Consider the following 71,137-nt stretch of genomic DNA (forward strand, 5'->3'; position numbering starts at 1 on the left):
TTAGGAGCTCTTTCTCGTGATTAGGAGGGACATCAGCATAACCATCAATAGTAACCACATGTCTTGCAAGCTGGAATAGTCAAGACACAGATTCTTTTTAGTACTTTAGTAATAAAATCAGCATCTAGCCAATAAATGGCGCAATCTGAAACAGGAAGCATTAGAACTATTATAGAGTTCAATTGCTTTCTCCCTTCTTTGCCACAATGGTAAAGGAGCTTTCGTCAAGTGTGAATTTGTTTAGAAGTCACCAGCCAAATAAAAATTGACAGCAATTCAAGAAGCCGAATTTTTCAGTATAGTACAAATGAGTGCCACACTGCTAGGTCAGATGGATAAACATTTGCTGCACTACATGTTTTGACACAAATATGCAAGAATCATGATGCCCCGTTAAGTGATAAAGAGAATGCCTGTAATAGTCTAATGGATGGTACGTCATGAAAGCCAAATGTAGCTGAAACACAGAAAAGAGTATGATGCATGCTTCATTATTGTTATCATTGCACCAGTTATGAAGGAGGATGACAAAGCAGTTTACTCTCTTTGTTTCACTATCTTTATTCAAGAGACAACCACAATCCTACTCGTCAAACAAAAAAAACACAATCCTATATTGGTTAAGACTTGCATTTTCTGAAGTTTCATCAACTATTGTGGTGGACCTGAGATTTTGAATCAAGTGCTTAACTGATCAAATCACGTGTCACTACGCAAACAGCTGTTTTCCATTTTGTTCTTCATACTAGCTAACCAAAACCAACCATTCACATTATGCTCATAAGAAAATGAGACTTGACAACATTTAAGAAGTTTAAGGTCTTCCAAATGATCCAAGGAAACATTGAAAGCTCCTAGATTAACATTAGTGGACTCTTTTGTCCCATGCTTTGAGGTGTGGTAACTGTAGCAAGTAGAAGCCATGAATTGATAGCTTAACATACTGCTAAACCGATAGTGCTAGATTCTACAGACCTAAGGGAAGATCTTACCTTGTTCCTATTGCAGGATTTCTGCCTAGCCTCATATGGGTAATCGTTCTCCGTATCAATCCCATGGTTAGATATAACAAACTGATAAGCATAGTCCATGAGCCCTCCATCACAGCCTTCATCGTAGCCTCTATCGCAATCGATTAACTCCTGCTCAGAAAGGCTGACAAGAGAGCCTGTAACAATCTTGTTTATACCTTCAATCGCCCCTGTTGCTGAGAACGACCAGCAAGCGCCTGAACAAAAGAAAAAGTTATTCCACTGTAAGCTAGTTCACAGTAGTAAGAAGAGCATACACTATAATCCACCATCATGATTAATATTGACCCCATAATTTGGATCCCGGAAATGATTTTGACCAAATTGTTTTTCCAAAGTGCTTAATTCTTCACCCTCTATAAATCGTGCATTACACAACTCCAAATTACCAAAAAAAAAAAAAATAGAGAAAGAAATCAAAAATTTACCATGACCATGTACTACCCAAACCATTAGATTGTCTCTTCTAGTAGATAAATTGGATGGGAAAAAGTATAAATGTGTTGAATTAAATTCCAAGTTAATCATATTAAAAAAACAAATAAAAATAATAATCCTACCTCCATTTCAAATTAATAGTTACACCTACACTTTTCACGCATGCCGATGCACTACTTTGAGCCTTTATATCTCTAACTTTGTATTTGTAAAAAATATAAAAAGTCGATATTCTAAAACTACATATCAAGACGAATCAAACAAGACCCCACATGATTATATTTTCTCTTAACCATAACTCACAAATGATAGTCAAAGGGAAATTTGTGAATAGTGTCAAAAGTGAAAGTGTAACTATTAATTTGAAACGGAGGTAGTAACAAATAATTTATCTAATTTAGAGTTCACCAAAAATTATCTTCAACCCATTTCTTAGACCAGCTCAAATTTTGCAATCAATAACTATTTAAGCACCAGAAACTTTCATTAAAAATGCCAAGTTCCAATTTCTGTCAACCTTGTCCATCCACCCAAAAAAAAAAATCACAAAAATACTAAAAACCCATAAAACTATATTATATAAAAATATAGATACATTAAGGAAATGAACAATATAAAATAAATAGATAAATAAAACATACCACAATTTCCTTGATCCTTGACATTAGTGACAGCACCTTGATTTCTCCAATCAACAGAATCAGGAACACCCACATCAGGAAGTTGAACAGGGTTATTATGCTTCAACCTGATCAAATCATTGGCAGATGAAGAAAGCCCAAGTTTTGAACTTCTAAATTCATGGTGGGTCAAATCAGCATAAGCATTGAGAGAAAGGGTATAAGTGGAATTTCCCAAACTGTTATGATTGTTGACAAATTCCAAATTATCTTCAAAAATTTTGAGTCTTTGTTGTCTTTCTTCCTCAGATGGGTAAGTTTTGCCATGTTGTTTGCACCATGAATTAAAAAGATCAGAGCTTGAAGAATGAGAAAGATGAAGGTGGGAAAATTGGAGGATTAAAAACAGTAATAAACAAAGTTTGCCCATTTTTAGATTGTGGGAATTGTTTAACGGAAGAAGAGGAATCAAGAAAGATCCTTGTCCCACGGAAACGGGAAAGTGGGTAATTTTGAGAATGTATGAAATTTTATGAGAAAATAGGTTGATTGGTCATTCAGGGTTTTGGGTGTTACAATTTCAGCCAGAAAGGTTTGGGGACGGTTGGGGTGAAATTATATAAAATTCATAGTCTAATATTAATTGTCCAATTGTATGCAGACATGATACAGTGATACACCTACTAGCTTTGTCCAGTTTGTCTTTTCTTTTCCCTATCTATTAATCTATTTGAAGATTGATACATCTAACCAGATAATAGATTATCCGTTTGTCATTTTTATTTTTAGCCATAATTGTTTGGGTTTGTCTTAGGTTTACAAAAAAAAAAAAAATAGTTTTTCATCATATACCATTGACAATTTTTTTGTACCGTATACCTTTTCGAGTTTCCAAATTCATCATATACTCCCAACATTTTAAAAAATACATCCACTTGTCTTTGATGACTAACGATGTTAGTGTCCGTTAGTCATTAATCGGTAAATTCCCTCTAATTCTAATTAACTATCCTAAATCCTAACCCCCTTTAATCCTGATCCTACCCCCTAATCTAATACAACCACCCACCCATCCCTTCCCCCACCACCCCATCCCTTCCCCCACCACCCCCGTAACCCCCTCCCCGACGGCCATACACCTTGCAGCCCCACTCCTCCTTCCCCACCCACTGCAACCCCCTTCCCTCGCAACACTCTTCCCTCTCCCCCGCGCAGGCCGCAGCCCCACAACCCCCATTTCCCCCTCCTCGGCATCCCTCAACCCCTTCTCCCCCACAACCCCCTTCCCCCTACCTCGCGTTGCAGATTTTCGTGCAACAGCAGCAGTGTGCGGCGCAGAAGGCCCACAATGTTCGAACAGAAGCAGGAGAAAAAATGAAGGAGGAGAAAAGTAGGGGATTGTGTCGCTGGGGTTGCGGAGTGCATCGCGGGAGGAGGAGGAGGGGGCTGTAGGAGAAGGAGGCTTCGAGGGTGGTGGGGATGGGTGCTGCGGAAGTGGTGGGGCAGTGGGGAGAAGGGGTAAGGGGTGGGGAAGAGGTGGTGGTTGGGTGGTTATGGTTAGGGTATTAGATTAGGGGTTAGTGTTAGGATTTGAATTAGGTTTAGGTTAGTTAATTAGGGTTATGGGGATTAGGGGGTCAATGACTAATGAACATTAACGTTGCTAGTCATTGAGGGCAAGTGGATGTGTTTTTTTTTTAAAAGTCGAGGGTATATGGTGAATTTGAAAACTTGAAGGGTATATGGTGTACAAAAAATTGTTAGGGGTATATGGTGAAAAAACCGAAAAAAAAAACAAATGCCTAATTGTATATCCAAGAACAACACCTACAATATGCGTATTTAGTGAGCTTCTACAACTTTTGTGCTCGATTTACAAATTTGGTACAACACGGGGATGTATTGGAAATTTTCTTTTTTATATATAAAAAAAATATTAAATGTCACTATGTTTGCTCTACCCTATGCCAAATTTACCACTAATATATTATGTCTATCTCTTTCTATACTTTCTCACTCTTTTACTAAGTAAGTTATATGAAATTGCATCACCAGCTCTACGATTGTTCTGTTTATTAGATGACAACAGTTCATCGACTAGAACCAATGACATTCAAGGGCGGATCAAGGATTTTAAGTTTTGGGGGTCCTAACTAAACAATGCAAAAAGATAATGAGAATAATAAAGAATTAGAACAATTATTTCAAGACATATTGACAACGAGAATCGGATTTTGGATTTGGCAAAGCTAAAACTTTATATTTGTTCCTGTTAGCTATTAAAAAATATTTTCATTACATTCTAGTCATACTCTATCCCACTTTTTAATATATGTATGACTTTAGCTTCTTTTTCTAGAGGGATACTTTAACTTTTATAATCCAAATACACAAATTTGATCACATTAACTTCTTGATATAGTAAAATTCTCAAATTTAGTTGACAAAGAATAGTGAAATTACTAAAAAAAAAAAATATGATAGAGAAGTTGGTGGTTAAATATTTTGAGTTAAACATAAGAATATACATGAATATATATTATAACTATGTTAAAAAGATGGAAAGAAAAGAGAAAGAAGGAAAGGAAAAAAAAAAGTTGGAAATAAAACAAAATAAAGGAAAGGAAACAGTGATGGATCAAAAGGGAAGAAGGAAAGGAGTTAAAAGAATCACATGAGATGAGAATGGGAAGAAGCGAACCACGCTCAATTATGTCTTCGTGAGTATTATAGTACCCACACATATCACTAGATCAAATTTATCTTGCTGAAACATAGACGCGGAAATACACTAGTTCTTATTCAGTCGTTTGACATACAAAAAGGAAATTTCTTTTCTACTTTGGGGAGGCTCGGGCCACCTAGGGACTTTTGGAGTTCACTCATGGTACACCCAGAGGTATTTTTGCAATAAATTAGAACTTTAGGTGCTCATTTGACACCAAATTTGCTCATATGGGCATTTTGCTCATTTACTCATTTTGCTCATTTTGTAATAAAAGTGTTTGCTCATTTTCTTAAATGAGTAGAAATGTTTGCTCATTTGTTCATTTTTCTCATTTGCTCATCTGGAGAAAATAGTCCTGGGTGTACCATGACCCAGGTGTACTATAAATATTTTCGGACTTTTGTTTCCAACTCCTTTTTTTAGTGAACTTTTAACTACGAGGAACACAGGTGTACCCCATCAACTATCAATATATCAAACAATGTTAATTCTTTGTAAAATTACCGTTTTCCCATCCTCTTAGCCATATTAAATCATCCTTCATATATTAATTAACTAACCTTTTCCTCATCATGTGACCAACACCAACAACCAATACAAGATTTCCTTATATTAGTTTATCTTGTAATAGCCTCCTCCAGACTCCCCTATGTTATTTTCCATTAGTCTAAAGATTGTAAACTTCTCAATATCCTTAAGACCTTGCTAAAATTTCTTTCAACACACTATAAGACAACATAATATTCCTTCATAATCATCGAAATCATCTCTTAAATTGATTGAAATCTAACCTTCACATCAGCTGAATTCATTAATAGGTTTAAAAGAGGGTTTTGTTGTAAATATAACTATCTGAAGGAAGATTTGGTCCTTACTAATCGAATCCTCATTTACTAATGGTGGCCGTCTAAATGAATTCTCTAATGTTTTTCTAAAATTCAATAATAAGGCTTTTAATTGACGTAAGAATGAACATTCGAGTAAAAATTATATGTTCGGTACATTGATTCCATAAATTATGGAGTAAAGATCACCTTTACCATTGCAATCAACTCATAAATTTAAAAATATGATTACATTAACACTCCCTCCCCATCTTTAACTAGACTAGAGCAAAAGCAACCCATGCATACAAAATACAACTAGACCTAGATATAGAGCTAATAATAATTGGTGATTAGTGCAACATGAGACTCTTTTGATAAAAAAGGAAGTTGCTCAAATTTAGCAACAACTCAAGAGCAGTACTTGAATTCAATTTCTTTGCCACTCCTCTTTTATCGCTAACAAGTAACAACAAATCAAAATTTCTCCTCTTTCTTCTTCAACTCTCTCTTTTCTCTCTCCTCTTTCTCAATCACACTGGCACCTGCGTAATCTATTCAACACTCACAAAGATGGAGTTGGATCCCAGACAATACGAGAACGTTGTAAGTTTTTTTTAATCTTTCTATCAAATTTTCAATCTTTTAGGGTTTTTTTTATGTTTCAATTGGATTTCTTTTCCATTGCCTTTTTTTTTTTTTTTGGGAATTCGATCGAGTAATTGGTTTGATTATATTTGATGATGTTTGGTTCATGAAAGATAAATTGTTGCATTATTAGCGAAATTCAAAACCCTAGTTTCAGTTATATGATATTCATATTATATGGTTTAATTTTGTATTTTAGAATTGATTGTGGGAATGCATGAGGATTTTATTCATGTAATGTGGTTGGAAGCAGGATTGTAGTGCAATGTGACATGATCAGACTGACATGGGTGTCTAATACAGTAGTTTTTTTGTTTTTGAAAGGTTGTTGCTTGTTAATATTTGATTGATTTTGAACTGTACTATGGTATGTCAGTGGGTGGTTTGGAGTTGGGTACATTGTGATAATCTTATTTGGCGACGATCCGAGCAGACGATCATTTCATAAAGTCTACTGAAATGAACGGTTTGGATGTTACTTCACAATTAAGTACAATGGCGAGGTTGAGTTTTGGTAGGAAGCAAACGTTAGCGTAGTTCAAAAAAAGGAGCCATGGTCTTCTTATTAATATGTGATTTTTTAAATAAAAAAGATAACTTTGTACTATATGTCTGGTCACGTTTGGAAGACAACATTATATTTCGGAAATTGTTATCATGTACCCTTAATTGGAAGGAGGAGGGTGGGAGTGGAGCAAAGTTAGTGAAACTTCTGTTATTTGTCAAAAGTGATTGAAGAGTAATGTTAATCTTGAAGATGATTCTAAGTTCATATGTGTGTGACAATAATGGAGCAAGGATTGCTTGTGATTGTATATTGGCTTGGGGATTTCATCTGGCACGGATTGATCTATTTAATATCGACTTGACAGTGTAGTTACTTTGCATTAGCTGAGTACGTTTAACTTTCTGTTAACCAGGTTTAGTTAACAATTTTACATGTTGGTTGTTACGTAATTGATTATCTTTACATACATCTTCACTCTAGAAGCCTATACTTGACCCGATATTTGGCTTTGTGGATTGGATAAGATTTTGGTTAGTTCAATTCTTGTTTATTTCACATCTTGAAGAAATCTTACTTAAAAGAAAATTTCCAACTTCTGAGCTTGCACTTGACTCGCCATGTAATGCAGTGAGCTTACCGTCCTTGGAGCATATTTGATAGTGCTCAAGGGCTTCGTGGCAATTGAGTATTCCAGTTCCATCACGCTCATTGTTTGAGACTTTTTTTTGACGGTTAACATCTCTTAAACTATGATGCTATAAAGTATAAATTTTAAATTATTAGATGTTTTCTTTCATAGTTTTTGTTATTTACCATCTCACAGTCAACAATCTTCCTCGGATAGGGAACTCAGAGGGATGCGTTTGGATTTAGACACTTAGTCAGCTGAACATAGGCCGTCCTAAAGTGTTTAGTACTGTCATTCTCATTATTGTCAAATATAGTGTAGAATATTGTGTTCGATCAAGTGGTATCATTATATATTAGATTCATGGTCATGTGTCTCTATCACTCTCTATTCAATTAAATATTGTCAGGATTATGTATTCATTTGTCATAATGAATCTATGTCCGTGTGACCGCTGCTTGCCTGTTGAAGTGTCTAAATAACATGTATTTGAACAATGAATGGAACAAGGGTAAGGGTCTCTATTGTTCAAACTTAGGTAACCTGAAAAATTATAAGACGAGGCTATATGACATGCCTGTTTGATTTTGTAGTATCCTGGGATTTTTTTTTGTGACTTTGTGTTCATGTCGCCATGTCTTGATGACATGTCTCTCTTCTAGCAGTGATTTGCAGTTGGAGAATGCTCAATATACTGTGATTATTGGCTTTCTTCAGTTTTATGTCAGTGCACTGATCTTGAGGTTGTTTCATCTTTTTGACAGGATGTTAGTGACAGTGACAGTCATAACATTGTGCTATCATATCTCGTACATAACTGCTTCAAAGAGACCGTGGAGTCCTTTATTGGTAGTACAGGGATAAAGCAGCCTGCTAATTGTCTTGAAGATATTGACAGGAGAAAAAGTAAGTCCCATTTGCCAAAAATCTTTTGTAAGTGATATTTTGACTGGCTTTTAGTTTTGTAAGTGTCATTTAATCCACATTGCGAAAACTTTTTCCCTTGTGTAAAATTACGACGATCTTTTATGCGCTATATTCTTGTGTATTTTCTCCGACTTGGCTTACTTGAAGCTACATTTAGTTCGGAAATCAAATATCGTTTGTACAAAAGGTGAAGATACTCTTAAGTCATAGGTTGATGCTAGACCCTATAGGCTAGAAAGGGCATAAGCAGAATTGTGAGAAGGTTATGCAGTTATATTATATTCACTTATAATGTTTTGTTTAAAGGAAATTTTAAAATACCTGCTCTAGGATTGGATATCTGAAGAAAAGGAAAAGATAAAGGTGAAAGATATGTCTCTCCCAATATAATAATTATTGAAAAGGGAGGAACAAAAGAAAATAGAATGTAAACCCTCAAATGATGTGGCAGAAATGATGCAGGAAGTAGCATTGAATAAATGGTTTTTTGCAGTGAGCATGACTTGTGACTGGAAACTGGTGTATCCACTGGTGAACTTAGTACGGCTTGTTGTAATGGATCTTCATACAATCTAACTAAAAGTCACTGTCTTGGAGGGAATCATTGTTGATTCACATCATATCTGATGTGCTTAAACCTATAGTGGTGACATAATGTCAGGTTAAACCCATTTGGAGCTTCAGACTTGGGATTTTCCTTTATTAGTTGCTTTCTTTTTGCTTCTTTAGTGTTGCTGAGCAGAACAATAGAAAGAGGGATTATTTGTTTATATTCTTGGTTCTCTTTATGCATCCTTTTAATTTATACGAAGATACGAATCATATATACATGCATGCAAGCATACACACGTCTGATTTCAGTCTTACACTAGCTTTTCAGGCAGAATTGTGATTATTTTACGTGCTTCACAATGTAGAATTTCTAGTAGAGGTTAGTGGTTTGGGTAGTGATTTTAGAAATATACTAAATCTAGCTTTCGGTGGTAAGGTTATGTTTCATTATCTTTTCCCAGAATACTCATTCTCTCATGTGTCACCCCTTTTATCATGATGAATTTGCTATGCCTTTTTATTTTTAGTCGTATAAAATTTACCAAATAGGCTCCTTTAGTAACCACTAACTGCTAAGTGCTAATGACTAAATTTTAAAATAACTGTTTGTCAGACTGTTGGCCACTAAAAAAGATACCTAACTATTAGACCCACACCTTACCAAATAAGCTCCTTTAGCAATAAGAGTTCCACGCATCAGGAGGGCAAGTTGTGTGAATCTCAGATAACCTTTAAAATATTAACCCAACTTCATGTTCACCCCCCCAACTCATAAGCTAGGTTACTCTATTCCAAAGCAAATACATGATAAAGTGGCACTTGAGAAGATACACAGATTCTGTTTGAACGAGATCCTCCATATAATCACTATGAATCATCGCCACTGCAATGTTTTCTCTTAACCCACTCCAAAACTTATGAAGTGCTTCCCGGGAACTTTTAAAGAGAAAAGAGGACCCAAACTTACGATATATCGCACACATCTTCCTCCAAAGAAACTTTGTCATCTATAATGAAGGAAAACATGTAAATATGATTCATTGTGTACTCGACAAAGCATGCACATGTCAGATAAGATTGTTAACTCCAACCTCGTTTCTGGAGCATGTCATTTGTATCAATCCTACCTAGTGTCCGCACAAAAGCCTGACATTGAGAGGAAGATTGTCCTCCAAATGTAGTTTAGCAACTGGATTTAAAAGAACAAGGTAGCGGAGAGAAATAATTGATTTAAATTTTTTGGAACAATCTATCTTGTTATGCAGTTAGCATGGTAACATTTTGATGTGGTATCATTTGTCCACCTTGTTTTCCGCATGTATGACTTTTTCTAGTGCCTCTCTACCAAGTGTTCTGATTTTCTGTTTTTGTTAGGAATTATCCAGTTTGCCTTAGAAGGCAGTTCTCTCAAAGCTATTGAACTCACTGAAGAACTGGCTCCCGGTTTACTGGAGGAGAACAAGGATTTGCACTTCGATCTCTTGAGCCTCCATTTTGTTGAGCTTGTGTGCTTGAGAAAATGGTAAGCGTAATGCTTAATACATTTTGACCTTCACTAGTATCACCCATTTCTTGTTTCTAATAGAATATTCCTGTGACAGCACAGAAGCTCTTGAATTTGCTCAAAAGAAGCTGACGCCTTTTGGCAAGGTGCAAAAGTATGTAGAAAAGCTTGAGGTAATTCATTTTAACCATTGCGGCTTTATTTCCTAGCATATGTTCTTATTTCTGAATATCAGTTGCTTTTATTGCAGGATTTTGTGGCTTTGCTTGCTTATGAGGAACCAGAAAAATCACCCATGTTTCATCTTGTTAGCCTAGACTATAGACAAGATGTTGCAGATAAGTTAAATCGGGCTATTTTAGGTATATTTTGTGTACTTCTAATTTCATCCATGTTTTTGTTCCTTTAATTCAATGTAATCTGTTTCCAGACACAGTTGATTTTGTGAAATCTGTTTGTGAAGAATATAATATCTTCATTTCCCTTCAGTTCTTCTAATATGTTCTTTGTAACTCGTGGTTGTAGCTCATGCCAAGCAGCCAAGCTATTCATCCTTGGAAAGGCTGATTCAGCAGACGACAGTGGTTAGACAACGCTTGAATCAAGAAAATAGCAAGGTAATCTCAATAAGAATGTATTAAGGCTGTTATTGACCTGTCTTCCGAGTTCCGATATACATCTAGTGTAGGAAAGACAGGAGTTGTATTCATCATTCTCTTAAGGTAGTTCGTCCTAATTTTGATAAATTAGATTTACGCTTTAAAATTTTATTAGCACTTTAGTGGACTAGCTTGCTCTTTTATGGGTTCAATTGTCTGGCAAGCTGTTGATCGATATTTGAGTCTTATCAAAGTATTTTGTCTTTAGATGTGCCATGCCTTTTGAAAGGCATTAAATGTTTCAGTAGCTGGTGTAGGTCGGCTGCAAAGGCCTTGGCGGAGATAGTCGAATAAAGATAAATTATGTGCAAAAGCTGCAGGGAAAATATCAACTTTCTTTTTCTTTGCCCCAAAACAAGTTCTGTATTCTAGAAACTGGATGCATTGATTCACCTAGAATTTGCTCTTCTGCTGTCTTTCTACTTAGCTAACTAGACTGGTGTTTGACCCCCTACCTTTCTTGCTTTCACTTTTATGAGACCTTTTGTTGGGGTTAGTGGTAATATTTGTTGTTTAGCCTTGGGTTTTATGGTATCACAGCTGTAATTAGCAAGTCCATAAGCTTGTCTTGGTCCTTGGAGGCGCTAGAGAGTAGCAAGGGTAGTATCTGGATTGAAAGGTGTTTGGACTCTGACAGAAAAAGGTTGTTGATACCCCTAAAATACTTTGGAGTCTACTTCATGAGGTTTGCTTTCTATGCTTTTCTCTAGAAGAGAAGAAAAATTCCGTTCCCATAGCTGACTACTTAGTGTGCACATCAAAATTTAAAAAGTATCTCGCTTAAGAATTGAGGGCTTTTTCCTTGAAGTCACCTGAAAGAAGGGACTCTGTGAGGGTTTGATTTTCACTTCTAGTTTATAGCTAGTCAATGTTCAGAGGGTTTTAACCGAAAAGAAGTTAGTTATGATCTTTACCAAAAAGCAAAAGAATTGTCTGGTACTTTTATGTACACGCAGTTGATCTACCACCGAAGGATGTTTTTGATCGTCAACTTCTCTCTACGGATGGGAAAATTCATGACAAATACTCTTAATGAAACTGTGGCTGCTAGCTTATGGTTCCCCTTACTTCTAGTAGGACTGAAGGTAGAGTTTGTATTTTTTTGGCGTGATGCGCCGATTAAGAGCAATGCCCTAATTCAATTTCCGTTCGGAAGTAGATACGTGGAATCAGAACTCAATAAAATAAATGCCTTGTTTGGGGTGTTTTTGCAGGATGCTATACCTCCATTTTCTTTGAAGGATTTCATCAAAAGCTGAAAACAAAAGAAAAAAGATTCGAAAATATCAAGCAAGCGCGCAAGCAAGGTGCAGATCAGAGGTAATGCATATGCTGACTGGTTGTTCGAAGCTATGGTCAATAAAACGAGTTTGCTGATGGAGATGTCCTTTGAACGTTGGTCTTCCTGTCATTCACGTTCCGGTGGCTGAACATAAAACCTTTATTTTTATGTACAGATTGTAAAGTTGTCATTAAACTTAATAGTTCAGTGTAGTTCATAAAAGTTTACTCTAATTTGACTCAGAAGAGCATGATTGGAATTTTAGCCCTCTTTTTTTTTTTTTTTTTACACAGGCTGAAGCAAATTACAAGCAATGGAAGAAATTAAGCTAGTATGACAGGTATTAGCCAGATTATGGGCTCTCTGGACCTGAGATGACCTAATCTTGTGTATTGAGCACCGAGAAACCCCTAATCTGCTTGTTTCTTCAATTGTCTATTTTTTTGTGGCTCAGACAACATTGACTTGGTAGAACAGCGAGGTAAGAGAGTAACATGTGAGAATTCAAAGGAGTGCGTTCTTACCAATAAGAGTTGGTTCAAGTGGTAAGCAGCTTGGTATCGCTTAAGGGAGGTCTCGAGTTCGAGTCTTACCGTGCAGAAACTCTTGTTGGGAAACTCATCCACCAAAGCCAGGTGTGCGACCCGGGTCGGACTCGAATGTAGTCAGAGCAAAGCTCCGGTGAACCGGGTGAGCAGCTAGAAAAAAAAAGAGTGCGTCCTTAATATTTTATTATAGCCGGCAATTTTTACCATGTTATTATATCAAATTATTTACTAATTAAGCTACAAACTCCTCTAACTAGAACATTTTCATGAATACCTTGACCCAAAAAAAATTCATACTGACGGACATGAATAAAACAAACTCAGATTGGTAACAAAAGAAAATTTAAAAACATAGTTGTAGGATATTATCTATTGTGTTAGAGGTTGATAAGAGATGTGAAGTCATTAGAGTGGTATTACCATAAGTATTGCTACTCGAAAGGCAAAGACTTGTAAACATAAAGTATATCTTGATCATTAAAAGGGACAAAATTGAATGGACCAAACCACATAAATTAATTTGTACTAAGGTTTCATTTTGTTTACCCCGTCCCAAATAAGGGGACCTATGATTCCGCTGACACTACGTAAAATTCTTACATATAGGAAGCTACCCATTTGAGAAGCATGAAGATGAGTTGCAACAAAGGTGTTGAGTCACGAAAAAATGACTAGTGTTGGTTATGAATCAAGTATCCAAGTGGATTATATGTATTTAAATTATTGGGATATTGCTAATAGTATGCTCAATTTTCGAATACAACTCAAAAGATCATTCAAAATCTCGACAACTTCTTTGTAAGCTTATGTTACTAAGATCAATTACTTTTCAATGCCATTGAATCCCCATAGTATACAAGTAAATTGATGAGTGACCATTTATTTTGATTTTATAGTTTTTTATCAGAGTAAAATTGCATGATCATGGTAATATTTGTGAACCCTGACCCTTCAAAAATAACTACATTTCCAAGCAACATTGTAAAATAGTAAAGAAATTAACTTCCCTTATTAGTCCTGTGTTTCAAAGTTTCCTATGGTTTATTTTTATATTCTTTTGCTTTTCGTTGCATATACTAGTTGTAGAAAATAAATTACATTGTATATTCATAGTTAGTACTTAAGTTGTATATCAGAAATTGGAACTGGCTCAAAAGGTAAATTTTTTCATCTTACTTAACAATTAACACACTGCAAAGTTCAATTCCCCAAATGATTTCTTCTTACTTTTATTACAATATTCCTATTTTATTTTTCTCCATAAAAATATTTAATAAAAACAATCAAAATTAAGTAATGCACTAGGGTTAAGGTGCACATTGTCCCCAAATAGTATTACCTACCTACTATTTAAACAATTTCGTTACCAAAGAAAAAATATCACACACTTTCATTTGCGCGCCAACACACAGCGTTTTTTTTTTTTTTCCAGATACGAGCAATATAAACAAAAACGACAGCGTATTAGAAGATATTACTATTATAGAATAGAACTTTATCCGTTTAATATCTCCCCCACCTCTCTCTCTCTCCTAGTCTCCTGTGCTCGTTAAGCACTTAAGCAGCAACGAACTGACAAACAGCACAATCGCGAAGTAACAATCAACAGTTCGCCGGAAAAAATGGCGTATTTCGCTCTTATTCCTTCTTCATCGCCTCCATTGATGAAAATCCGCCGGAATTCTCACTTTTCCGGTGAATCGTCGTCTTCTACATCCTCTTTCTTCTCTGACCTTCGTATTCCTTCTCCCAGGTTTCTCTCTCTCTTAATTAGGGTTTTCTATGTGTTTTCGTCAGTTCGAATTTGAAAGGAAAAATAAATTAGGTTGAAGCGAACAATTTATTTCATGTTGTCATCTTTTGCTACAAAATCTAATGTTTGTGATTCTAATTGATTGTTCATTAAACTATCTGTTTGAAATAGATGTTCAGTCTTCTTAATTTTGAATCAAACATTCAAATGCTCATTCTCTTGTTATTTTTTTAGATTTGGTGAATTTATAAATTTCTGAATTTTGAATAATATCTTCTTATCTTTGCAATATAGTCGGCATCTTTTGTTAAAATATTATATTTGTTAATGAAGGGAATCAATGTAGTCGGCGTCTTTCGAGTTGGATAGACACTACGTAGATCTTTATCTCTATATTATGTTCACTCCATCAAGGCATCAACGGTATTTCGGTGTCGGTATTGTTTAGGCTTTTATATGTTACTTCCTCCATTCTATAATAATTGCAATATACATTTGCACATTGTTTAAGAAACCTATGTGAAGAGGAGAGAGATAGAGATAAATAAAAGGTGGGGGACATGTGCTAGGAGAGAGATAGAGAGAAGATATTATCAAATAAGGAAATGTTGTAGTTAATATGAAACTTCCAGATAAGGAAACGTTGCGATTAAAAAAGAATGGAGGAAGTATACTTATGTGATTTTGCAGTTTTAGCTTTGTTTAGGGCTTGCTGATGTTCAGTGTGTCTTTTTAGTAGGTGTTATTATCGACCCAGAAACAACTGTGAAAATGTTAGATTTTGCACGGTTGTGTGTGCAGCTGTCAAGGCGAAAGAAGTTTCTTCATTAGCATCTGATGCTTTTGTGAAGGAGCCACATAAATATTTTGATCAGGTCATCATTTCTGTTCGGGCTGGTGATGGGGGCCATGGTGCAATCCTCAAGATGCCCAACCAAAAGGCGTCTTCCAAACTTGATAATAAAAAAGACAAGGCGGCGAATTCAAGGAAGAAAGTTTCGTTCAAAAGGGATAGTGATGGATCTGTAATTCTTCCTTTTGGTGGACATGGAGGTGATGTTGTGATTTATGCTGATGAGACTAAAGATACATTGCTAGAGTTCCACAAGCAAAGCCGGTTTAAAGCAAAGCGTGGTGGAAATGTTGATGCTTTGGGTGCTCTGAATACTAAGCTACGAGATGGATCTGCTTCTCCGACACTGCGGATACCGGTGCCTGTAGGTTGGTATAAAACTTGGATTGCCTTCATTCATTTCTAGATACATCCTCGTACTAATCTGATTTCTCTTTTCTTGTTTATTTGTCTCGGAGTTGGAAGCTTGATGCTCAATTAGTTGTATCATCTATGTGTCTATAAAGCAAAGTATCTATACTTCTGTTTGAAATATGCATCTGAGGACTGAGGGATCCACTTAAAGTCAACTTTCATTGAGAAAGTGACCTTTTTCCCCCTCTTACGACAGGTACTGTTGTTAAACGGAAGCGAGGCAAACTTTTAGCAGATCTTGCAAATCCTGGTCAGGAGGTTCTTGTGGCAAGGGGAGGACAAGGAGGGGTGAGATATTAATTTATGGAATTCATGCTTGAATTCTCTTGGTTTTGACATATTTAAGGGTTCAGTTGTTCTATATGCATTAATATATTGTAGCCAATATATTGTAGCCAATATTCTTGTCTCTTGATACCTAAACCTCAGTTACCTAGACTCAGCTATGGCTGTCAGATATGGAATACATATCTGAGTGTCTGACTTGCCATGGCCTGAAGTTGTAAGAGTTGGGGACAGTCTTCAATTTGGAGATAAGTTTGAGAATACTTCATTTCAATATTTCTTATACCGATGTTATTGAGAATAATCTATATACAATAGCAAATAATTGTTTCATCTCGACTATAAGGGTCCAGACTTCCAATGCCCAACAATCAAACTTGGTCTGGTGTAAATTCATGTCGCTCCAGTGTTGCTTGAATATTGAATGTGCTGAGTGTAAGTAGATCACACACTTCTGAGATCCTTTTTGATCGCCCTTCTCATCCTTTCTCTTTTTCTTCTTCAATTGTGGTTCATACGACCATGTCGTATATGATTGCAACGTCTCATGTCAAGTCTAGATTCCTTAATCCTTACCCATAGCAACTAGTATTGTCATGTTGTATCAACCCAGGTGTGGCATCCAAATTACAAAGTCAGAGTAACATAGCCCTAAAGCTATTAGGCAATTTCAAATTTCAATTGCTCTTCACTTATCATTTTTGTTTATTTGTGCTCGTGTCTATTGTCCACGGAATGATTTGGTATTTTGGTTGGCACGTGGGCATCATGATGGTGCAGTGCCTGCTGCCATTAGGAGTCTCTTAACGAATTTTATACTTATTTTATTTTCTTTTTGGCAGATAAGTCTACTAGATGTGCCAGAGCAAAAAAAGAGTATGATGACAGCTTTGACAACAAACATTTTGAGAGATGACAGTGATAAGGTTAGTCTATTAACATTAGCAGAATATGCTTAATGAGTATGCCTTTACGATGTTTGATCTCTGAAATAAGATGTTATTATACATTCGTCATACGGGATACACACATGTTAGAGGTGCGAAAGGCACATGAGCAAGAGGTGGCAATTTGAGTAAACGAACTTTGCTTGGTACAGACATTTTCTGAAATGCACGATCATTGTATAAATAGATACCACAATTTGGTTAAATATGTCTACATTTAGTATCATGGGTTCGAATTGGTTAGATTCTTATTTCCTCGCAGCAAATACATGTGTTTGTCAGGTAGGACAAAGATTGCCTGATCCGTAGAGAAATTGAATATTTCCTTGGGGAAAATCTATGGAGGTGTTAGAGTTGAATCCTGTCCCTCTTGAGTTACAAACCTTTTGACATCTCATTATTCATAATCTTATAAAGGAAAGGGACATAAAGGTATTAACTAAAATTTTGTAATTGTCTAATTTATCACTCCCTCCATTTTACATCTTTGGAAAAAAAAAGGGAAAGAAAACTTGTGTCTTTTACTTTGTCTATCATATCAACTACTCATGCAGCAATGACTATGTGTAGTTCCAAAGTTTCCAGTGCACTGGCGGCTTCAACTTAGGATTTATACTGATTTATGGGACAAAGGGAGTACATTATTTAGTCTTTAGATGAGAAAGTTAAGATCAGATAACTTGAATATAATTCTTGTGCCAGGAAAGAATGAAGAGAAGAAATAAACCTTAGACCATTACGTTTCTTGTGAGGTTCCAATTTGGAAGAATGCCGTGAAAACAGGGCATGCCATAAGTCAATTACCTTATGGTTGTGAATCAAAGTATGTCCTTCATATGTTCTTGTAGAGATCAGGGAAAATATGTATGCATGGATGTGTGCGTAGAGACCAAAGAGGGAGGGAGTGAAATGGGGGATCTTAATGAAGTGAAGCAGCTGCAGTTAAAGCTGTGGGAGTGGGCACGGTAGTGTTAGCAAAGATAATAGTACTACTGAAAATGATAGATGAACCGTAAGGATATAAGTAAATTTCAAATGAGTTGAGTTATACTCTGTAGATAATAAAGAGAAAGGAGTATCGGCATGGGGGATGACCTCCTTTTCTTGCTATCTCCGTTTCCTTCTTTTAAGGAAGTATTGGCTATAGTTATACGTGTATAAAAAGTTGCTGGTATCTTTTTTACTATAAATCATGTCACTATTTAGGAAGAAACTTTGCATTAGTAACTACCGTGAACCGCCTCTGGAAATGAGCTGTCTTGGTGTTGAACTCGGCCGAATCACCAAATCATAAAGGTTTTATCTTAAAGATTTTTGAGCTTATTGTGACCAAGATATAAGGCTGTAACAGCTGCAAAACATTCATATCCCCCACTGTGGTGACAACATTCGAGATTTAAAACCATGGCTGTTTCCCACCGCTATATGCAGATTCCATCATTAACATGGGAGGTTTCTGTATTGTGCTCTGAGTTAGGCACCTGGCAATGTTCATGGAATCTATGACTGATGCCTAGTTTTTTGTGCATCTCCATTAAGAGGCGCTACAGGATCTGCATATTGCATAAATTTGAGCAATTATGGAGGTTTTGGGAAGAGTCACCATTTGCTATCAAGGAGTATAACCCGCATTATTTATTTCCCTTGAGATTTGTCTCCCTGAGTTGCTGTTGTGCTTCCTTCCAGATATTAGATACTTTGTAAGGGAACTAATGATTGCAACATGTGGAGATATGTAGTCAAGTTTTTACTTTGTTACATAGCAATTGTATCTTTTCTAGGCCTCGATGAAGCAGCAGTTTACCTTCATTTTCTGCTGCTGCTGGTTATGAGGACTTCTTTCAAATTTGGGAAATCAAATTATTGGTTTTCTGCAGGTTTTAGTCCTTGGTCAAGCTGGGGAGGAAGTCAGTTTGGAGCTGATACTCAGAGTGGTTGCTGATGTTGGTCTTGTGGTAAGTACTTTTAATGGGTATTTTGACAATTATTACTGTTTTGCTGACGATGCATTCAACCTGTTGTCTAGTTTCCCTACCAAGATAGCTTTTTTTTTTTCCGTTTCTTTGATGAATTAGCTCTGTCAAAGCCGATAACTTTCATGCTTTCTTTTGTCAAGTTTAAAGAGAGAAGTTGTCAAGACAAAAGTGACCTAGTTGTACTCGATCCTTGAGAAAAAAGAAAGTTGAGAGCCTAAAAAAGTAATGCCAACGTGTAACCTCTAGGCTTGTCCTTCCTTCCTAGCCAGCACTATGTGATCTTATTTGTTCTCTCTCTATCTCTCTCTTATAGAGATACAATATTCACTTGAAACCAAACTCAATTTGTTGAGTCTGTTGTATAATTCATGCAACCACATTATGTATAGTTATGATGAGATGATTGTGATTTGTGTAGCTTTCTCTGTGAGTTTTCTGTTACACCAACATGATTCTGTTTCGTTGTTCTAGGAAAATCAGAATTTTGTGGTAATTTTCCTTTTGCTCATAATTCTGGTCTCAAGAGAATTTTAGACAGAAAATCGAAAGGTGTCCTGCCTAATATGGAACTAGGTATCATTATGTTCTGATATTTTCTTGGGAAAGTACAAGATGTTTAGCTTAGTCCAGGAAAACTAGCTAGATGTATCCCAGTTTCAGATTCAACCTACATAAATAAGTTTGTTCTCAATGTCACAACTAGGATTTATCATTAACAATCTGTAACTGCATTTCCGTTTAAAAAAGTATCATTTTTTCATATCTCAAATGGCGCTGTATATTGCTCATAGACCATGGTTTTATGAGAGGAAGCAGATGGTCTTATGGGAAAGACACATTTGTGGCATGTTCTACGTTTGATACACTATAGAAATATTAGGCTTCAGGGTGAGCTAAGGTGAGATCTAACTCCACAGATAAGTTCCTCATCTTAAGGATTCTCATTACTAAGAGTTGTGAATTTATTTATTTTTTCCGGGGACATCAGCAATTAGTGGACTAGTTTCTGAGCACTGTTGTGAGGAGTCACTGAGGACTGAGGAGGATGGAATGAGCCCTGGGTGTGGCAGTTAACAGTTTGTGGGTGGACCTTGGATCATGGTTTGGGATCTTGGATCTGGATGCGATCAGGTAATGGTTGCGGAACCACTTTGGAGGGCAATGTGGATGTTTTGAGATTGTCGACGCCTTATATCTCAGCCACAGTAAGCTAAAAAAGCCTTTACAATGGAGTTGTGATGCAGTGATGTGGATTTTCCATGGCTCAGATCTTCCCTGTATTTAGAAGATTTTAATTCTCTGGCAAAGGGTATATAGTGATGTAGCCATGTAGGAAAGGCAATGCTCACAAGAGGCTGGACATGGCTAGGATCTCACTAGGGTTCATGTAAGCTTGGCTCTTCTGAGGTTGAAGACGAGGCTTGTAAGGCTTGGCTCGTGCATGACTATATGTAATAGGGCATGTCTATATATAGTGGTGCAATCTACGGAGGCTATACTTGCTGTAAAGGAGATGCTCATCGAACTTGATTGTTTGTTCAAGTTCTATGGCTGTTTTAAGGACTACGATATGTTCGAAACCACCTCAGATTCTAGTAGCTTGCGACCTAATATGACTAATAGAAGATATCATCATAAATAGTCAATAATATATAATCTTTACTAGATATTTGTCGTTCTAACGAACACTAAATCCCTCTTAGACATTGCTTAAATACTTGTGCTTATAATGTCCAGGCTAATTTTTAATCAAATTTTGTTACTTTTACTTCTTCATGTCAATGTATAAGTCATCCTTTCTGGAGCCACTTAGGCAAGCTCACTTATTCGGTAGACTTCAAGGCTCAAGCTTAATTTAAGTCAAGTTTTAATCATAATGGTCTTGAGTAGCTTTTGAGTCTTTTCGTGATTTTTTTTATTATCATCTGAAGGAGTTAAGGAGTATTCTCCAAGGGTTCAAGATATCTGGTCAATTAGTCTACTCACAAGTGTATAAGATTTTTGCTACAATTCTCGCTAATATGCTTGGTGGGTTTTCTTTCTTTAACTATAATAAGGAACCATAGTTCCTTTATATAGGTTAGGCAACTTTTAATGGAACTCTATTGTTCTTTTTGCTTATGATGGTCAATGGTGTTTGGTTAGATGGATTTCATGTTGATTTTGAGAACGCGTTGTGATAGGATGAATTGGGTTCTAGGATAAGATGATAGCGCAGAAGGTTGGGTTTTGGTTCTTGGTGGTGGAAATTTATGGGGTTTCTTGCCTTTGGTCCTCATTAGTAGGTGACTTTGGAGACACTTTGGGCAAGGAGGAGCTTGAGGTAGCGCAATTGCCTTTCACAATTTCTGTTCAATTTACTCTTTGATCCTCCAAGTTGTCTTCCGGTCGAGGGGGTGGCTTTGGATGGCATTGAGGTTCTTAAGGTTCGAGATTTACAATGAATTTACTTTCCGTCTTTTCCGTTTGATGACGATATAAAAAAAATTGTGGACACTATCCTCTAGGTTTTTGAGTTGATTATGGGTCTTGAAATCAACTTAGGTTACTCTAGATGTGCAAATGTCAGTCATGATTCTCCATATTTCGAACTGGGATGTATACACATCTCTTTGTCAGAGGTGAATATGCATATGCATATTTGGAGGAAAATTAGAGCTCCAGGTATTAAGGATGAGACAAGGAAGAACATGTAAATTGGAGAGTTGGGATTGTGGGGTTTTAGAAGAAGCCGATGGAGGCCAAAGATGGCTTGGATGGAAAGAGTTGAAAATGATATGGAGAAGATTAGTTTGCAGGAGCATATTACACTAGATAGAAAGAAATGGAGGGAGAAGATCTTTGTGGATGACCAAAGGAGACTATTGCCTGGTTCATATAGCTGACCCCATCTTTTGGAATAAAGGCTTTGGCATGGTGGTAGTCCTTAGAGAAGATGTTTGTGAGTCTAGTGGAAGAGAATTTGTCTAAGCGAGGCTGTATATCTTTATCTCAGCCCCAAATCTCTAGTTTTCTCTTCATTTTCTTTCTTTTTCCAAATCCCTACAGTGTGACTAGGCATCTAGAAAGGCTTTTGAGGAACTTATTCTCCAGTGGTTGGGGCAGGTAGAGGGCCCAAGACTACCTTGTGGGATAGCATTTGGTCTGCAGACTTTCAATGAAGTTAGCTCTGAGGAATCAGATGTACAGGTATTATTTCTTTGATACTGAGTTTTGAAGTAGGTATGACATTCAGTATAACAGTTGGGACATTTCTGAATAGGTCTCTTACTCGAGTTCTTTGAAAAGTTCCCATTGGTTTTCCCCTTGCCCTGGTACAGTGAGTGAGACGATTAAATGTTAGGAATAAATCTAGACAGGGGAGCTACCACTCTAATTTTTCTCTCTTGCATTTTTTCACCACTCAGCATTACGGAATCCTTCTATGTTGGAATTCCTTGATATAAAGGGTGTTGTGTCAAGTTCAGAATGTATTCAAAGATTGGGAGCTAGGTTAGCTTGTACATATACTCATATAGTAGTATACTGCATGTGTTTGGAAGTCCTTCACTATAGGATGTATTCCACTTTATGCATAATAGATGGCAATGATAGAGAGGGAGATGAGAAGTGTTGTGTCAGCAAACTGCAGAGGGAAACATGTCAAGCCATATACTTTTGCTACTAGACCTTATATAGTTATATTCCCGATAATATGCCAGCTGAAAGCATTCAAGCTTGCGTATCTATATTATGTTTTTCATCTTGTTTGTGTGTGGCGGCAGAGTGTTAAGCATCATGTCATAGAATGTTATCCAAGCTGATAGATCAATAATGACATAATTGATGGTTTTGGCTTCGCCCATCCCGAACTCCTCCTTGTCGAGGTGCTGATAATCAAGATTTATTTTTCCTAGGGACTTCCAAATGCTGGAAAATCTACACTTCTATCAGCTACTACGCTTGCAAAACCTGACATTGCTGATTATCCCTTCACAACACTGATGCCAAACCTTGGACGTCTTGATGGTGACCCTTCTTTGGGGGCAGCTATGTATTCGTCTGAAGCAACATTAGCAGATTTGCCTGGTCTTATTGAAGGTGCTCATTTGGGCAAGGTACTTGAAATGATGCATTTTTTCCCCTACCAGTTGACCTGGCACAATTCTCTGATCCTGTAATTCCCATTCTGCAGGGTTTGGGTCGTAATTTCCTAAGGCATTTGAGGAGGACTCGGTTACTGGTCCATGTTGTTGATGCCGCTGCGGAGGACCCTGTGAAAGACTACAAAACCGTTAAAGAAGTATGCATTTTTATTTTGAATTCTCTCTTAAAAGAGTAGCTAACTGAACAGTACCATGCATAACAAATTCTAAATTCTGTATCTCATTACGTTGGGAATTTACCTCTCCCATTACACATACTGGCATAATCTGATGGGGTGGCCAATTACTGTCATGTGTGTCCTTTCCTAGAATCAGCAGAGAATAGTAATTGTGGCATGTTGTTTTGGGCATTTAAGTTTTAAGATTCTGAAGTGCGTCACAGATAAACTAAATTACGAGATTATTTATGGCTGATCACTGTATTGCAAGGCATTGTGTTAGCTGTTTCAAGAATTATTCTCTTGAGTCTACTATTCTTTTCGTCTCAAAGACCTTTTTATGAAATTAGTTTGAAGCAACAAATAGTTTAACAAAAAAGAAAATTATATATATATATATATATATATATATATATATATATATATATATATATATGTGCTCTGTAATCTGTGATTTTTCTAGGTAAGAAACTAATATTTCTATGAGCGTATGCAGGAATTGCGGATGTATAATCCTGATTACCTTGAACGACCGTATATTGTGGTGTTGAATAAAATTGATCTTCCTCAGGTATTGCTACTTTCTATACAGGTGGTCTTGTAACAATAATTTTACGATGTTTGTTCATGTTACTTTATCTTGCTGACTGATTATCTGATATGCAATGATGTTCTACCTTTGGTGGAAGGCTGCCTAGATTTCATTGATGCTTTGCCTCACAATTAAGTTCGTCAAAATAATGATTTACGACCTGAGATGGTTACTTGAGTTGTTGGATGGATAACAATTATGACCATATGGCCTTACCAGTAAGGCAGTAAAGTCACAACTCACAACTGAAATCATGAAAAACGATATGTGGACTCTTTGTTTTTAATTTTTCCTTGTATAGTCACTTATTATATTTTGTAGAGGAGAAGTATAATATTAATTGGATTACTGGATAAGTCACTGAATCCTTAATCCAGAAGAAACAGGCTCATATATTGAGTATATCATACTGAATATGTAATCTGCAGATATACAGTGAAATCGATTGAATGACGAAGAGCTCCATGTGAAGAATAGATTTCTTGACAACACCCTTTGATATAGATGTCATTGTCTACTGTCAAATTTTTAATATTTGATGTAAAGGGAAGAGGATTTTCATACTGAATCTTTAATCTAGCAGAAACAGGAACATATATTGAGTATTCCAAATGAATATTGGCTACCTTGTGATTTACTTTGGAAACAGAACTTCAGTTTCGGTCGTAAAGTGAAATTGCTCAGAAAGTCTGGATTCTCTGTTTCCTGTGCGTGTGTGTGTTTTGTGTAAAACCCTATGATGGCCTTTGCTTGTGATATTCTTGCAGCAGTACTGTCTCTCTGTTACTTGTATTTTGTTATTTTTTCAAGTATGTGGAATGTTATTCTGTTCATTGATTTTAGTTCATTATTACATTAACAATGTTTTCATATTTATCCTTTTCTTTTTATGTATTATGCTTTTCTTGGAAATGGTCTTCATTTGTAAATCTTGGAATCGGCCTCTCTACTAGTCTAGACTAAATAGATATGTAAATGCATGACAACTTAAACTAGTCTTTCTTATGTTCTGCCATTGGAAGGATCCATACTGGATTATGGAGTATTTTTATTTGTTAAGTATTCTTGTGGTACAAAGTTCCTGATTCTTGACTATGATGGTTTTGGTAGTTACACTATTAACTATTATAGTACTATGTTAAATCATGTAATTGTTACTCTCTCCAGGCAAAGGATAGGCTTCCATCTTTGACTGAAGAAATTCTTAAAATTGGTCAGGACAGTGAGCACACACCGCTGGTATCTGAAGATACAGCTCCGATTGTGCTGACATCATCTGATCATAGTGACACGCTTCCTTCAGATTCTGAGAAAATGAAAAGAGATAAGGAGATTGAGGACTATCCACGACCTCTCGCTGTTGTAGGAGTCAGTGTTTTGTAAGTGATCATTAATTTAAGCATATGGCTTACATACCCGGACTTATCAGCAATTTTATCTTTATTGACACTTTATCTTCGAGCATGTTGGACATAGTTCTTGTCTCGTCAGCAATTTTTTTAGTCTCTTGATAGAATTTTTGGCTCTCTGTGTTTTTCTTCCCAAGTTTCTCACATTTTTCACATAAATACAGCGGTTTGCATTTATGTCCCCACGTGTTGTGGTCGAGTTGAGTAGTCAAATTAGCAGTTATGACCCCATGTGTTGTGCTGAAATTATTGCGAGAATTGATGGGATCCTTCACACTAACCCTGTTGCTATTCGAAAAGATTCAATACCTTTTTTGCACTCTCATACTAGTCGGCATGGATGTCCAAGTGTTGAATTAGTCAGTTAAATGATGCACTTTAAGCGGATTATGGAATGGTAGCTTGACGTGACAGATAGATCCCCTTAGTCCCTGTTATCTTGACATAGACCTTTAATTCAATATAATATGGAAGCAAGATGCAAGCATTCAAGGATTTCCAAGTGCTATAATAGTCAGTTACTTGGTGCACTTTTAGCGGACTGTGACATGGTTGCTTGAAGGGACAATTAGTTCTTTTCAGTCTCTGTTATCTTGCAATGCACCTTTAATCGAATATAATATGGAACTAAGATGCAAGCTATCAATCATATGTCGTGATTTTGCATTAAAGGGTTTGTGTCACTTTTTCATAGTTCACCTTTTAATTTAGGTATGATAAGATACTGAGACGCTGTTCCAGTGACGTTGAGCTGGATTTCCGCATTTCCTTCAAACTTCTCCGACCCCTCTTGAATGTCAAATTAGTAAATAAAATGTCTACAGCTTGCGAAAGATGACATCCATGGTAATTGACTGAAGGGAAAATATGGAGATTGGAGACATAGTTGTCAAAAAAAACTGATCCTGAAATCAAGCTAGTTAAAAAATTCATTAATTTGCAAGAATCTTAATGGAACTTCATTCAGCCAAGACAAAGAAGGTAACCTTTTAAATTAGGTAGGTCTTTACTTGAGCTCTGGAGTCTGGCCTGACCTAAGGAAAGAATTTAACATGTGAAGAAAAAACCAAGTATATAATGCTTGGACTTATTACACATAATGATCAATTTAGCAAAAGAGATTCTTTTAATTAGGTGAGGGACACAGAAGTCATTAATTTTTCTTTGAGATTTCATCTGGGTACATGGTATAGAAGCAAGAAAAGGTGAGTTAACCAAACTTACTGCAAATTCTAGTAATATCTCTATATATATGCTCCTGTCGATTACCAGCAGCAAGGAATATCTGCATTTAGAGAGAGATTTTAAATTGTCTTACGTTTGCATTTTCCTGGTGTCCATTGCATGACAAACTTAAGTAGTTTTGAGCTTCCAACCAACATGTGTGTTTTAACCTAGTGAGTAGAGGAATGATGAGAACTTGGGGTAGCTTGGCTCAGATGGCACCAACTTAAACACCAGCTCAAGCGTGTCATCTGGTTCGACTCATAAAGCAACCTGAGCTCGAGCCTATGTTACTAAGCTTAATTAAGATGATATTTCTATAAGCTATGATATTCATACTTCCAACTTTTTGCTTACTTTATCAGAGATTGATAAGTTTTTCATCAAGTTATATTATTAGCGTAACTCAATTTGATTTTACTTAATTTATAAGTCTCAAGCTTAGCTGGAATTCAAGTCAAACATACTTGAACTGAACTTTAGCTATCAGGGTTCAAGTAGCTTGCGAATAGGCTAGGCTATTATCACCCTATATGTTTGCCCTCTTTTATGTCTTGCAAAACCTCTTCTTGGGGTCCAAGTGGTGGGATCAAGCAGAATGTTACCCATAGTGAGACTAGCCTCATACTAGCACCTGCACAGGACCCAGGAGGCCAAATATGATCCATCAGGACTTTCTTGTGCATCGAATGAGATGTTTGTGACACTTGAAGAGTACATAATTACATCAAAACTCTGTGAATCAAAGGGATCCTGTTGGATCTAATCATATAGGTGATAGAGTAGTATGGTTGCCTAAGAGTTACGACTTAGAATACAAATATGATTGCATTTATGAGGTGTATCAACATTGTTGATGATGGCTCTAGCACCCACTTGTAAGCACAGTACTCTTTGAAAATTATGCTCTGTTTGCAGGTCATCTGTGCTGTAGCTGAAGTTAAATTTGGAGCTTTATATGGGTATTGTCATATGGAGAATAATTATGTCTTCTTTTCTTCCTTAGTTTGAACAGGCAATTGCATCAAGTTCTTTGACTAGTAAAGATGAACAATCATTTTGCTATACAAATTTAATAAAGGTCTATCTGGAAAATGTTTCCATTTTGTGAGACAGAACGATGGCATTCTATTATTTGATGTGATATCTTAGGAATGGCTTGTTTATATGCTTCATGCTATATGCACCAACAGATTTAAAATTTCAAGGTCTATATGACCTCCCTGCATTTCTTAAGGGGGGTGGGGCCGTGGGGATGCAAGCAGCTTCTGTTGAAATAATTTTATTCTTTATTCTTCTTTTATTTCATGACATTAATTGGACTTGTTTACCTTTGATTTGGTCTGAGCATATGTGCTTCATATATTAGCAACAGAATTATGGAAGAGTTCACATTAGATTGATGTTACCAAGAATGTTTTTTGTGGTATTAAAACTACTGGACAGCAGTCTTGCCTGCGGAAGACAAACAGCAACAAGTGCTGTGGAACGATTCAAAACTATATATTTGCATTGATCTGTTTATCTAATTTTCTTTTGATTCTCGATCTTTTGCAATTTCAGGAAAGGTATCCATGTTACAGAGATGTTGGTCGAAATAAGGAAAGCATTACAGAAATGTCGAGCTACAATCCAAGAGATGCCACTTCAGCAGCAATGACAGTTTTCGTACATAAAGGTTTCATGCCAAAGAAAATTTGCGCCAAGCAATGAACTAAATTATAGCAAGGATATGACATTACGGTTAAGAATCAGATGATCATGCAGGTGCCCGACAAAATTAAGATGCATATTAATGTTCTTAACTTCTTTTGGTGGTTATTGGGCACTGTTCTAAACCTCACATTGGTAAGTCCGTATTTGGTAAGAAATTTAGGCAAAAATCTTTTATGAAGTTGACATACTAGTCTTATATGCATGTTATGCATGCAAAGCACTTTTGAGTTTTTTTTTTTTTTGAAATGATTTCAAGGAATTAATTTTAGTATCTCACAATAAGTTTAGTACCGAGAAATTTATTTGGCTGATGTTTTATGACTGTTATATTGTTTCCTTCTACCAGGCTCATAACTTATGTAGAGTCCAAAGATGAAGTTGATTGATTCTACTAGGCATGTTGGCGCTCGCAACATATAGCTGGATGTGAACCGGCATAACAAATGCAGCGGACCTCCGTGCGACAGCATACCGCCGACCGGTATGAAGAAATCTGCTTATAAAATGATCCACAAGCACACGCTAAAGTACCTAAAAAAGGAATTAATATTTTCTCGTTTTTCCTTGTGTTTGGTATATAGGCACAAGGCATTGTAGTGAAACATTAATGTCTTGTGGCCTGTGGGTTCGACATATACAGTTTTTATTTACATGTCTATGTCCACTTTAAATCACTTTCACTTAGTATTAATTTTTAACCTACTATGACATTTTTTATGAGAGAATCTCTTGCTAACGTTCATAACTGTCCTTCACACTGAAATCCATCAAAGTTCCCAGAAAACAAGAAATATCCTGCTGTGGCCTTGGGGTTCGGCCGCGCCTACCTTTAACTCCTCGAACAATGAATCTTGTTAACATCAGAATCCCAAACTAAAGAACCCTTCTGATGAGGAAAATTTCTAGGTGTCCTGCCACGAGTCGCCGTCGGCTTTCGACAACTGTCGAATTCGAAATGCGGGCCCAACTCTGTCTGTGAAACTACAGAGCTATGATTAATTGATTATGAGTTCAATGAATCTTGGATTGGGAACTTCTTGCGTAGGAGATGATGCTAAGCAAATCTTAAAAAAACAGTCCCACGTAATCTTCCTTGACATGCAGACTTCTGCAAACTGTCAACCCAGTGGAGGAGACCATAGAATGGATTGAGTTTCCCAGTGTGTGCTTATCCTCAAATCCCACTTTCAAAAAACACCTGTTTAAATAGAAATAGAGGAGAGAGAAAATGTTTGACACTTTACCCAATTGGGAAACTATTCATATCCAAAACCAGAGAAGATTTCACACGCCCCCTAACTCCTCCCTGGCCCTTTCGTCTCTGTTAAGCTGAGTTCAGAAAATATATTAATATATAGTACTATATTTCTTTTTGCAGAAAATCATATTTTGTTCATGTGATTTTTCATTTGAAAAAGGAAAAAGGAAAAAGAAATGGGGACATATTTATTTTGCCAAGTGGGGATGTTATATGGAGCAGAAAGGTGTTAAAGAGACACGATGAACAGGTTTATGCTGACAGGTATCTACCCAGATTTCACTGTAGACACGTATTAAGGAGAAAAATAAAGTTAAACAAAGGAAAGACCATTCAATTTTCCCACCCATTTTGTAACATATAAATAACATAGGAGTTAACCTACACATGGGTCTTGGTTAACTCAGCAGTTTTATTATACACGCAGCTGTACATTGTCTTCACTTTCCTCTTTCTCTCTTTAATCTCCACTGTTGTACCAGTATTTTTTATTTTCCTGCTCTCTATTTTACTATCTCCTACAATGTTGAAGTCTAAGCTAGGCTTAGGGGAGAAGAAACAGGGTAAAAAACATCAGGTATGTCATGCGAGCTCTAGGAAGGGTTGTATGAGGGGCAAAGGGGGACCTGAGAATGCCCTTTGCACCTACAAGGGTGTCCGCCAGCGAACCTGGGGGAAATGGGTAGCTGAGATTCGCGAGCCTAATCGTGGGGCTCGCCTTTGGCTTGGCACCTTCAACACCTCTCATGAAGCCGCCTTAGCCTATGATGCAGCTGCCCGTAAGCTCTATGGTTCTGATGCTAAGCTTAACTTGCCTGAGCTTTACCCACCCCAGCTTCCCAGCATGACACAAGTGCAAGTTCAAGCTCAGGCACAAGCGAAGGCAGCACAGGCGCAGGCTCAAGCACAGGCTCAGGCTCAGGCTCAGGCTCAGACTCAGGCTCAGATACCATGTTATCAGAACGGCTACAACGCAGGTTGCTCATCTGACAACAGCTCACTTTCTGGGGCAAGTGATATTAGTTTCCCCACTGAGGAGACAAATTCCATATCTACAAACACTGATAGCGCTACCACTAGTTCTGAGAGCTTTGGTGAGAATGAAGTTGGGATTAATCATGGTCTCTGGGAGAATCCCAACCCAAGTTTGCCGGAGCTCGACGACACCTTGTGGGCTGAGACTGCTATGACCCTCGGATTTCCACCATCTGTCATCGAGCCGCAGCCAGAATTTCTACTCTCTGACGGGCATGGGTTGTTGTCCGGCAACTTATGTGATGATAGCTTCCAGTTTCTTTGGTCTTCTTAGAACACCCCAACCATATATTGAAAGCAGGGGAAAGATGATGTCTGATAGAAGTATTGTAATATGTATGTAAATAGATATATTAGTGAATAAGTACTTGGGAAGAGGAACTTGGGAGGTAAGGATGGAGTATTAATTATGTGGATATAGGATTTTAAGTAGTACTTTAGTGTTTATTTTTTAGGTAATGTTGAAATATTAATATAGGGGGTACTCACCACTTAAATGGTATTAAGATTTGTAAGGGAAAACTACTTAGGAGTGGTGGGAGTGGTGGTGATTCTATTCCCAATCATTTGGGTTTGTTTTTTCAAGGACTACTATAGTGAACATGTGTACATACTATATAGGAGTAATATAAAGTGTTGCAGAGGTTGCTGTAATATAGTAGTATCTTTATGAAAGTCACTCTCATACTCATCTTTTCGATCTCCCAACTTTCAAGTATGTCTTCACTCAAGTATAAAAAAAAAATAAGTATTCCCTCGTACATTCATGAAATTATAAGCTTATGAGAAAACTTTTACATATAGTGAAATATGATTGGTCAAGAGTGTGCTTTAAATAGTAGAAACATTAGTAGAATATATAAGAGACGTTTAATATGTTTACATTTAAACTTGTTTGGATTTCTCCTTTCTTTGTTGTGGACTTGGATTCGATAAAGTCTATAAAAGTTTGATACGGTTTAATAATCTATTTTTATTTGACTCACATCAATTATCAGTTTCAAGTTAGCATTAGATTAGACATAAGTAAATTAGATTGGTCGTTTTTGTCGATTAAAAGAAATATGATTCCAAGTGCTTAGAATATTGGTTCTAAATGTTTAGAAATTAGAATATTAAAAGTAATATAGGAAAACTAGTGTACTACTACAAAGTCTAGTTCACTTGTGTGAAAACTAAAGCATGACCCATCATAGTGTTTTGCCAAAAGAGGAGAATTATCTGTTGCAAAAAGAAAGAAGAGAATTATTGTCACAAATATGATATATCCACTAAAATCGAACCCGTCTGCCGTAAATGGATACTTGTTAGGGCCCACAATCTGCATAGTCAGTAAGTCGCAAATCGCAGTCACTCTAATTGACTACTTACGTGTCATTAAAGTGGACTGTATGCTACGTGTCTTTTAAAGATGAAGAAAACTAGAAGTACTTCGTATTATGCCATGATAACTTGATAAGATGAATTTTTTATGGGCTGTACTCTCATAGGGCATCTCACCTACATGCTCAACAAATCCTAATCTCTTCCCCCCCCCCCTACAACAATATTCAAATTTATGCTTCCTTCATTATTTGAACCTCGATCTTTTATGTGGGAGATATAAAGATTAGGGGTGTTCATAAATGACCGAAACTGAAAAACCGTACCGAGATACCGAAAAATCGGTTTATATAGGTGGTTATCGTAACGATAAAAAAGTTTTAACGGTACGGTTACCTAGCTGATAAAATTAACGGTTAAACGGTACTCCCTCTGTATTTTTTTATCTTTCTCACTTAGAATCTTGACACTATTCACAATTAGAGAGAACCTTTTAGATTTTTTTCAATATATAAGAAAAATATAGTCATGTGGAGTCTTGTTTGATTCGTCTCACTGGGTACTTTATTATATTCAATTATTATAATTTTTACTGATATGTAATGAAATATATTTAATGAAGAATAAATGTATTGACAAACGTACAAAGTCAAAGTAGGAAAGATAAAAAAATACAGAGGGAGTACGTTGCAATTATGATTTTTGAGTGGACGGTTAACCGAAATACAGAAATATATTGTTTCTCTATTTAATTGTTGTGAAACATTTTCCAAGTACATTAATTCTAATATTTATTGTTAAGTAACAACAATTAGAGGAAGTAGTAATTACTTGAAAACTCTAGTACTAATATAAACACTATAATTAGGAAATGAAGTGAATTATTAGTGTTCGTTATATTTTTCAATGAATTTATTATCCACTTTATAATACATTTTATATTAGAGTATATATAATATTAAAATATACGCAGAATAAAATTGAAAATATATAGTGCATTAAGTAAAACATAATAGTATAATTAAATAAATGTTAATGGCTAACCGAAAAACCGTACTGAAAAAATGATTAACCGCTTAAGCGGTAACCGGTCTATACAATTACAGTTTGCAAAATGTGCAACCGAAACTTCTAGTTATCGAACAGAAATGTTGTTTAAGGACATAACCACCCATGAACACCCCTAATAAAGACATATCATTAGACCCAAGGATCCTTGGTCCATTACTAGTATTTGGGATCGGGTAAATGTCGTTCTTTTTGCGTAAAAGACGTAGATTTGAAATTTCACATACCTTGTATTTTATATTAAAAAAACGTATTTTTGTCCAACATACAATAACAAAAGTTATAATGCAAAGAATAGGTTTTATTAAAAAAAAGTCCTAATTTGCAGTTTGTTACTTTAATACGTTAGTATAGTTAATATTTCCTTTTATACATTACTTTAATATAAATTTTAAATATAATATACATGAATCTTATTTTAAAGTAGTTTTACACTTTTCGATGATACAAAAATATAATTTTTCAAACTACTCCCCTTGTTCCTAAACTCCAATGCATGTTTACCAATTGCGTTATGTATCGTTAAAAGTGTAAAAGTTTGATTTTCCTTATGTAAATTGTGCATACATCAAAGTGTTGCAATTATTAAAAAAAACAAAGAATTGTAATCTGACATGCAGTACTCTCTTCTTCTCCAATAGTGTTTAATGTCACAAAATTCACCATTATACAATTCAAATAATGTGAACATTATCAAACATAGTTTTAAACCCACACCCTCGAGTATCGAAGACAAAAAACTTATCTTATCAAATTAAGTTGTTTCCTATACATGTATAATACTACCTCCATTTTGAAATAAGTGAAATATTTCTCTTAAAAATTTCTCAAATAAAAGATAAAAGTGTTTCACTTATTTCATAACACATAAAATGTGAATAACATGATTTATTCTATTATTGCTAACACATTAGTAAACTGACTCAAGGTATCACTCGAGTTCAAAACTAGTTTTCTTTTTTATGGTTACTAAACACTTCCCGTATTTTGTATTTTTTAGAACCTTTTTAACTAAAAATATTTAAATTCCAGAATTTTTTAGTATGACCAAGCCAGTTTTTTGTTTCCACCACGGTGGAAACGACCATTTTTCCCGATTGTCAAATCGAAAAATAATTTCAATTCCTCCATGGTGGAACTAGAAATGGCAGTTGGGCTGAACAAGTAGAAGATCCGCCCCATCCCGCCCCAGCAGGGCGGGGATGGGTCTAGATTTCGCGGGATGGGGATTGAAATCGTACCCGCAATGGGTGGTGGAGCGGGTGTGTTTTTCATGCTATACCCGCCCAAATCTGATTGACTTCTTTGAAAATCAGCTCCTACCCCCGCCCGCCCCGAATATTTATTATTAAAATTCTATTTATGTACTTATATTATCAATAATTTTATCTCACAAAATATAAATTTGTGGGAATGACGCAGGTACGAAGCAGATACGAGTACCCATGCGGGTAGTAGAGCGGTGATGAAGCGGGTGGTAGGGCCGGGATGGGTTTTAATACGTACCTGGTGGGGGCGAGGATGTGTCTTGAATTTTCCACTGCAATGGGTAGTTGTGCGGGGATGAGAATTTTATGTTGGTGTGGGTGTGGAGGTATCATACTCCGCACTACCTCGCGCAACCCAATTGTCATCCTTAGGTGGAACCCAAAATTCAATTTCGTTTCAATTCAGTGAAAAAAAAATCAAAATAGGGGAGGAAGGGAGAGAGAGGAAGAATAATGGGGTGGGGGGCTTGTGTGTGGGGGGGGTGTGGAGTTGGGAGAGGTATTAGAGGAGCGGACTGAGCGACGCGTTGTGGGGGACTGCGAGGGGGGCTTGGTGGGAGGGTGGGCGACAACGTGGCGGTAGGGAGGGAATGGGGTGGAGGGTAGGCTGTGGCGGCCTGCGGTGGTCAAGGGCTACGCCCTGTGGGGGTAGATGGCGGGTGGGGTTGCTAGTGACGAGGGTGGGATGGGGGTAGGGATGGAAATGGATCTGATTCGGGGTGGGTGGAACATCACCCGCATCCACCACACGCAATTGTTTACTCCACCCGCATCCATCCATCCGTCATCCATCGGGTGAAACGGGTGGGTCGGGTGCTAAATGGGTGATGATATTTAGTATATTTTTAAAAAATTAATGACATAATATAAAATAATATATCAAAAACATAAAATATAAGTAATTTACATGTAAAATTTAATAATTGGGTAATGAGTTGGATGTTAAACGGGTGATGGATCGGGTGACGGATGAAAAAATTCTCACCCACCACCCACTTTTCATCCATTTAAATTCGGGTTTTCATCCATTTAAAATACCGGGTTAAGCGGGTAATGGATCATCCATCACCCATTTCCATCCTTAGATGGGGGCTGTTGTGGGGATAAGGTGGGGGTTGTAAGGGTGGGGTGACGGGCTGGTGAGAGGTGAGGGCAGCGGTGGCTAGGTGGTGATTATGGTCGAAGAAGAAGTAGGAGGGAGAAAAAAGAAAAAAAGACCATATAAAAACGGACGATATACGATAAATAAAGACGATAACACATAATTATTTTTTGTCATAAACTATCTGTTCGAGATGATATAAACACCATATGACATTTTTAGAATAATACGATAACTTGGGATTCTTCCCGTAAAACAATGATCCTCTTTATATATAACAAATATTGGTAATCGATCAATATCGAAAATATTTCTCTTTATATAATTGGTAAAAAAAAAACCATACGAAAAATAATGCAATTCAATTCAGTTGAACCCATATATTTCAAGAGCAGAAAATCCCGACTTAAAATATACCTAATAAACTTCGACACAAACTCTAACCACTAGACTAAGACACTAATTTTCATATAAATTTCAACAAAACAAACACGAAACTCAAAAACAGAAGAGAGAAAGAAAAGAAAGAGAACGGCCGGTACAACGGCCTCCACTAACAGAGCTGAACTCTCTTCATTCACACCTTTTAATTTTTCCCTTTCAATTCTTTTGACGACAAAATCCAACACCAAACACCCACCTAAAAGGAAAAATATCACCTTCGCCATTACTCCCAATTTTACTTCCTTTTCACTTCTTTCTCTTATCACTCCTCTTTCTCTCTCATCCCATCCTCAGAATTTTCCACCATTTTTGAAACTCATTCTACAATTTTATCACCAACTGCATTAAATAATTCGACTGAATTCTCCATTTTTGAATATAGTATTACGTAAGAGTAATCTTAACGCCATTATCACGCATTTCAATTTTTGGTCATCTCTCCCAATTATTATCCTCCATTTTTCCGCATCATTCGTTTCGAAATTCCGCTTCAAACAGTACGATCTCTCTCTCTTTCTCTCTCTGAAATTTAATTATTGTCAATTCTTTCGTACATTTTGATTTGACCGCTTGAAATTTGATCATTTGTACTAATTCTGATTTTTGTACTTGAGTCGCAATTTCGAGTTTTCGATCTGTATTCTCTTTTTTTTTTTCCTGAATTTTGTATAAAGAAAATTAATTAAATTAGGAATTTTAATCTTCGCTTTTAGAATATTCTGGTAATGCTTTTTGCGCGCTTTCTCTCATTGATCGTGCTTTCTGATCTGGTTGATGCTACTTTTTATATAGATGTATATATATGATCAATGCAATCATTTTTTAATTTTGAGCTTTATAACATCTTTTTAGGGTTTAATTGAACTGTTTTGTGATTTTCTTTTTTCTTCAATGATTCCATGCTTTTTCACATTGTCATTAAAAAATAAAGTTGAATTATAATTTGATTTATGGAATTTACGTTGAAATTTCAGGAAGTTGAGCTGTATATGCTGAGAAAGCAATTATCATTCATCATAAGAAGAAATCATGAGTTCGCAGTTGGAGATTCAACCTCGTGAGCTCAAATTCGCTGGTTAGTCACTTTTCCTTTTTATTGTAATCAATTACCAAAAAAATTACAATTATTACCTGTAATTTTTGTGGCTGATTTTTTGCACTTAGTTTCTTTTGAGATATCAGCGAATTATTGAATTTCATTATATATGTTTGATTTACATTATTTTGTCCCACTTTTTCATGGAGTGAACTAATTTGCTTGCTATAATTCACGTTTTACATTTTCTTTTACCGAAATTGTAGTTGAATTGGATAAACAGAGCAAGTGTACAGTTCGCCTCGTCAACAGAACTGACCAGTATCTTGCCTTCAAGGTACAATTTGACTGGACTGTGTTTTGGTTTGGATTTGATGCTATATATGATTATACCATTGTCTGGTTGCCATTTTGAGGCTTGAATGTATCTACCGTATAATTTCGATCTTATGATGAGTTGAAGTTAAAAAGGTTTTGTGACTCAACCATGATTATCGCAGGTTAAGACTACATCACCTAAGAAATACTGTGTGCGGCCTAATGTTGGTGTTATTCAGCCAAAATCAGTTCATGAATTCATTGGTATGCCATTATGTAACTCTTTCAGTATAACCTCCATCTCGAAGTATTAGGTTGCATTTGACCTCTGTGATCATAGTTTGTTACCTTTAATTATTGAATTATTAAAATTTGTATGGAGTTGTGATGTTAAAATATTTCGTTTATAAGATTATTAGTTTATTAATTTATTGATGATATACTGATAGCATTAGTTGTTAAGTTAATAAAATTTTGCGTGGGGAGTTAAAAGTGACTTTAATTTAGAGTTCGAGTATGGTGCACTTGCCCACTAGAGAAGCATTTTTTAAGTTACCCGAATTATTAAGGTATAGGAGTTGGAGGAAGGACGTGGACTTATCAAGAGCTAATTTTGCAGGAGCGACCCTTAGAGATGACTTTTTGTGGGGTGCATGAATATGCTAGTATTATGTAATTATATAAAATTGATGCTTATTTTTTCGATGCAAATTATATGTGCTAATGCTGGATCGATTAACACACTAGATAGAGTACATTAGAACTTTTATAAAGCAACAGAAGTCCTTTAAAATTGATGAGTCTGGTCAGGGTACTTTGGTGACGGTGTTGTATGATAATATCTGTACTGTTCAACTAATGTTGGCTATTTAACTAAATTATTAAAGAGGTTCGTTTTGTGATTTTGAAGTTTCGAGCAACATTAGGAATACTCTAGTATCATGAAGCACCCGCTGGACTAGTATACTTAAGCCTTGTTATAGCTTTATGAGGATGATCATATGTGAATGTTGGGCACTTTATATGGTTTTCTTCCTTCTGCTAGTTGGTGTAGAAACTGTAGATGCTTAATATCCTAGCTTACTGTTAGGTCCCCGTTTACCTTGTCATGGTGCAGTTCCATCACCTATTCCTGTTACTTGTTATTAGATTGCACTAATTTCTTAATTTTTCACTTCCGGAATTGAGGGTTGTATGTACACAGTGTTTCCTGCATTCAAATTAGAGTTGGAGAGTTGGGACGTGTAGTGACTGTAGTTTAGAAAAGCTTGTCATTAGTTTTAAATCCCTGAGGCCTGACATTTTGTGTCAAGGATCAAATGTAGCTTTTTTGTATTAAGATTTAGGACAGTTGGGTGAGAGTTAATTTTTGGCAATATCTTGATGCTCCAAAAACATAGTGTTTCTTTCTGATCTTAGTCAACATTTAAGTAAATTACATGCTTTTTCACTGAATTAAGAAGTTAGTCCCTTATATATGGTGGCTGAAGAGGGCTCTTTTCTCATTTTGAGACGTGAAGTATGTTAAAGATCTGCAACTTTGCAGTTGATAGCTAAAGACTGATAATTTAGCCTCTTGCTTTCCAAAGAGTATTCACTTGAAAATAGCTATTGAATAGATAATGAATAAGTTTAGCCTCTTGCAACACTCTGCCTAATCCAGTAGGATACTAGGATTCCTGGCCTTTTCTTTCCCACTTCTCTGTTTGCTCCAATTCTCTGCTGTTTAGATCTTATGTCTTAGTTGCTGAAGTCAGAACTCACTATTGCTCTTCAATCTTTTGTTGATGCAGTCATTATGCAAGCTCTGAGAACAGCTCCAGCCGATACAACATGCAAGGACAAGTTCTTGGTTCAAAGCACAATTGTCCAGGAAGGAACAGTGGAGGAGGACATTACATCTGATATGGTATGAGACAGTTGTTGATACTAAACTTTTTAGTTTGTCGCTTTTGCTTATTGTTGTGGTTATTGTCTCCTTTGCAGTTCGTGAAGGATGGTGTGAGATATGTTGAAGAGATTAAAATGAGAGTGAATCTTGTTTTACCACCACCACAATCTCCGGAGCTGTTACCTATTGATGGAATGCTGAAGCAGGTAATAGTTTGTGACCTTTGAGTTGCCAGATATCTTAGTCTTGTGTCCTCTTTTGCTCCCTGCTTGTGCTTTAATACTGAGCCCTTCCGATTTAGTGTTAGATTTATTAATTTAATCTTTACTTGCTTCATGCATGATTTTTCTGCTTAGATGATGGACTTATTGTTGATATATTATTTCTCCCTGATTACAGGTTAAAAAATTACTTTTTTATTGATTTTCACATTTTCAAGATGTTTGTCGTTTCATTGTTGTTTTTGTTTTTTTATTTTTCTTTAAATGCAACAGGCTGATGAGAATGGCGTGTCAAAAGCCGTAAACAATGAGGATTTGAAGCCAGTGAAGGATGTCGACATCGCTCAGCTTCAGGATAATGTAGAACCAATAAAGAAGATGAAATTTGGATCAAGCAAGGTTGTTGACTCAATTATTCCGAAAGATGTGGAGTCACAACTCACGAAGGAAATAGAACCAGTAATTAGAAACGATGTAGAATCTAAAGTAATTGAGTCAAGAATTCCAGTGAGGGCGGAGGATCAAAGACTGTTCAAGGATGTTGAAGAAATGAAATCAAAACTACATGAACTTGAGTTGAAGCTAAGCAAGGTCGGTTACTTTACAAGATTTTGTATCAGTAGCTGTGACATAATGGTTTCTCCTTCTTTGCTTCCTTTTTGTTTCTCTCTTACCCCCCCCCCCCCCTTGTCCTCTCCTGAGTTGTTCTCCTTTTGTTATTACGCTCAGTGTGTTTTTGTACTTGACCTTCCTGCCTTCCTCCCAGGGAGATGACTACTTGAGCACTAAGAAGAATTCCCAGTATATTTCTAGCTAAAAAAATCAGTTTGGAAATTTGTGACACTTGTGGCTTGAGCACTAAGAAGAATTCCAAGTGTAGTTCTTGCCAAAAAAAAACTCAGGTTGGAAATTTGTGACGCTTGTGGCTAGTTGATGGCCTACTGGAGTTCTGCTCTATGGGTTTTGTTTCCTCAGCCTGTTCACTAGGAAGAAAATGGTTGGGATGTCCTTGAGATTTTAGCATCTATCTTCCTTTTGAAGTGCTTGATTTTTAAGTCAAGCTTATGGAGAGCGTATAAGTGAAATAATGGGCAAAATATCATATTGTGATCAGATCTTGGGACAATTGCACAGTAGAATATGAGAAATACATTTGGAACTTCGGATGGATCGCATGCTTGGTGAAATTCCCTAATAATTTTCTTAGTGTCTCGAAATTTTACCATTGACTATTTGGAAGTCAAATTTCCATGCATATTCTGGCAGATAAATTATCATGTATATATCCCTCTCCATATATTTTTGGCCTTCTTGGATCCATTACTCCAAACTACAATGGGTTCTACATTCTTTGTTCTGTTCAGGACAGAATGCATGACAAATATTATCTGATATGACCACGTTAACCCTGATTGTTATTCATTTGTTGTCATCTTCTCTATGTCCGCATCGCAGTAACCAAAACATGTCCTCTGATTTTGCAGGCAGAAGTGACCATCTCGAATCTGACTGAAGAGAGGAGAGTTGTCATTCAAGAGAGGGAGTCACTGAAACAGGAAATGGTAGTTTCAATACCCATTTTTAGTATCTTTTCCCTGTATTCAGAACTGATGATGAGAACTTTCATTCTGCATATTTCTGTAAAAAAAGAATTGCAGACATCAAAGATCAAGATGTTAATAGGGGGGGGGGGGGAGGTGAGGAAGACCAGCATATATAAAGGATAATTCTTTCTTCTGTATTCAAATAAAACAGAGTTAGTGATTTCAAAGTTTTTTGGGAACAAGTTTAAGCCAGTTTTTTGCAATTTCAAGGTCAGACTGCATATAATTCACTCCACTTTACCCAGCGTAAGGCAAATGTGAGTTTAGTTCGGGGTGTACTGATTGTGGTGATGGCCAATGGAAGCTCTTTTCTTTTTGTAGGACAGGGAAGCTTATTGTTGACATGTCATATTTTTTGTAACGTTGGAATCTTTTCTGTTCGATCTTCTGGTTAAGATAGACCATGTATGTTGATTTCATTCATTGCTCGTTTATGCCTGATGTATGTTCTTCTGTTTGTTAAATTGTGTGCAGGGTTTTCTAAGAACGAGAAAAGTAGAAAGAAGAGTACAGGATGGATTTCCACTTCTGTTTGTCTGCATGGTAGCACTCATCAGTCTTATAGCCGGGTATGGCTTTCATCCCTGAGAAACCAATATCTGAGCATGATCGACACTCTTATCCTCTTCTGCCCTTAAATACTTACAATAGACGAGGCTTGACCTGAGATTGTAGCTTTGGTAACCAAGAGATATTGTGTATATGTTAGATTTTCAAGGTCATATTATTTGTACATGAGTGACATACATCCCCCCACCCCCCACCCCCCACCCCCAAATAGTACTCGTGAGATGATGCGAACATTCATATAGTATATGGACAGATGATGGTTGTGTGTGTGGATACTTTAAATAGATGCATGTTTTGGCCTCTTTTCGCAAATGTTAAGTGTAACAAGTACATTGTTAGGATCCAATCTCCTGGTCCTTGGGATCGAATTGAATGTCGAGAACTTATAATTGGTATCCATTGTTTCTTTTCAGTCTGCAGATATCTTATGTGACAATCTGACTATCTCAACTCGAAGTGTAAAGATAATGTTAAACTGTTCTTTCTCTGAGTGTGAGCCCTTTTAACGTGAATTTATTTGTATGGTTTCTTATGACATGCATGTACAATTTTTTTATCAGCGTGCACCACGCTGCTCAAATAACTGTTGCACAAAAAGAAAACATGATGAAACAAATTAATTTTTATTTATAAAGATAATAAAAAAAGAGGACTAGGAGGCCTTCAACACGAAGGAAAATCCTAAATCTTAATACATCGTTTACAAGTATAGAAATTAAAACATGACGATGAAACAAATTGGTATAATAAGTATCACTAGTCGTTAGCAAATAGAAAAAAAGTTGTACTTTATAATTGTTGCCAATAGTAACATATTATTTTGACAATTTTTATACCGATCAAATAAAAGATTTTTATTCTGTACTAAGTAAAGAAACTAGTTGAACGGCACCAAGTTCTTCGCAAAAATTGCGAAGAATACTTACTACCTCTATTCCATATTCTTATCCGTACAATCAATGTTTAGGTGAACTCACATTGCTAAAGTTTTGACCAAAAATTCTTTCCATTATAAAAAAAAATATTAACTTGTGAGATATTGTTAGATTAATTCTTTGATTATTTTCAAAATATCAACTTTTCTAATTTGTATCGAATCGTAATTAAAATAAATAGCATGTGCGTTAACTAGAAAAAAGAAAAATGGAAGGATGAGGAGCTAGCTCATGTGGTAGAACACTCCCCTCTGATCTCTGAGGTCAGGGGTTCGATCCTTACCCCCAACATGCTGGGGTATTTCCTTAGCATGCTTTGCATGCTTTACCAGCCAATGTGCTGGTAGTTCCTACAAGGCTAATAGCCTTGGTAGGGGTTAGTCCTTGGGCTGACTTAATTTCCCAATCAAAAAAGAAAAAAGAAAAAAGAAAAATGGGAGGGGACAATGTAGATGTAATTAGCCACCATGTGTTGACACAATTGGTAAATTTGTAATGAACCATTCAGTAACAAATATCACTAACTGTCGTCTCGTCGTGTTTATCCATTCCTAACGAGCTTATCGTAAAGAACTGCTAAACTTACAAGAACAAGGCCTTGGACTTCTAACTGCTCATATGAAACAAGCAGTAAACCTGATATCGGGATGCAAGATGCTCATTGCGACATTGCGAAAGCTTGATAAGTAATGCCGTGCCGAGCCGAGCTCGAATTTGAGATTGCTCAACCTGACTCATTTCACTTATATTTGAGCTCAAGCTGAATCTTAAACACAGATTTCTGCGTTCAACTCAGTTCAAAACTCAAGTTTACAAACTTCAACCAAAATATAATTATGCTTTAGCTGATAATTAAATATTTTCTCTGAATATTGTACAACTTTATACTACTAATAACGTCTAAATTTGAAATATGTAGAAACATGATAATTTATGATAGATATGTAACAACATAATAGTTAGAAATATTTTTGCCCATTCACAAACATCTCATACTGAGCTTTATGATGTTTAGCTCTTACAATTTCGAGTCAAGCTCAAATAATTGCTAGCTGATTAGACTCATCATCATCCCCTAAATACACAAATGTGTTCACAATTCACAAACATACACTATAGATATGTTTACAGTACGCACACTCCAACGACCAAACTTTGGTTCAGAAGAGAAAAAAGTACACTAGAAATAAAAGAAGAAAAGAAAACCCGGATTATAATTATATAGGACTACAAAAAGATGCTAGAGGATTCTAGCTCAAGCCAAATTAAAGAATACATAGAATTACCATAGTATTCGGAGTGCCTTGATAATTCAATCTGCAGTGTTACTGTAAACTGGTAGGAGTATCTATCAACAGAAGTATACTACAACTCTCTTAGCAGGAAAGCCCATGAGACCAATCGCCAGATCGTTCTTTGGTAAGGGCATTCTTGACCATGCAGACGTTTATAGACTCGGTTCACGCCAACTGCCTCATACTCTGTCCTAGTCCTATATTCTGTCTATCAAATTTTCGGTGCTCTGTTCAATAGGTGAGCCTGGGACGTAAGGTACAAAACCTCGACCGCCAAATACAGGCCTCATGAAAGAATCATCGAATTTGCGCCAGTAAAAGTGGACAGTGTGAGTAGGTGCATTTAGAAGCATGCGGAGGCTACCAGGTCGGGGAATACTCCGGTTAGTGCTCTCCTCGTAGTTTCCCATATCAGCTTCAGAATCTTGTCGGTCCTCAAGCAGTGGCAAGGAGAATGATTTTGGACTCCCCATATCTGACACAGTGCTCGCACTAGTAAAGTGTTTTGGGTGAGGCAGCAAGAATGATATTAGAGGCTTTGTCAGCAACCCAAACACCTGCAGGAAAGACATTGATCAAGATCCAAATTCAAGAAGCTCTCATACATGGATATCAGACCAAAGATTCTCTCCTACACGTTCAAACTTTGGCTTTTCCAGCCTATGGATTACAAAGACCATATCTGATTCACCGGTCTGGTTCGGTCCAATTCGTTTCAGTCCAGTACTATACACCAGAACATGCACTCCCCTAATTATATGAATTTCTAATAGTTTGTTGGGTGTTTAATTAGCATATCATAGTTAGTTATACTCCTTGGACTTGCATTTCTGGAAACTAGCAGATCTTATGTCTCTGAGTTCAGGGATAGTCCAATTAGCATAGGATGAATAAAGCCAGTATAATGCTCAACTACAAGTCTACAACTACCAAAAGCCTCAGGTGTCAAGTGGTTGGAATAGAAGCATGTGGAGCTCGCTCACTAATATATCTTAAGCCTGAAGATATTGAGCAATGGAAGTGAACAGAAATTAAGGTGCAGATGGTTTTACTTTTTAAAAGGCAGTCAGAATGTTGGCATTGTAACTACCTACCATTGTACTGAAAAGGACGACAGATATAGTGCTCGTGATCATTATTGCATTTCCCCTTAGCTGTGTATGCCCTGACCTTGTAAACTGCAAAAGCCAGCCAATAACCAAGGATAACATGAAATTAACTGATTATGAGACGGCCTAAGCCTATAGATACATGAAATTAACTGATTAAATGAACATGAATCACTGATATACCTGATTATAAGCAAGTGCCATAGAGACAGCACCTCTCATGAGACCGGCCCACCAAATGACCACCTAATATTTAGAAAACATATTAAATCTATATGAAGTTGTGAACTGAAAACATATTAAATCTATGAAGTTATGAACTGATCAACAATAATATATCTGAACGACCGGGAACAAGACTTACCTGCTGATTGAAGGTGACCTTTTCACTGTGCGATTTCTTGGATAAGTTCATTAACAAAGATAAGGGGAAAACAAAAGCTGCTCTTCCAACCATGACCAGACCTATCAATATAGAACTCACAGCAATAGATGTTCCAGGACTGCAGAGCATTTAAAAGTTCATCACCACAACAGACCCAGAAAATGGGACTTGAATCTTGATATATCCAAAAAAAATCTTAAAGGTTTTATAGTTACCTATCACTCACAAATCTCCACTTCTCAATGTCCAATGCATCCATACCGACATACAGAAAGAGGAAAATCTCAGCAACAAAAGACAGTGTTGCAAAAGCATGCCTGTGATTCACCAGAGAGGAGATCAAGGGTCAGGACAACCATAAAATTTATACAAGATTTTGGGTGATCTAAAAAGACAAGCCACAGTACTTGGTGGTTACTCTTGAGCTCTCAGTCACATTGTGCCATGTATAATGAGACATGACAATCCCACAGAAGAATACCGTAAGGATTCCACTCAGGTAGAAGAGCTGCAAAAAACAACAAAGTATTAGCCCTTGACAAAACTTAGAACTAGCTAACAAAATATACAGTACTGATCAACTCACGTGAAACAAGATAAGTAAAAAAGAAAAATGCTTTTCCATAAAAATAAAAGCTTCAGAAAAAAATGCTCTACAAGCTTACTTCAGCAAGCATGTAAGATAGATAAGCCATAAGCATCATTAAAGCAACCTCTCGATCAGTGGAATGCCTGCAATATTGCAACAAAATTCAGTCACAGGTCATCTTCAAAAATTGGCATTTTATATCCCTCGCCATCCTATATAGTATATTGAAGAGGAGAATTGAAAGTTCAGAGAATAATACAGATGAATGTTCACTAAGATAATGCATTTGCAGTAACAGGGAACGCAGAGCGATACATAACAGAACCATCTTATTATTGACTAGTGAAAAGACTAAACAAGAAGGCTTTTCATTTTCCTCTTCTAGATCATCTTCCCATCCCAGAAACACCCAAGGAGATAGCATCTGATCCCAAACAGCAACATAAAAAGTAAACTGTTGAGAAAAGGCCGTACATTTGTTTACAGGAAGCAATATAAGGTTCAAAAGAACAAGTCCACGCCAGTTCAGGATCAGACATTGGCCAAATGATCCCCCCAAATATTGTGAACCATACAAACTGTGCATGGGAAGTAAGGGTTGGATTGGTAAGAATTCGTTCTAAGTTGATTTAAGAAATACAATTAATGTAATGGTATAACTGAAATTTGAGCTTCTGCATCTTATTACTGAATTGGATTATATTTAGTCACTACAAGTAATTTGAGTAGATTTTGAACATCCACATGAAACCACCTGATTATTCATCGCATATTGTTACAACTAACAAATATTTTCTAGCCAACCCTGCCTAATTTGCCGATGCCATCCGGATCAGATTCAGCCATTTAAACTAAAAGTGCATGCTGACATCCACATTTATACAGTTGTGACACTACAGATCAACGATCTCTCTATCACCCTCTGTTGACAGTCCAAAATTTACAACTTTACACTTGATTTTCTGACAATGAGAGACACGCACATGTGCAGTGCAAATTTAAACAATTCCAATAACGATACTCCTATATCCATATGGTCTGGCAGACAGTGATAGTTTGTCAGAAATGGGATCCATCATTCATTTAACTTAGCACATGTAAGGAAATAATTAGTCATTGTAATAGACTTCTGTATACTGGATAAAAGTGAAGTTATCCTTAGACATCCTTCAGACAGGTCGGAGAAAGTTGTTGATAGCATAAGTGAACCAGTGGAGTTTACGACGATGACCAATTAATTTTTCCTTGTAACTCTGTATGACCATTATGAGTATTGACATTGACTAAAAGCTGGTACATGTTTATAAATATTCCACTACATAAGAACACATGTCGATGTAATTTTACAGAACTTGAAAAGTTGCAGATATCGAAGTTCAAATAAGACATACCTTCCAAAGTACAACTTTTTGATAATGTACGCGCTGAGCAAGCCTGTCTGCAAAGAAAACACAAAATTGTAATTTCATAACAAATGACTCCACACATACAAAACTAAGCTAGAGTGCAACAGAATGAGACAAACAAAGGGAGATTGGCATAGCCTTACCATCGCTCCAAGCAAGGTGCTTGCGAAAAATAGATATAAGAAGTTGCCACTAAACTGTAAAGCAATTCTGTGATCGATATGCGTAAGGTCGAAGCTCTGGATTGCATTGAAAAGCACCACCGATGTGGCATCATTAACAACACCCTCACCAAACACGAGACTGTAGAGAAGGGGAGTTTCATCCTGGTTAAGCACCTGCTCCATGAAAGGCATCAATTAAGTCGTGTACTAATAGGGTCTTTCCTTTCAAGTTCTTCCATGGGTTTGAAAAGTGCTTACCTGCAATGTGCATACAGAATCTGTTGCAGCGAATATTGCACCAATTGCTGAAAAGTGATGGATGAAATCATTAAAACCCCAACAACAGATAATATCCAGTGTTTGTATGATGCAAGGAAAATAGTTACCAAGATAGTCTCCCAATTCCAGAGAGCCTATGTCCATCTCCTTAAAAATTGCCATGGCTCCTGCATCATGAATTATAAAATCAGAATGCAAAATCTAAAAGTATTAACACAATCAACTAAGTCAACCAATGAGGCAGAAAAGGCTTTTCTCAGTCCATTAAGTGAGTCCTACTTGTGGAATATAAGATATACAAGGCAGCAAAAATAGGCTCGAAAATTCCATTAAGAATCATGCAGGAATTTTTCTGTGCCTTTAGTATTACTCACTATTAGTACATCGGCCAGTTCACGAATTTCACTACCCAATTACACATCTGGTAATCCTCAAGTCAATAATTCTTTGAACTTGATAGAAGAAGTGTCAAACTAAATTCAAACCAATGTGTCATCAAGGCCTTGTCCTTTTGGGTGCAGTTTCAGTTCAGTTCAACTCAAAAGAAAGGGCCCAAGTCAATAGGTTTCTGAAGATGCAACAAGAATAATGAAAAAATAACAACTAGACGCATCAAATTAGTAATTCGCCAATGCTATTGCATCGATGTGGATACATATCGGACATTATCACAATTCACAAGCACAAAGGTCCCATATTCCAAGCAATTCTATCTTCTAGTTAGCTAGAATTACAGGTTGAAAGCATGATTTGAAACGAATGCAAGAAGGGTCAGGGGGTGACAGCAGCATGTGGTAAACAGCAGTTATACAAACTTTAACCACGAAAAGACAGAAAATACAAAAATATGTAAGCATCAGTGGTCCATATAACACCTTCTAGGAAGGATCCTTATGGATCCCTGGTCATGTGCTGATACTAGCTCACCAGCCTACAACAAAGATCAATTCCCACATGCACCAAAGTGACATAAGTTTGGTAAAAGAACAGTTCAACTTCAACAGCACAAGTACTAACTTATACCATGCCTTGTCACACACACACACAAAAAAAAAAAAAAAATATTACCAGCCACTGGTCCACCACTTTTTGTTGTATCCTCAGGTCCTTTCTCACTAAGTAACACTCTAAAGAAGTATCAACAATGACCGGTATCCTGTATAGATCTTGTTATGAGGTCCAAATTTACGTTGTCTCTCCCATAAAAGATCAAACACTAAGAGGATGTTTACAACATATCCAACCAAAAAAAAAAACAATAATACAGAGGGATAGTTAGCGAGAAACCAATAGGAACGTCATAAAAAGGTTAAACTTTGTTTGCCTTGCATAAATGTCGCGAATTTGTCTCTATTTTTGTTGTGGGGTTTGGGATAACAAAAGATTTGAAGCAATCTTCTCATGTAAAAACAACATCAGCAATTAAGAAACCAAAATACAATCAGAAAATTGAGCAAGTAATGAAGTCAGAATGCAACAAAAACTAAAAGCGGGAATATGGGGGTAGAGGAAAAGGGGGGAAAAGTAATGGACACCTCCTATATCCCTACTCAGTATTGACTCCGTGAAACTTATGTCAACTGATTTCAAAAGAACCATACAAGTGCTTAGATTAAGCAGAAGCATAGAGGTCCATATTACCTAAAGATATGATGGTGAACGATATCAATGTGCCAATGGCTCCAAACATTATGATAGTGATGAAGTTGCGAAAGAATTGCTTCTTTTTCACCTGAAATCTGGACAAGAACATGAAGCTAATCATATCAGTACCCCAAAATTAGAATCTAAATCTTCGTGAAGGAACAAAGGCTACAATTGAAAGCAAACAAGTTATCTAAAGGAATATTCGGAGATAAAAACAACCGACCCTGCATTAAAAATGATCGGTGGAAGAAGGTATATGAAGAAAAGGTCTTCACTGAAGACCAACAGATGTGAACTCTTTCCTCCACTAATTAGCAGAATCACAACCCCAGTAGACAAACCCTGCCAGAAACATAAGAAACACATTGTACAAATTGAGATCCGCTACCAAAATACCAACCTTGATGCTTACTTAAATCAAGCAAATAATATTCTTTCAAAAGACATACGATAAGTAAAGCGGTTATGGACTCATTCATCCAGCGATTTTCCTCAAGAAGATGACCAATTACAATACAACCACACAGCAGCGCCACGAACAGATTCATCGAGACTATAGAAGCATGATCAGAAGTCGAAAGCGAGTTCATCTTGCTGAAGAACACAGAGCTTAACTGCTCCATCATTGCTTCACTACTTTGTACTACCACACACCAAACAACCACAATAATATATATACAAAATATATATATGTATATGTGTTATATATGAAGAATCCTATGTAACTTTCCAAATTCAACTTTTTGATGTTTAATGATTCTTGCTAAGTTTATGTCTCCTCGCTGTCCATCTCCAGACCCTCAGAAACTCATACACCATACAAATTCTGCAAATTATACATACAAACAATAAAACATTAAACCAACTAAACCATGCAGTATTACAAAACAAATCATGCCGATTTTTACATGCTTAAATCTCAGAAAAGCATGTCCTAGAATTAGCAACATAAATTTACAGCTGCAGATATTAAACACAATTAACCTACTTTATAATTAATCAAGCACAAGGTTATACTCTATTATCTCTTTCAAATTCTTAAAATTAAAAGACCCAGAAACATGATTAAAAACACCATAATTTACCATTAGAAAAAGACAATAAACTCAATATGCTAATCAATTATCTTTTTCATATGCTTAAATCTCATAAACCCATAAGCTAAAATTAGCAACAATTATTCCAATCACAAATATGTAAGTATAAAAACACAAACCCAGCAATTTGATCAATCAGGAAACTTTAATTTGCACTGTGATTGCAAAATATCTTTTTATTTCATATAAAAAGTAAGAATAGTACGGTGATTGCCGGGAATATTTCCAATGTTGGTCCTTTTAAAAAATTAAATAAACAATTAATTATAGTGGGCATTAGAAAGCATTAAAAAGAAGGAAAATTTGTCGGCAATTTGAAGATTAACAGACATACCAATGCGTTTCTGAACAGAGGAGACATAGAAAGTTTGCTACTCAAACAATCAATCAATCAATTTTGCTCCTTTAAATTCCCTCCAAAACCCAGATAAAATATTCACAAAATTCGAGGAATTAATCAGCAAAATCGGCTCTTTTTTAATTAGTGATTAACAATTTATATACCCAGAAATCCCAAGTTACAGAAAAGGAATAAAAAAGATGAAATTTCTGGTGGTGGTAAGAGATAAAAAGGGAAGAACAAGATATGAGAAATCTCTAGAAAAAAATAAGAGAGAGAAAAAACAAAATTATGGCAGACGTAGTAGAAAAATCAGGAAATAGTAATAGCAGAAGGAATATAAAAGAAAAGTGTTTGTCTTATAAAAAATCGTTTATTTTTAAATTAAAACTAGACAATGATAACTTCGATATTAAGAAAGAGAATTAATCGAATAATGAATAGGATAATTTTTTAGTGATTTTTTTTTTTTTTGGTAAACAAGGCATTCATTTATTAGCTAATAATGTTAAACATATTACAATCCGAGAGAAGTTGCTCATTACAAAAATTTTTTAGTGATTAGTTTAATGCAATTGGTTATTAAGAAGAGAATTAATCCAATAATTTTTAAGAGTACTAAAATTAGACCGTCTCTTTTAATAATTTTTAAAAAAGAAAAAGAAAAAGGGAATATTGAAAAGAAAGTTTGTATCCACTTTTTAAGAGAGAACCAAACAAGGCCCAATGCAAGTGACAAATGGCGGTGTGTGGAGGAGAGAGAGTCGTGTTGCGCGGGGGGATCAGAGTATCAAATATAAAAAGGGGTGGAGTTAGTGGCATTACTCGTGATTCCCCTTCTTAATGATGGGAAATTCAGATGCATGTATGTCTGTATGATGTATGTCTGTATGATGTATGTCTTCGATCTGTTTAGTGCTTGACTGTATCTTTCAGTGATGGTGATTCATATTTAAATAATATTTGCCTATTTTTATTTTTAGGGCGCAATATATATTGAGGAGTGCTTGTGGTATTTGGAATTATACTAGGATTATATTTTGTATTTGGATATGATTTTAGAATATAAAACTTAATCTAATTAGAAATTCTATTTCACTCGTACTTCTTCATATATCATTCTATCTCATCATAAATATGCACAAGAAAAGTAGCGTGCAGGCATGAGTTAATATATGCCTGCAGCGACTCCCCTTGATACAAACTTGAAACTCAGTGCCGAGTCACGACCTCCTGTCTCTAGTCCTACTCATTATCGTAGTTTAGTTGGTGCTTTATAGTATTTTATATTCAATCGCCATATATTGCTTATGCAGTTTAGCAGATTTGCCTATTCATGCCTAATTCTCGGGAGTCACATTATAATGCTCTGAAACGCATCTTGCGCTACATACAGGGCACCATAGATCATGTATTACATTTATATCCTACTATTGATCACTTGCGCTTGATTATTTATATTGATGCAAATTGGGGTGCTTGTCTAGATACTCGTTGCTCTACTTTATGTTATTGTTATTTTCTTGGTGATAACTTTATTTCCTGACAGTCTAAGACACAACCCACCTTATCTAGATATAATGTCGAAGTTGAGTATTGAAGCGTCGCAAATGTTGTTGCACAAGCTTATAGGTTACATAATATCCTATTGGAGTTATATTGTCCTCTTCGACATGCAACCATTGTCTATTGTGATAATGTTAGTGTCATTTATCTTTCTCGCAATCCAATACAGGACCAACACACAAAGCATGTTGAGATGGACATCCACTATGTTCGGGAAAAGGTTGTTATTGGCCAAGTACGTGTTTACATGTTCCTACTAGGTATGACATATTAAAAAAAAGGATCTATGCGACATTTATTCTTGGAGTTTAAGTGCGGTCTTAGTTTTCGCCCTACACCCGCTATAACTGAGGAGGTGTGATAGAATATAAAAATATACTAGGATTATAGTTTGTATTTGGATATATTTTGTAGAATAACAATGATCTACTCTAGTTAGGTTTCCTATTATTGCAAGGATAACCTTTAAGTTGCAACCTATATAATAGATCAACGAAAACACTCAAATCAAGGGAGTTTACTCAAATTTAGCAGTAATACTAGGTCATGTCTAAGATCACTAACATGAACTACCCAAGAAGCATGCTTAAAGCATAGAAGAATATGCAAGTTAACTCTGCACATAGTACTTTGAATAGCACCCAAAAATAAACTGAATAAGGTGAATTTTAACACCCAAAATTATACACATAGATACAAAGACTAAGAAGAAGAGATAATAAGACAACATATATATATCAATGAAACTAAACCAATACTAGGTCATGCCCAAGGTTACACACATGAATCATCCAACAAGCATGCCTAAAAATAATTATAGAAAAATATGTAAGTAATTCCATATAAGCATAATAATAAACATAAAACATTAAATTGCACCCCAAAAAATAAGTTTAGCTCAAACACCCAAAATCAAACAAGGGAAAAAAATTTACTCTCGGGAAAGAAAAAATTATTAATATATACAAAGTCTAAAGGAATCTAAATTAGAAAATATTTTCAAAGGAGATATTTATTGGAATTGGAAATAACCTATATAAAAACTATTTTAGCTAAAATATAGCATTTTTTACATATATATATTGGGGGCTATAACTAGATTTATAAATAAGGGGTTATAAATATTTTAGTTAGTCTCATGTGCTTAGGGATGGTAACAGTGTTGCCCATCACCTAATTGTTTGGTGTTGAGCGGAGATGGGAAAACCATTATTCTTTAGAAGTGGCTCCTTATATATTGATGGATCGTTTGTCCACGACTTAATGAAAGCACCGATCTTTCCCTCCAAAAAGAATTAAAGGGGCTATAATTCTCCTATCTCTTATTAAACTCATTAAAATTTAGCAAAATATTAATTTCCTTAAAAGATTTATTCAAATGGTATGGACTATATACATAAATAGACAGAGACATGTGAAGAATTGATAAGCATAGTGGTCTAGCAGGTGCTATAGCAGAGAAACGTACAAGATCCCAATTGAATGATTGAATCTGATATGTGACGCCTCATGTATCAAACCTTACATGAGATAAGATACCTGTCTTATAGAAATATGAACTACTCACTACTTTGCTGAAAATTGTCTATGTTTTAAAATAAAATACAAATCCAGATCAGGTAGCCTAGTAGGCAGTGCTTTAATTTATCTGATTATCTCCATTTTTCTTATAGAAAATTAATATGTCGGTCAATAAAAAAACAGATTAATTACCTAGAAAATGAAATCGGAGAGTAGGAATATATAGGTAATTTATGTTACTTTTTTTTTATGCAAAATAGGGGAAAGATAAACTACCTCTCGAATCACACCCATATTAGCCAAACTATCTGCTATTTTATTTCCTTCTCGATAATAATGAGCTAGATGAACCCCCCACTCTTCAAAATTTAAGATTGTTCGACAGGAGTTAAGCATGTGAACACATTCACCATCATGATGATTCGTATTTGGTAGGACTTCTAAACATGCTTTGTTATCCATCTGCAATTCTAGCTTATTGATCCCTAATTTCTTGGCATTTCGAGGCCAATAGTTGCCGCTACAATTTCCGCTTTGTAAGTTGAGCAAGAGCCAAAGTTGGCCGAGAACCCACGGATAAAGACCCTTTACAGTCACGAAGAATGCCTACACCCCCTTGCTAGACTTGCTTCACCTATCAAAGCACCGTTTGTATTCAGAGTAATCCATGGGGAGGGGGGTAGGGGTGAAAGTTCGGTATGCGGTTTGGATTAGGGTCTAATCCAATCCGATCAAAATAAAATTTGGATTTCAATTTTTCAATCTGAATCCAAACCAATTAGGGTTTGAATCCAATCCAATCCAATCCGAATTTTCATACTCTAGATTGGATCCGATCCGAAAATCCGATATTTTTAAAACTCTAGTTTTTCGGTGAAATGAATTAAGCACAACAACAACTTAGCAAATTTAGAAAATGAGGAATTAAGTGCACTTAGTGTTTTAGGGGAAGGGTTGAAGTGCTATGTGTATTGGGCTACGGCACAGGTTTTTTATAAAAAAAAAAAATCAGTTAAGCACTTAAGCCCAATCCAGATACATAATACAAGGCATATTACTATTTGGTTATATTGGATTTTTGGATCCGATTAGCCTCAATCCGATCCGATCCGAAAATCCAATTTTTCAAAAAATCTCAATCCGAATCCAATCCGAACATAGTTCAAATCCGATCCGAATTTCTAATTTAGATTGGATTGGATTGGATTTTGGATTTTATCCGAATAACTTTCACCCCTGGGAGGGGAACACATCTAATGAAGACCTCCCTTGGAATGTCACCCCTATGGGACTCATTTTGTCCATGCACTAGAGCGTGTCAAGTAGTCGTAATTTGGATGTGAAGGAAGGCACTTATATCAATAGGAATATCATCAATATGCCCATGATAGAATTTGTGACAGGCGCATGTGGAAGGTTAATGGACCAATTTTGTAATTTATGAATTTTCATTGATTGGAATAATTTGTTACAAACTTGGGGGAGATACATATATGCAAGGTTCCATAAGAGAATTTTTGCTTATGAATGTGGTAGGAAGTACATGTATATGAATGTGGAGTAATTAAGAAAGGTGTCATGTGACATGTATATGTTTCAAACAAACCTTTTAATATATTAATATCGATAGTCTTCCCTATTATCGAAGGCAACGAGTCATTTATCTTACTTTTATTCTCATCTCCCTAATATATGATATTCCCCAATTTTATTTTTTAGAAAATAAAGTAGAAATGGTATTGTTACCTTGATTCTCATTTCGGATTTTTTAAATTAGGAAATATAATTAGTCCAAAGATTTATATTTATTATGCTAATAGCTTGCTGGGTATACCATGTCAAAAGCTTCATACAAGCTCGATACCATTGCCATATATAACAAGAGTGAAATTTTCTAACTTATTGTTGGGAAGAGGATTCAAACGATGAGCAAAGCCTTGATGTGAGTGATACTCCATTAAAGAACCACCTCTTCCTTTCCTTATTTTGGAATATATTTACTCTCCATTAATTACTCCATCATTTTAAGAATGTCTCCACAATATTTGCAACAATTCTCTTATTTGATATTATCATCTTATAGACGTATTATTGAAATTTTGGAGGATGGGTGAACAATTATTTTTTTTTTGATTGAGAAATTAAGTTAGCCCAAGGGCTAACCCCTACCAAGGCTACTAGCCTTGTAGGAACTATCAGCACATTGGCTGGTAAAGCATGCAAAGCATGCTAAGGAAATACCCCAACATAATGCTGGGGGTAAGCATCGAACCCCTGACCTCAAAGATTAGAGGGGAGTGCTCTACCACATGGGTGAACAATGAATGTGATACAGTCCCCTAGTATTTACTTCCTCCAATTTATCAAAGATTTACTCACTTTTTCCTATCAATTCGTTCAATAAACATCTACTATTTCATTAATTATTCCTTTTTTGGCAAAAAAAAATATGTTTAAAACTTTAATTATTAGTCAACACTCACTATCATCTACTACTAACATATGTTGTCTTTTCTCATTAAGTAAAGAAAACAAGTGAATCTTAGTTTTCAAACCTTATTATAACATCTTTATAGGTATTCCACTAGTTATTAGACTCGGGCTATACTCCGGGTAAGAAAAAAATTATTTATTAATGTAATACTTTATGATAATAACACTAAATACAACTTAGCCTATTGGTTAGAGCTTTAGTATATGTACTTGAGATCTCGAGATCGAACTTTATACTATGCAATTTCTTAATTTTTTTTAGTATACGTGGATTACATGAACTAAAACTCCATAGGAAGAGCGCCACGTGGCACAGTTTCTTGTTTTCGCACGCCTTTTAATATATTTACTAGTTATTAGGCCCGGACTATGCCCCGGATAAGAAAATTTTCATTTATTAATATTGTACTTTGATATGATATCACTAATTACAACTTGGTCTAGTGGTTAAAACTTTAGTACATGAACTTGAGGTCACGGGATCAAAACCTATACCATGCAATTTCTAATTTTTTTTATTGTACATGGATTACATGAACTAAAACTCCATAGAGAGAGCGCCATGTGGCACCGTTCCTGGTTTGTGCACGCCTTTTAATATATTAGTATAGATATAGATAAGTAGATTGTCTACTCTCAATATATTGTGTACACCACCTCTTGTATTTCTCAGTTAACTAACTATAGGAAATATATTATTATAATTTAAGTTTAATTATTTTCTGTAAATCAGTTTGTTACACTTTCTGTTAGAGTTAGTTATTGTTATAACTAACTTTCTTTCTCTCCTCTCTCTCTCTCTTACCACACTTGTATATATACATCTTCTAGAGGAAGTTTGTATCAGTTTTTCATTTCTGATAAATTCAATTCTCAGATAAATGAGATTTCTCTCAACAATCAGAATATCATACATATTCTTCTTATGGTATCAGAGCTCCAGTATTATCGATCTGGAAATTCAGAAGTTTCTTCTTTAACTCATAATTCTTCTTCTTTCACTTTCTTGATCTTTAGATCTTCTCATCTTTCTCAAATTCAAGTTGATCCAGTTTATTGAAGCTTTTAAGCATCTGAAAATGGCAGAAGGTGATTCGAATTCTGAAAATAATTCTGTTGGACAAAATTCTGGTTCACAGAACAATGCGATCAATTATAATGATCCATACTTTCTCCAATGGAATATCATCCAAAGCAACAGTTAGGAACTCATCTCTTTAATGGAGATAACTTTGTTAATTGGAGTAGAGGTGTTCGTTTGGCTTTAGGAGCCAAAAACAAGCTTGGTTTTGTAGATGGAAGCTTGAGTAAGCCTGCTGCTACATCTGATGATTGTCAGAAATGGATCAGAAATGACTACTTAGTCACTTCTTGGATTCTTCATTCAATGGAATCCACATATTCTGAGAGTTTTATCTTCACTAATTCTGCTAGACAGCTTTGGGAAGAAATCAATGAAAGGTATGCCCAATCCAATGCTCCTCTCTTATATGATTTGCATAGAAGTCTTACTTCAATTGAACAAGGTAATCTTTCAATTGCTGAATATTATGCAAAAATGAAGCGTGTGTGGGATGAGTTACAAGTTTTAGATGAAATTCCAACTGTAAATGCGGTGCAATGGATGCTTGTTCATGTGGTCTATTAAAGAAAATGTTAGCTGCTGATCAACTCAAGAAATTAATCAGTTTCTTGCTAGGTTAAATCCTACTTATGATCAAGTTAAGGTCAATATCCTTAGCATGGATCCTTTACCTCCTGTCAACCGTGCTTATCATATTTTACAACAAATAGAGAAACAGAAATCTCTAGCTGTTCCTATAATTCAGATTCCTGAAGTGAGTGCATTATATTCTCAAAGACCACAGCAGAAATATAATTCTGGTTTTCAGCAGAATTTTCAGAGAAGAGACAATAACAAGAAGGCTAAATTTGATAGATTCTGTGATAATTGTAAAATGAGAGGGCACAATATTGATCAATGCTTCAAGATCATTGGATATCCTGAGAAATTTGCTTATATGAAAGGCAAAACAAGTTCTTCTAAGGTTGCTAATGCAGCTGTTGTTGAACCTATTGGTAACACACCTCTTGACTATGATGATTCTGGTGGTTCTAAGGATCAATCTGGTTCTATTGATTCTCAAGATATGATTTCTGCAATATATAAAGGAGTAATGCAGATGATGCAACAGAATTCAGGATCAGGAAGTTCAGGTTCAGGAGAATTTGCTTGCTCAGCTTTTACATCTGCAGGTATGAACAATGTGTCTAATGTTCTTCCTTCCATTCATAATTTTGATAACAACTCTTGGATAATTGACACTGGTGCCAGTGATCACATGTCTTCAAATAAATCTTTTTTTCTTCTTTCACAAACTTACCTATCCCTATTCAAGTTGGTTTACCTGATGGAACTGTTAAACAAGTTACTCAAACTGGAAACATTCAGTTAACACCTGAAATCCTACTCAAACATGTCCTTTTTATCCCTGATTTTCATCACAATTTGTTATCAGTAGGAAAACTTTTGGATCACAATCATCTTGTTGCTCACTTCTATCCTTCTTATTGTATTTTCAGGACCTTTCAAACTAACAAGTTAAAGGCCACTGGAAAGAGAGCCTCTGGATTATATAAATTCAGTAGTAATACTTCTGCATCATCTTTTGATGTAATTTCTTGTCATGTTCCTACTGTTTCTCATGTTGATAATAATGTTGCTAATCAACATGATTCTTCTGTAAATAATGTTGACATGAATAAAATTCCTTTGTCATTGTTACATGCTAGACTTGGCCATCCTTCTTTAAGCAAGATTAAACATCTAACAGTTTCATATGATGGTAATGCTCATGATTTTTCTTGTGAACCTTGTATTTTTGCCAAGCATCACAAATTACCTTTTCCTATTTCACATTCTCTAGCCAAAAAGTCCTTTGATCTTGTTCACATGGACCTTTGGGGCCCCTACAGAACTCTTACTTTATCTGGTGCATCTTACTTTTTAACCATACTTGATGATCATACTAGAACAACTTGGACACATTTAATTCATACTAAGCAACAAGTTCCTTCTGTTATTTCTGGCTTTCTGAATTATGTGAAGACTCACTTCAACACTGACATTAAATACATCAGAAGTGACAATGGTACAGAAATTGTTCAAGAAGTGTGTGCTACTTTATTTGCTGAAAATGGAATCATTCATCAAAGGTCTATTCCTGGTAACCCTCAGCAAAATGGAAGGGTTGAAAGGAAGCATAGACACCTTCTTGAAACAGCCAGGGCAATCAGGTTTCAAGGTCATCTTCCTCTCAAGTTTGGGTGATTGTCTTCTTTCTGCTACTTTTTTAATCAATATGCTTCCTAGTTCTGTTTTGAACTGGAAAACTCCTAGTGAGCTACTTCTTGGCAAACCTCCTGATTACAGTGCATTAAGAGTGATAGGCTGTCTTTGTTATCCTCTTGTAAAGACTGGTGATAAATTTGCTTCAAAAGCCAAGAGATGTGTCCTTTTGGGTTATCCTTATGCTCAAAAAGGCTATAAGCTTTATGACCTTGATAGTCACAAAGTTATTCTTAGCAGAGATGTGATTTTTCATGAGCACACATTTCCTTTTCAGCCATCAAACACTCATATTTCTAAACCTATCTCATCTTCTATTGTGCAACCTACCACTGTTGCCTTAGATTTTTCTTCACCTTCACCTTCTACTTACATTCCTCCTCTCCACAATCCTATAATCTCTTCTACATCTTCTCCATCTCCTTCTGTTCCAGAGATATCTTCTCCCATCTCTCCTATTTCTGCTCCTTCTTCACCCACTGTTCCTATTAGAAAATCTAATAGAAATGTTACTTTGCCATCAAAATTTCAAGATTTTTTACTTTCTGCCCACATTCAACATTCTGCTAGTCTTTCTACAGTTCTCTCTACTGTTGAACCTAATTCTTATCACCAAGCTAAAGATAATCCTAGCTGGGTTGAAGCCATGAATAAAGAGTTGTCTGCTCTAGAACAAAATCAAACTTGGGAACTAACTACTTTACCACCAGGCAAAACAGCAATTGGATGTAAATGGGTTTATAAGGTCAAGTTTAGACCTGATGGCAGTATTGAAAGACACAAGGCCAGGCTTGTGGCTAGGGGTGATAAACAGATCAAGGGCAAAGACTTCAAGCATACATTTAGCCCAGTTGCTAAATTTACAACTGTCAGGACCATTATAGCCTTAGCTGCTGCTCATAAGTGGCATTTACATCAATTAGATGTAAATAATGCCTTTCTACATGGTTTTATTGATGAAGAATTGTATATGACACCTCCACCAGGTTATACTTCACAGCCAGGTCAGGTTTGCAAGCTCAAAAGATCCTTGTATGGTCTCAGGCAAGCTTCTAGGCAATGGAACCTAGAATTAAGCAAGTTTTTAATTAGTCATGGATTCATTCAATCAAAGAATGATTATTCTATGTTTACTAAACAAGATGGTCCTCATTTCACTGTCATTGTTGCTTATGTTGATGATTTACTTCTTACTGGATCTGATTTAGCTACTATTCAAGCTATCAAAAAGGCTTTAGATAGTGCTTTCACTATCAAGGACCTAGGGGAGTTAAAATACTTCCTAGGTATTGAGGTTTCTAGAACTCCTGCTGGTATTCTTCTCAATCAAAGGAAGTATGTGCTTGACATGTTAAGAGATGCTAAGATGGAAAATTCCAAAGTTGCTGCCTTTCCTTTTCCTAAAGCTTTAAAGCTTAATCATCATGAAGGCGACAGATTAGAAGATCCGGAGGTTTATAGGAGGTTAATTGGGAAGTTTCTTTACTTAAACATGACAAGGCCTGACATTTCTTATGTTGTGCAACAGTTAAGTCAGTTTTTGTGTGATCCAAGGACTCCACATTTGAAGGCAGCAATGCATGTCCTTAGGTATTTGAAAGGCACAGTTGATTTTGGCCTATTTTATGATCACAATACTGACCTACAACTCAAGGCTTATAGTGATGCTGACTGGGGTAATTGTCCCACTTCTGGAAGATCCTTAACTGGCTATTGTGTATTTCTTGGTAATTCCTTGATTTCTTGGAAAACCAAAAAGCAGAAAGTGGTATCAAAAAGCTCAGCTGAAGCAGAATACAGGAGTATGAGCCATACCACTAGTGAAGTTGTCTGGCTTGAAGGATTATTGCAAGATCTTCAGGTTATTGTTTCCCAGCCCATCACTTTGTTATGTGATAATACTTCTGCTCAGCATATTGCTGAGAATCCTGTCCTTCATGAAAGGACAAAACATATCAAGTTAGATGTGCACTATGTAAGGGAAAATGTTCAAGCTGGTTTCATCAAGCTTCTTCATGTGTCTTCAGCTTTGCAACTTGCAGACATCATGACCAAGGCTCTAGGTGCTGATCAACACAAATTTCTTTCTCTCAGCTGGGTTACTTCCTGGTTCCTCATCCACCTTCCAGCTTGCAGGGGGGATATAGGAAATATATTATTATAATTTAAGTTTAATTATTTTCTGTAAATCAGTTTGTTACACTTTCTGTTAGAGTTAGTTATTGTTATAACTAACTTTCTTTCTCTCCTCTCTCTCTCTCTTACCACACTTGTATATATACATCTTCTAGAGGAAGTTTGTATCAGTTTTTCATTTCTGATAAATTCAATTCTCAGATAAATGAGATTTCTCTCAACAATCAGAATATCATACATATTCTTCTTACTAACGTCACTTGATTTGCTCATAATATTGACCCTCATGAAGAAAAGTGGACTATGAATTTGGGATCAAAACCTATACCATGCAATTTCTAATTTTTTTTTATTGTACATGGATTACATGAACTAAAACTCCATAGAGAGAGCGCCATGTGGCACCGTTCCTGGTTTGTGCACACCTTTTAATATATTATTATAGATATAAATAAGTAGATTGTCTACTCTCAATATATTTGTGTACACCACCTCTTGTATTTCTCAGTTAACTAACGTCACTTGATTTGCTCATAATATTGACCCTCATGAAGAAAAGTGGACTATGAATTTGGGATCTTGACATATATTTCTCCTAAGTTACAAAATTTTCTTCAACAAATCTATTGTAATAGTCTTGGTGTCCGCAACACCCTCTTCCAATGGAAAATTATCCCTATTAACTCCTGTGGACTTTGTAGCTCACATGATGAAACACTTAACTACCTTTTTATCCAATGTAATGTTGCTACAAAATTATGGGATTTGCATGAAACTAAACCATCCCCTTTAAGGAAAAATCAATCCTCTTTGTTCTTACTACTCTCAAATTTAGGAAAAAAGTCATCACCAAAGTAATTCTCCTTTGGAGTTTATAGAAGGGAAATGACATCATCTTCTATAATGAAACACTAAATGTCCACATAGTCCGTGTGAATGGAGCTCTCCAGAAATTAACCTCGTCAAATGGAATGTGGATGCATCGGTTAACCCCACTCCATGTCCTCAGCTATTGGTGGAGTCCTTCGTAACCATCTCATAAACTTTTAATGTATGTTCTCCTCTCCTATACATGGAGATAAATTGTGTTGAGATATTGGCTATCCAGTGTGTAATCAAAATTTCCATTACGTGTGAAATCACAAAAAAATGCAAGTTGGTCCTAGAGTCGAGTTCGTTCAATGGAGTTCTATGGAGCAATAGTGACAATGGATACCCCTGGAATATGAATCATCACTTGAATTTCATTAGAAACGCACGCAAAAAAAATCGAGCATTCAAATAATTCAGAAAGGAAGGTGATCCAATTTTGTTGCAGACATGCTAGCAAAACAAGGGCTTACAAGACAAGACGAGTTCATTGCATGGATTTAAATGGGTGAGCTGCTGTGCTAAGGCCATCACCTCATCTCTTTGTGACTCTCTCTTATTAAGGTCTGCTCTTAGGTGGGATCAAAGTGTATTCATGCTGGTTGTATTATGTTAATCATTGTAATCGCCAGCAAGATAGGGGAATGATTGCATTTGTTTTAGCTCTTATTATCCATGCTCAATGGATAATCTATCATGTAAAATTAAGTGTATCTTGAGTCTCTTAAGCGAATTGGCTTCCTTCTCTATGGGTGTGGTGTACACTATGAAAGTTTCCTTCTGTTTAGAAGGAATGATCCGTTGAGTCAAAGTTAATTATCTCTTGAATTATAATTTTAAAAAAAACTGAATCATCAAAAAATAATTATTCTAATTTAGCCTGATTCACTTAAGGTCGATTCAATTACTTCCAACTCTATTATTGTTGTTATTATTATCACCTTGCTGTTCAAATGAGCTCACTTTTGTTTAGTAATCAAGTACCTTCTTTGTTTCTTTTTACTCGCTACATTTTTCATTATGGGAAGTTTCACATTACTTGCTACACTTCTTTTTTGGGCAATAAACTCTCTCTATCTCTCTCCTCCCACATGGGACCCTTTTCTTTTTACTCTCTACCTCTCTCTTCTCCAAAAATTGCCTACAAGTCCGTGAAATGAGAAGTGTAGCGAGTAAAAAGAAACGGAGGAAATACAAATATTGAAAGAATGGAGGACAATTGTACAAGAGATGAACCAGAAATTAATTCATGAGGGATGTGTCATTACCCACAAAGAAGAACGGTCATTAGAACCCCAACAGGACAAAGGAGAAAGGACAAAAAAAAGGTGTTTACAGCTGCAAATAGTGGTGAATGAATTGATATCATAAATTTGTACTGAATTTGCCAAAGAACATAGGCCACTCGTGTACTAAAATAATGGTCCTATTTAACAAATAGAGTTTAGACTTTATCTGTTAGAGGTTAGAGTTTACTGTTAAAGTTTTGAATTTTTGTTTAGCAGATTTGACTGTTGATTTAAGAACTTTTTTTATAAATGTATTGGTAACAATTAACTGATTGCTAAAAGTTTATTGCCATTTGTTTGAGTAAAATGACATTTATAGACATTTTAATATAATGTGTAGTAGTATTATTAGAGACAAAAAAGTTATTGAACATATTTGTACCCAATCCTCTAAAGAAAAAGATCCTATTAGGAGATTTTTCATTTTGAGAGTTTTCATTATAAACTCTCTTTAAAACTCTATTTTACCAAACATCTCTTTTCGAGTTTTTGACTAATCAAAACTCTAAAAGTGGTTCAAAACTCTTTTTTTGTTCCAAAACTCTAATTGCCAAACACCCCACTATGTCGTCTCTTTTTTCTTATCAACTTTCTCTCTCATTTTACAAAAGTTCATTATATCTCATAATCCATTTGGATAAATGTTGTGTGGGAGGTGGAGGGGGAGGAGGGGCTGGTAGGGATAGGGTTGTTTGGGGTGTTAGAGTTATTTAGGTTTTTAGGGTTACTTTGAGTTTTTTAGGAGGGGCTGGTACGGGATTCAGACTAACATAGTTAACCGTCGTTAGTCATCATGATGTCATTTTTTAAAAAATTTGGGATATCTGGTGAATTTTTTAAAATGTTAGGGATATCTACTGAATTTTGAAAAAAGTTGGGGTATTTGGTGAATAATTTTTTTTGTCATGAGTATTTGGTGAAAAAACTGTATAATATTTTTTGAACTGAATTCAACTCTAAAAGAGTGAGTCTGAATCCCGTACAAAATATTTGGACTCAAAAATTTAAGTCAGATCCAAACATTTTTAAATTCTAATAAATTTAACGACTTTTCACCAAATACCCCCGACAAATTTAAAAATTCACCATATACCCTCAAGTTTCAAAAATGCACCATATACCCATGAATTTCGAAAACTGTGCACCAAATGCCCTTTTTCTAACTGACTTTAAGCCACCCTTAGCATTATTTTCGATTTTTCCATTATTAACCTTAATTCTAATCTAACATTAACCCTAATCCAACCCTTACCCTTACCCTAATCTTAAACCTAAACCTTACCTTTACCCCAAACCCTAACCCACCCAGCCCACCACCCCTCCACCCCCAGGCCCAACCCCCAGCCCCACCCCTCCCCCTCCACCGCCACATCATCCCTCCTTCTCCCCCCTCCCCCTCCACCGCCGCATCATCCCTCCTTCTCCCCCCTCCCCCTCATCATTCACTGTCGGATCAACTACCAGATTTTTGCATCGCATCAACTGTTGGATATTCGCGCAAGGGGTGGGTGAACGTAGAGGGGGGTGGGTTGGATTTTCGCGCAGGGGGTGGGTCGGATTTTCGCTCAAGGGATATTGTACGAATAGGGGGTGGGAGAGTCGACGGAGAACGAAGAGGGGGTGGGGGAGGCCGGCGATTAGGGAGGGGAGGATTAGGGGCTGGGTGGGGTGGAGGGGAAGGCTTGGGTGGGGTGGAGGGGAGGGCTTGGGGTTGTCAAGGAGTTAAGGTTAGGGTAAAGGAAAATGTTTAAGGGTAGGATTAGAGTAAGGATTAGGGTTAAAATTAGATTAGAATAAGGTTAGGGCTTAATGATGGCAAAATCGTAAATGTAGCTAACGGTGAGTTAACGGCGGTTAGGAAAAAGGTATATGATGCACAGTTTTCGAAATTCATAGGTATATAGTGTATTTTTTAAACATTAAAGATATATGGTAAATTTATAAATTTATCAAGAATATTTGGTGAAAATTAAATTAAACTCAAATTTGACCATGTCCAATGTTGAATGTCCCCTCAAATTTCTTTTGACCATGGTCACCTGTGCATTATCTCTAACCAAAAGTCTTAAAATTAGCCACACCTTAAGCATCTACGAGTACCATTTTGGACATTTCCAAAATAAAAAAGAAGAAGCATTAACTCATTTTTGTCCACTTCGAAAACAAAAAACCCGTGAGTTGGGTTTACACTTTATCCTCCCTCTTCACCGCATGCCCCCTCTTTTCCTTACAACTCATACCCACACACACCTCTTTTTTCTCTCTCCTCAATTTCTCTTCTCTACCATTAAACTTCCCCTAAAAATCAACCAATTTCCACCATGAAAAGATCAATGTCCTCTCAACCTGATCTTCCTCACACTCCCAAAAACACCAAAAAACTCAAATTCAAACAAATTCCAGATCAAATCGACGCTAAAACCGATGAACATGTAATGATTTCTTCTCAAATCGACTTCGATTGCGACTCTGAATTCGCGAAACTCGATGAAAATCTACTTTACGAAGTATTCAAACACACCGATGCTAAAACCCTAGCTATCGCATCGTGCGTGAGCAAGCAGTGGCATAGGACGGGGAACGATGAGCGGCTTTGGGAGATGATTTGTACGCGCCATTGGAGTAACAGCAGCAATTGTAGTACGCAGCAATTGCGAACACGATCTGTTGTTCTTGCGCTCGGCGGATTTCGGCGACTTTATGCGCTTTATCTCTCGAAAACTGCGCCTACTGCGCCTCCGATGCAAGCGCGCGTTGTTAAAGGAGGTGGGAAAAGTTGGGGGAAAGATGAGGTGAATTTATCTTTATGTCTTCTTTCGATTGGGTATTTTGAGAAGATGAATTTGGCTAATAAGAAACAGTGAATAGTTACGATTCTTAATTGTATTGTACTGCTATTGTATTTGTATTTGTATTTTTTTTAGGGTTTTTGTTTCATGATTTGGGTTTTTACCAAATTTGTTGTGGTTTTTTTAGATTGTGCGAATAATTGTTGTGATTTGCTGTTCTGAGATTGATTGTGTAATGTTTTTGTGTTGTATACATGATTATTCTCAGATGAGATGAGATGAGATGAGATTGAGAGAATGTTGGAGAAATAAATCAAGCATGTTATGTTGTTTTGACAAATTTCATCCATATTTTACCAACCCAGTTTCTAATTTAGGCACTTTATAATAAAGAAAATCTTTTAAAAAAATCCAATATATAGAAACATGAGTCTTGTTTAATTCCTTTCATGGTGTAAATTAGGAAAATTAATCTTTTATAATTTTTATTAGTATGTAATAATTGTAATTAAAGATATTAAAACTACGAAAAGTTAAAAGTACATTGATAAATATGTATTGGGAAAAATAAGAAATCTAATAGTACTTCGAAACGGAAGGAATTGATTACTCAACAAATGTCCGAACATTAGTAGCTACCACCAAAGAAATCTTCACAAGTATCCTAGGTTTAATTTATGGGATCAATCCCGGAAAATTACAGGTATCTATATAAAGTTGTGCTTTTTTTTTGTTTTTAAGAATTATAGCACGGACAAAGTATGAAGTATATTTAATTTTAGAAAATACTCCTCCGGTCTTTATTAGTTTACCCGTATTTTTCTTTGGGATGTCCCTTATTAGTTTATCTCTTTCTTTTGTTTCTATTTTTGGAATGGGACCACCAATTTTTCATCATACATTCAACTTTAATATAAAATAATAGTTTTTCTTTCTTTTTATGACCGACAACATTATTTTTCCTAAAGCTCTGTGCAAAAGAAAGGTGTAAACTAATAAAGACCGGAGGGAGTATTACAACGTAAGATCTTAAACATTCAAGGTTGTTAATTAAGATTAAAGGGGTGTTTGGCAAATGGCTTTTCACATGACTTTTGGCTTTTTAGTTTGGTTAAACAGTCAAAACTTATGTTTGGTTTGTGATTTTTTTTTATTGGCTTATAAGTCGGCTTTTTAGCCAAATGCCAAAAGCTACTTGGAGTAGCTTTTACTCCTTGGTTGTTGGCTTTTTAACAATAAGATTACAAATATATCCTTGTGGTATAAGTTGAATGAAAAAAAATCAATGTCCATAATGGTCATTTTATAGAGCAACATCCAACAACCAAAAATAATGTTACCAAACATATTTATAAAATAAAAATAGTCAAACAACCAACAAACAGACAGTCAACCACCAACAACCAATTACCAAACAAGACAAAAGTGTCTTGATACTTTATATGTGATTACCTATTTTTATCTCTATGAGATTCCTTACCATCATTGTGGCACTTAGGCACTCACCACTCAAACATCATCAACTTACTACTTCGACATCATTGACGACCGCGATTTGTCATGGACTACCATTTTAACAACATGATTTCATTATAGACCAATTATTAGGTATGGACGATGTCTTGGGTAAGGAAAATTTTCATTTATTAATATTGTACTTTAAATGGTAAAACTAAATACCACTTGGTGTAGTGGTTAAAACTTTAGTTCATGGTTAAGACTTTATTTCATGAAATTGAGGTCAAGGTATCAAAACATGTACTATGCAAATTCTAATTTTTTAGTGTACATTCATTATATGAAGTAAAATACCCTTAAGGAGAGTAACACGACACACCATTCCTTGATTAAGAACATCTTTTAATATATTTATATAAATGTCAAGTCAATGATGAACAAATATCATACTAATGTATTCTCATAAGTCATACCATGTTCATCTCTAGCATTTTAATGAGTAAAGGTAGGACAAAGTAAAAAAGCTAATTAGAAAAAAAAAAAGTATTTGACAAGGTATTGGTTGTAGAATTAGGTAGAGGTTGAGGTATATTGTAGGTAACTTTATAGAAATATATTAAAAAGTGTTTTTAAGAAAATCTGCATGCATGTCATATGACATTGCCCCTTTAGTTGTTTTGTTCCATATCATCAATACATTAAAAAATTAGAAACATTCTCCGTACAAGATTTGACCACGTGATCTCAAGTTAATATAGTAGAATCCTAACCAATGAACTATGGAATATTAGATGTTACTCTTTTGACATCAAAAAATATTAATAACTTTGGTATCGTTCGAGCCTAATAACTAGCTTGACAATCAAAAATAGTGTTGCACTCCGTAAATGCTTTTGATATTCTCTTTCTTTTCTTGTTTTATTTAGAAAATAATCCAGAATAACAGCAAGCATACATCGTAAATTGTAATAGAAAAATGAAGTCATGCTTCTTTGAAAAAGAAATATAGTGTATTGTAATTCCTTTTTAGTTGCACTACTTTGGGATCTTATTTTACTAAAAAAAATTATTATATAAAAGTGTTGGGTAATATTTCATAATATTTTTTATCCAAATTTCACATGTTTCGATTAAAATAGCTATTATGAGCAAGATATGTGCCCTATTTCACAAAACTTATTATTGAGATGTTATAACAGATAAATTTGATTTATACATTTATTAAAAGTTGGTTTTATATTGTACATTTTGATAGAGAATATATTGGTACACAAAATATATGGATAATATGATATATAGGATTGTGCAAAGACCAGGACCGAATCGAAATTTGGACTTGGACCCGGACCGTTTTGGAGTCTACCGAAATCCACGATTTCAGATTTCTAGTACATACTGGTGGACATGATTTTCTGTTTTTCAGAAGAAACAAAAAGTTCGAAAGATAAAAAATTTCTCCCTACATCTCAGAATAGTTTGAACACTTACATTTTATATTTGTTCTAAATTAATTTGAACAATTACTTTAACTTTTTACATATTTAAAAAAAACAGCCAATGCAAATAAGTTTACAACAACACTAGCTAAATGTAGCATATTTTCATTATTCACCCAGGTTAGGCATCAATTTAATGACTCATCAATAGTTTCAACCACGGGATCATGAGATCTCACAACAAATTGTGCTATGCTACCTGTCAAATTTTATTGGGTTGTATACTTGTGTTTATGGCCAAAAGCTACGACCGTATCTTACTTTTGATCTTATCACATGGTAATTGCCTAATTGGTAAGTGGTAACAACTAACAGCCATCAAGTGATGTCGAGGTGTCTTCTCTAATTTAAGTTTCTAAAGAGTAATCCACCAAACAAACACTTTTTTTCACCTTTCTCGTCATTAACTTTGTCTTTTCTTATGTTAAGGCTATATTCATGTAAACTTGTTTTCAGTTCAGTTCGTTAAGTTACTTTTAACAATTTAATTTATTTTATTAAGTTTAATTTAATTTCTCATCGTCTGAAAAAATTTTCTAAAAAAATTTCGTACTTTTTCCTTAAATCTTTTGCATTCATTACACCAGATAGGAATTTGATTTCTTGCAAAATTATGCTCCATGGCCGTAATGAAAGTCTTCAAGGATTTACTGAATTCAATAACCAAAGTTGGACTTTAAGTTCGTTATTTTATTAGATAAAAGAGTTATTGACGTGAATTTTCCTCGTAATTAGTTGGTATTTTGTTTGTATAACTAAATTAGAAATGGAATGCTTCTGGCCAAATTAGTTTTCTAATAATTTGATTACTTTCTAAATTTTGGGTTTTTTTGTAGAATATGTTGGCAAAAAAATTGAACGGGTTGTCTGAGTTTCTAAATTTGTAAAGACCTAGTTTTAAGTAAATGGTGTTCATGAAATCAAATAGTTATCAAATAAGATAGATGGGTCGACCGAACCCGGCCAGTTTATTGGTGGGCCAGGTTCTACTTTCTAACTTGTTTATGTAAATGGATCGAGTTCAAGTTGGGGTGTTGACCTGTTTTTGTAAACATATTAGCCTGAACCCGACTCAACCTGACCCGATTTCCAACCTTACTTTTGACATATGATAGTAAAACAAAAAAAATTCTAAAGCATTAATGCATTATCTAGAAAAAACCTAAAGAAAATTGAAAACATTTATGAAAACAATTATATAGGAAAAGTTGTTAGAAATGAACTTTTACGAACAACTTTTTATCACAAACAACCTTTCAATATTTTTTTTTTGTCTAGAAAAACCTAAAAAAATTGTCAGAAGAAACCTGACATCGAGTCTTATTTATTTTCCAACATTGATTCAATACTCAATTAAAGACTTGTTCTCCCCATCTCATCTTCATTTCAGTTCAATTCAGTTCCAATTAGTTCAGAA

The 71,137-nt window shown here is 35.7% G+C and overlaps 7 protein-coding genes across 10 annotated transcripts in view; 5 read left to right on the top strand and 2 right to left on the bottom strand.

Moving 5' to 3' along the window:
- The window catches only part of LOC104889076 (ervatamin-B), a 4,618-nt gene extending 1,518 nt beyond the window's left edge, over positions 1–3,100 (bottom strand). Inside the window, exons 1-4 of one of the 2 annotated variants that reach the window (XM_048639306.2) lie at positions 2,969–3,100; positions 2,111–2,815; positions 993–1,228; positions 1–70 (exon numbers count right to left, since the gene is read on the bottom strand). The exon at positions 1–70 is cut by the window's left edge and continues 71 nt beyond it. In XM_048639306.2, the coding sequence (XP_048495263.1) occupies positions 1–70; positions 993–1,228; positions 2,111–2,519 (715 nt within the window). In that variant the 5' untranslated portion in view covers positions 2,520–2,815; positions 2,969–3,100. Of the gene's footprint in view, positions 71–992; positions 1,229–2,110; positions 2,816–2,968 lie in introns of those variants that run through there. The other variant, XM_010674221.4, reaches the window with a different exon arrangement.
- A 2,833-nt stretch (positions 3,101–5,933) lies between these two features.
- Positions 5,934–12,619, top strand: LOC104889066 (uncharacterized). Its single transcript, XM_010674210.4, has 7 exons — positions 5,934–6,247; positions 8,190–8,331; positions 10,279–10,426; positions 10,506–10,581; positions 10,659–10,770; positions 10,934–11,025; positions 12,282–12,619. The coding sequence occupies exons 1-7, from the start codon at positions 6,215–6,217 to the stop codon at positions 12,324–12,326; spliced, it is 648 nt and encodes a 215-aa protein (XP_010672512.1). The 5' UTR covers positions 5,934–6,214; the 3' UTR covers positions 12,327–12,619.
- Positions 12,620–14,389: 1,770 nt separating this feature from the next.
- Positions 14,390–30,152, top strand: LOC104889051 (probable GTP-binding protein OBGC2). 3 transcript variants are annotated; one of them, XM_019248479.3, is made up of 12 exons: positions 14,391–14,650; positions 15,387–15,871; positions 16,114–16,205; positions 17,045–17,128; positions 19,027–19,104; positions 23,022–23,222; positions 23,300–23,407; positions 23,925–23,999; positions 25,188–25,399; positions 28,217–28,501; positions 28,716–28,850; positions 29,748–30,152. In XM_019248479.3, the coding sequence occupies exons 1-10, from the start codon at positions 14,520–14,522 to the stop codon at positions 28,311–28,313; spliced, it is 1,563 nt and encodes a 520-aa protein (XP_019104024.2). In that variant the 5' UTR covers positions 14,391–14,519; the 3' UTR covers positions 28,314–28,501; positions 28,716–28,850; positions 29,748–30,152. The 3 variants fall into 3 exon arrangements, with proteins under 3 accessions (XP_010672501.2, XP_019104024.2, XP_010672494.2); XM_010674199.4 differs by lacking the exon at positions 29,748–30,152 and having other exon boundaries at positions 14,390–14,650; positions 15,390–15,871; positions 28,716–29,086; XM_010674192.4 differs by lacking the exon at positions 29,748–30,152 and having other exon boundaries at positions 28,716–29,086.
- Positions 30,151–30,936, top strand: LOC104890650 (dehydration-responsive element-binding protein 2D). Its single transcript, XM_048648285.1, has one exon. The coding sequence runs from the start codon at positions 30,151–30,153 to the stop codon at positions 30,934–30,936; it is 786 nt and encodes a 261-aa protein (XP_048504242.1).
- Positions 30,937–35,918: 4,982 nt separating this feature from the next.
- Positions 35,919–41,922, top strand: LOC104889040 (vesicle-associated protein 2-2). The gene is made up of 9 exons (XM_010674182.3): positions 35,919–36,364; positions 36,842–36,942; positions 37,170–37,240; positions 37,404–37,485; positions 39,015–39,130; positions 39,208–39,318; positions 39,607–39,924; positions 40,818–40,895; positions 41,412–41,922. Exons 2-9 carry the CDS (start codon positions 36,897–36,899, stop codon positions 41,523–41,525), a joined length of 936 nt encoding a protein of 311 aa, XP_010672484.2. The 5' UTR covers positions 35,919–36,364; positions 36,842–36,896; the 3' UTR covers positions 41,526–41,922.
- A 1,434-nt stretch (positions 41,923–43,356) lies between these two features.
- On the bottom strand, positions 43,357–51,068 carry LOC104889031 (sodium/hydrogen exchanger 2). The gene is made up of 15 exons (XM_010674170.4): positions 50,748–51,068; positions 49,766–50,142; positions 49,540–49,658; positions 49,311–49,408; positions 47,777–47,836; positions 47,649–47,695; positions 47,370–47,564; positions 47,212–47,258; positions 45,897–45,963; positions 45,639–45,739; positions 45,447–45,548; positions 45,211–45,349; positions 45,030–45,092; positions 44,832–44,915; positions 43,357–44,294 (listed from the first exon to the last, which is right to left on the bottom strand). Exons 2-15 carry the CDS (start codon positions 49,940–49,942, stop codon positions 43,935–43,937), a joined length of 1,659 nt encoding a protein of 552 aa, XP_010672472.2. The 5' UTR covers positions 49,943–50,142; positions 50,748–51,068; the 3' UTR covers positions 43,357–43,934.
- A 15,084-nt stretch (positions 51,069–66,152) lies between these two features.
- On the top strand, positions 66,153–67,106 carry LOC104885272 (F-box protein GID2). The gene has a single exon (XM_010669967.4). It carries the CDS (start codon positions 66,299–66,301, stop codon positions 66,839–66,841), a length of 543 nt encoding a protein of 180 aa, XP_010668269.2. The 5' UTR covers positions 66,153–66,298; the 3' UTR covers positions 66,842–67,106.
- Positions 67,107–71,137: the final 4,031 nt, after the last annotated feature.

This window comes from Beta vulgaris, chromosome 1, assembly GCF_026745355.1.
Source record: "Beta vulgaris subsp. vulgaris cultivar EL10 chromosome 1, EL10.2, whole genome shotgun sequence".
Lineage (NCBI taxonomy): Eukaryota > Viridiplantae > Streptophyta > Magnoliopsida > Caryophyllales > Amaranthaceae > Beta > Beta vulgaris.

Excerpts from the sequence above, each read along its gene's own strand:
- LOC104889066 (XM_010674210.4), top strand. The coding sequence starts at position 6,215 with ATGGAGTTGGATCCCAGACAATACGAGAACGTT. Across the intron at positions 10,427-10,505 it reads CTTGTGTGCTTGAGAAAATG|CACAGAAGCTCTTGAATTTG; the intron begins GTAAGCGTAATG and ends TTCCTGTGACAG. Across the intron at positions 10,582-10,658 it reads AGTATGTAGAAAAGCTTGAG|GATTTTGTGGCTTTGCTTGC; the intron begins GTAATTCATTTT and ends CTTTTATTGCAG.
- LOC104889051 (XM_019248479.3), top strand. The coding sequence starts at position 14,520 with ATGGCGTATTTCGCTCTTATTCCTTCTTCATCGCCTCCATTGATGAAA. Across the intron at positions 17,129-19,026 it reads TGAGAGATGACAGTGATAAG|GTTTTAGTCCTTGGTCAAGC; the intron begins GTTAGTCTATTA and ends GGTTTTCTGCAG. Across the intron at positions 24,000-25,187 it reads ATAAAATTGATCTTCCTCAG|GCAAAGGATAGGCTTCCATC; the intron begins GTATTGCTACTT and ends TACTCTCTCCAG.
- LOC104890650 (XM_048648285.1), top strand. The coding sequence starts at position 30,151 with ATGTTGAAGTCTAAGCTAGGCTTAGGGGAGAAGAAACAGGGTAAAAAA.
- LOC104889040 (XM_010674182.3), top strand. The coding sequence starts at position 36,897 with ATGAGTTCGCAGTTGGAGATTCAACCTCGTGAGCTCAAATTCGCTG. Across the intron at positions 37,486-39,014 it reads ATCAGTTCATGAATTCATTG|TCATTATGCAAGCTCTGAGA; the intron begins GTATGCCATTAT and ends TTGTTGATGCAG. Across the intron at positions 39,319-39,606 it reads TTGATGGAATGCTGAAGCAG|GCTGATGAGAATGGCGTGTC; the intron begins GTAATAGTTTGT and ends TAAATGCAACAG.
- LOC104889031 (XM_010674170.4), bottom strand. The coding sequence starts at position 49,942 with ATGATGGAGCAGTTAAGCTCTGTGTTCTTCAGCAAGATGAACTCGCTT. Across the intron at positions 45,740-45,896 it reads TATCTTACATGCTTGCTGAA|CTCTTCTACCTGAGTGGAAT; the intron begins GTAAGCTTGTAG and ends TGTTTTTTGCAG. Across the intron at positions 44,295-44,831 it reads TCGTCCTTTTCAGTACAATG|GTGTTTGGGTTGCTGACAAA; the intron begins GTAGGTAGTTAC and ends TCTTTCCTGCAG.
- LOC104885272 (XM_010669967.4), top strand. The coding sequence starts at position 66,299 with ATGAAAAGATCAATGTCCTCTCAACCTGATCTTCCTCACACTCCCAAA.